This window comes from Chrysemys picta, chromosome 6 (assembly GCF_011386835.1).
Source record: "Chrysemys picta bellii isolate R12L10 chromosome 6, ASM1138683v2, whole genome shotgun sequence".
NCBI lineage: Eukaryota > Metazoa > Chordata > Testudines > Emydidae > Chrysemys > Chrysemys picta.
This window is the reverse complement of record NC_088796.1, coordinates 2948899-3020352: the sequence shown is the minus strand read 5'-3', so window position 1 is coordinate 3020352 and position 71454 is coordinate 2948899. Positions and strand designations below refer to the sequence as shown.

The following is a 71454-nucleotide window of genomic DNA, read 5'->3' as shown; positions in this document are numbered from 1 at the left end:
TATGTGCTGCCATTGGATGGGAAGTTATGAAGTTTTGCTGTGTGTGTGTTACTGAAATACATTGTGAGGTTGGGAACCACCACAACCAGCCTTTCAGGTGCAACAATGGAGCAGCCAGATGCTGCTGATGGCCCACTGAAGGGAATCCACCCTCCCAAGGACTCTCCCAGGATCTGCACACAATGGAGACTTCGCAGCCATCACAGGGAGAGAGGGTGCCCAGGTTGGTGAGCCAGAGGGCTCAGTGGAACCCCAGTTCTAGATTGAACCCCAGAGAACCCATCACAGCCCCCCATCTAGTCCACCTCTGTCCCCCACCCCCTGGGAGCAACTCACCCCATGCTTTGGGAAATCCTGCTAGAACCTATGATATTCTGAGTGCACCTAGCACCGTAGTATCTAGGCACAACTGTGTCGCAGTGCGTGTGCCAATCACATTCTAACAAGGCTTTGCTTCCTGGTCTAGATTTGATTTTGACAAATAGGGAGGAACTGGTTGAGAATTTGAAAGCAGAAGGCAGCTTGGGTAAAAGTGATCATGAAATGGTCGAGTTCATGATTCTAAGGAATGGTAGGAGGGAGAACAGCACAATACAGACAATGGATTTCAAGAAGGCAGACTTTAGCAAACTCAGGGAGTTGGCAACTAAGATCCCATGGGAAGCAAGTCTAAGGGGAAAAACAATTGAAGACAGTTGGCAGTTTTTCAGAGACATTATTAAGGGCACAAGAGCAAACTATCGCACTGCGTAGGAAAGATAGGAAGGATGGCAAGAGACCACCCCGGCTTAATCAGGAGATCTTCAATTATCTGAAACTCAAAAAAGAGTGGAAACTAGGTCAAACTACAAAGGATGAATATAAACAAATAACACAAGTCTGTAGGGACAAAATTAGAAAGGCCAAGGCACAAAACGAGATCAAACTAGCCAGAGACATAAAGGGTAACAAGAAAACATTCCAAAATTCTTTAGAAGCAAGAAGACCAAGGACAGGGTGGGCCTGTTACTCAATGGGGTGGGCGGAGGGGGGAGGAACAATAACAGAAAATGTGGAAATGGCAAATGTGCTTAATGACTTCTTTGTTTCGGTTTTCACCAAGGAGGTTGGTGGTGATTGGACATCTAATGCAGTGAATGCCAGTGAAAATTAGGGTAGGATCAGAGGCTAAAATAGGGCAAGAACAAGTCAAAAATTACTTAGACAAGTTAGATGTCTTAAAATCACCAGGGCCTGATGAAATATACCTTAGAATACTCAAGGAACTGACTGAGGAGATATCTGAGCCATTAGCAATTATCTTCGGCAAGTCATAGAAGATGGGGGAGCTTTCAGAAGACTGGAAAAGAGCAAATATAGTGCCCATCTATAAAAAAAGGAAATAAGGACAACCCGGGGAATTACAGACCAGTCAGCTTAACTTCTGTACCCAGAATGATAATGGAGCAAATAATTAAGCAATAAATTTGCAAACATCTAGAAGATAATAAGGTGATAAGTAATAATCAGCATGGATTTGTCAAGAACAAATCATGTCAAACCAGCCTGATAGCTTTCTGTGACAGGGTAACAAGCCTTGTGGATGGGGGGGAAGCGGTAGATGTGGTATATCTTGACTTTAGTAAAGCTTTCGATACTGTCTCACATGACCTTCTCATACACAAACTAGGGAAATACAACCTAGATGGAGCTACTATAAGGTGGATGCATAACTTGTTGGAAAACCGTTCCCAGAGAGTAGTTATCAGTGGTTCACAGTCACTTTGGAAGGGCGAAACGAGTGGGGTCCCGCAGAGACCGGTTCTGGGTCTGGTTCTGTTCAATATCTTCATCAATGATTTAGATCATGGCATACTTATAAAGTTTGTGGATGATACCAAGCTGGGAGGGGTTGCAAGTGCTTTGGAGGACAGGATTAAAGTTCAAACTGATCTGGACAAACTGGAGAAATGGTCTGAAGTAAATAGGATGAAATTCAATAGGGACAAATGCAAAGTACTCCACTTAGGAAGGAACAATCAGTTGCACACACACAAACTGGGAAATGACTGCCTAGGAAGGAGTGCTGCGGAAAGGGATCTGGGGGTCATAGTGGATCACAAGCTAAATATGGATAAATGGACAGAAATCAGATATTAGGAATGGCAATATACAAAAACCTGTAGGAGAACACTTCAACCTCCCTGGCCACACAATAGCAGATGTAAAGGTAGCCATCCTGCAGCAAAAAAACTTCAGGACCAGACTTCAAAGAGAAACTGCTGAGCTTCAGTTCATCTGCAAATTTGACACCATCAGCTCAGGATTAAACAAAGACTGTGAATGGCTAGCCAACTACAAAAGCAGTTTCTCCTCCCTTGGTGTTCACACCTCAACTGCTAGAAGAGGGCCTCACCCTCCCTGATTGAACTAACCTAGTTATCTCTAGCCTGACTCACTCTTGCTTGCATATTTAGCCCTGCCTCTGGAAATTTCCGAAAGCTTATGCTCCAATACGTCTGTTAGTCTATAAGGTGCCACAGGACTCTTTGCTGCTTTTACAGATCCAGACTAACATGGCTACCCCTCTGAAGCTAAATATGAGTCAACCGTGTAACACTGTTGCAAAAAAAAGCGAACATCATTCTGGGATGTATTAGCAGGAGTTTTATAGGCAAGACACTAGAAGTAATTCTTCCGCTCTATGTGCTGATTAGACCTCAACTGGAGTATTGTGTCCAGTTCTGGGCACCGCATTTCAGGAAAGATGTGGACAAATTGGAGAGAGTCCAGAGAAGAGCAACAAAAATTATTCAAGATCTAGAAAACATGACCTAGGAGGGAAGATCGAAAAAAATTGGTTTGTTTAGTCTGGAGAAGAGAAGACCGAGAGGGGACATCATAACAGTTTTCAAGTACATAAAAGGTTGTTACAAGGAGGAGGGAGGAAAATTGTTCCCTTTTACCTCTGAGGCAATGGGCTTAAATTGCAGCAAGGGAGGTTTAGGTTGGACATTAGGAAAAACTTCCTAACTGTCAGGGTGGTTAAACACTGGAATAAATTGCCTAGGGAGGCGGTGGAATCTCCATCTGTGACGTTACGAATGTAATATAATATCTCATTGAAAGGTGACAGGGCCAGAAAGAGTTAATTAACTCACAGACTGACCTGACCCATGGCTGAACTTTAGAGACTGGTTAGGAAGATCTGTAAATGAACAGAGCTTTGAAATGCAAGTCTGCATTGTTAGAGATGGAAGGGGAGCTGTTTGCTCAGGTCTTGTGATGTAAGCACAAGTCTTGTCTATTGCTATAGCTTTGATTCAAAGATCAAAAAAGGAGTATTAATATTTAGGAAGACACTTGAGGGAAATAGTATTATTGTCTCTATGTCTCTTTGAAGGTTGTGGTAACCTGTATCTGAACTGTTTAATGGATAAATTACCCTGTGCTAATTGCCAGGATGTTTGGGAGAAGGAGAGTTAGGCCTATTGTTCTCTCAGGCCGAAAGGCTGCTGGAAATGTATAAGAACCCTGGGACACGATCCTGCTTCATCTCAGATCTGCTTTGGGTTTCAAGCAGAGGAAACCCTGAGCCATAAGGATTGAGATCCCCAGTCACTGACTGGAGTCACCCTGAATATGGACATTGGACTATAACCTCTGGACTATTTCTGAAAGGACTTTTGGCAACTACAAACTCACCATCTCTGCTCTGTTCCTGGACCTCAAGGAATTAAATTCAAGTCTGTCTGTATATTGATCTTTTAACCAACACCCTTTCTCTTTTCTTTTTTAATAAATTTTAGTTTAGTTAACAAGAATTGGCTGTAGTGTGTATTTTGGGTAAGATCTAAGTTATAATTGGACCTGGGTGTGTGGCTGATCCTTTGGGGTTGGAAGAACCTTTTCTTTTATATGATGAGAGAAGATTTTCAGTCATCATCATCATATCTGACAGGTGTGTCAGGACGGAGGCCTGAGGCTGGGCACTTTAAGGGAACTGCGTTGTTTGGACGTCTGAGTAACCAGTGCGGTAATACAGAGGCTGTTTTGGGCTGGTTGGTAAATCTAAGTATGGGAATATCTACCAGCATTGGGTGGATATTTTCCTTCAGTGGTGATTCTAACAACATTCCCGGAGGACGACCACCTCCCCCGACCTCTGGGCATGAAGGCCAAAGCATACAAAAATGGCAGCCCTGTTTGGACCGATGTGCAGGGCAGACGGGACTGTTCTGAGCATCCAGGGTGAGCGTCCGCACAGCACAGGCCAAAGACGCTGAGATCTGGCCCGGGATCCCCACCCTGAGCCCACAGCTTGCAGCGCAGCTGGAGCGGAGCGTCCAGAGCCACCCCCCCACCGCGTCCCTCGGCGAGTTGTTCCAGTGGGTATCACCCTCACTGTTGCACTTTATATCCAGCTTGCACTGGACTAGCTGCAGCTTCCAATGGTTGGGTCCTGGGCTGCCTTTCTCTGCCTCGCACGGCCAGATCTTCCCCCCCAGGTAGGTACTCGTAGACTGTTAGCAAGTTGCCCCTGAACCTTCTCTTCAATAAACTAAACAGATTGAGCTCCGTTAACACCCACCATCAGGCAGGACTTCCAGGCCTCAGCTCAGTCCTTCTTTGCACCCTCTCAGCTCTGTTCGGATCCTGTTGATGTGCGGACACCAGAGCTGGACGCAGTTTTCCCGAAGTGGTATCTGCAGGGCTGTGTGCAGGGCCACAGCCACCTCCCTGCTCTCACTCAGGATTGCCCTGCTTTGTACAAGGGCCGCACGGGCCCTTCTGGCCACAGCATCGCACTGGGACCTCAAGTTCAGCGGCTTATCCACCAGGACCCCCAACTCTCCGAGTCACAGCGTCCCGAGATAGAGTCCCCCACCCTGTACGTGAGGCCCCTGCATTCTGTCTTCCTACAACCAGGCATTCGGTGGGTGTCACGGAGTGGGGGGACGTCAGGGCCCTGCACCCCTCTTCCTGGGATTCACCGGGACTCTCAGCCAGCCAGTAAAACGGAAGGTTTATTGGACAATAGGAACGCAGGCTACAACAGAGCTTGTAGGTACAGCCAGGACCCCTCAGTCAAGTCCTTCTGGGGGGCAGGGAGCTTAGACCCCAGCTTGGGGTTCCCTGTGTTGCACCACCCAGCCCAAACTGAAACTAAAAACCCTCCAGCAGCTCTCTCCCCCCCCCCCCGCCCCCAGCTCCTCCTCTCCTTTGTCCAGTCTCCTGGGCAGAAGGTGTCACTTCTCCCAGCCCCCTCCTGGCTCAGGTTACGGCTCAGGTAGCCCAATGTAACTCCCAGGCTCCATTCCCAGGTGAAATCCGCCCCGCTCCCTGCCCCGTCACAGTTGCATTAACACGCGTTGGCCGGGGCCCACCATGGCGAGCAGTCGAGATCACTCTGGAGCCAAGCCAGATGCCCATCACAACTGCTCTTTGTGGCAGCTACAGACTTGCCCACCCGGCACTGGACACTTTCCTCCAGCTCATTGATAAAGATGTTGCCTAGCACCGGGCTGAGAAGAGACCCCACTAGGAACACCCCCGCGGGATGAGCCTTCCCCAGGCAGGTCTGTTTTGAGATCGGTGACTGCAATGGGAGGTGCTGGGTGCTGAGCACTTTGGAAAACCACCCCGTCTCTAGGGGTCTGACTCAGAGCCCGGCCTCAGGCCTCCAGTTCCCAGCCGTGGCCCTAGGCAGCCTGCTCCAGACTCCTTGCGCGGCTGCAGCCACTGACTTCACCAGAAACTCTTTGGATCCCGTGTCCTCCTCTTCCTGAAAAATCCCCGGCCTCCTCTCCCGTTCCCCATGCCCAACCCTGTGCCCTGCTCTGGAGCCAGCCATGGCAGGCCTGCCTCTGCCAGTTCCCCGGTGCCTGCTCCGTCTCGCAGTTGGCAGACCTGCCCACTTTCTTAGGTTTCTCTTAGGATGGAAATCACCTGGCTGGCTTCAGGCTCAGACAAGGCAAACAAGGGGAGGGGCGGCAGTGGGTGAATAACCAGGTAACTGAGGCAGAGGTTAAATGTAATGATCACTTAGCTGAACAGAGCCGGGATCAGAACTCATCAGTCCTGTGCCAGGCTTTACCCATGAGCCACTAGTCCTTGGTGGAGGAGTTTGGATATGTCCGGGGCTAGTCTGGGAAGTCAGAGTATAGCTCAGGTCCTCGGCTATAGCCTTCAGCCCCCAGGCTCCTAGGTGGGGCGAGGGAGGCTCTGCGGCACGTGCTACTCTCGCCCACAGGCACCGCCCCCTAGCTCCCATTGGCTACAGCTCCCGGCCAATGGGAGTGTGGAGCCGGTGCTCGGGGTGGGGACAGCACGCGGAGCCCCGTGGCCCTCCCGCCTAGGAGCCGGACCTGCTGGCTGCTTCCAGGGTGCAGTGTGGAGCCAGGACAGGTACGGTTCACCCTGCCTTAGACCCGCAGCGTCACCGACCAGACTTTTAACAGCCCGGTGAACAGTGCTGACCGGAGCTGCCAGGGTCTCTTTTCAACCGGGTGTTCCAGTGTAAACCGAACATCTGGCAACCCTAATTTTAAGTCAACAGCTCATAGCAAGGAAGGGCTATTGGGCACGTGAGTCCCACTGCTTAGCCGTAACAAGAGGAATTTGCCCAAGACCACCCCGTCCCCACACAAAGCCCTGTACACATGGGTGGGGTCAAGAGCAAAGGGAAAGGCGCAGGAGACGCCATACTGGTCCTGTATCCTGTCTCCAGCTGTTGTCAGTACCGAGTGCTTGAGAAGAAGATAAACTCCCCACAAAGAGATGTTCCCCACTGATCCTAGGCCCAATACAGCTTATGTCCTGAAACACAGGAATCTATAGCTTTAGCCATTCGAGTCCTAGCTGGTCTAACTAAGGATATTCCTGGTACCCATATAAATGTCTATCCCTATTTGGTATCCCATATGCACTTGTCCTCAGCAATATCTTGTGGCAGTGGGTTCCACAGTCTAATGATGCATTGTGTAAAACAGCATTTCCTGTCACCAATTCTAGATTCGTTGTCTTTCAGTGTCATTGGACGGCTCCTTGTTCCTGCGTTATGGGAAAGGGTGAAGAGCAGCACCTTTGTCATTAATTATTTTAGTTGCAGAGGAAGTGCTTAGCCCTGTACAACACACAAATGATTCTCTCCCATTTAGTACTTGACGATCCAACTTTACTTCTCATAAAAAATTAGCACTTTACAAACTCAGTTTACCCCATTTTAAATGGACTAAAACCGGCTAACTGATAGATCACAAAAAATAATTGTAAATGGGGAATTGTCACCCACTGGGGGAGTTTCAAGCAGGGGCCTGCAGGGTTCTGTTCTTGGCCCAATGCTAGTCAATCGCTTTCTCAATTACCTGGAAGAAAATATCAAATCAATACTGGTAACATTTGCAGATGACACAAAAGCAGGAACGTATCGAGCAGCAGTAGGGAGCTGAAGCTGGAAAACTGACCTTGCAGTGAGAGACTAAAGCAACTCCATCTAAGGTGCCACAAGGACTCCTCGTTTGTTTGGTTTTTGGGGTTTCCCCCCCCCCCATCTACTTAGTTCATCCAAGAGAAGGTTGTGATGAAGTGGGATTTTTTTGTAATATTTCTTATGAATCCTATCTGTGCCTCAGTTACCCCTCCACACACACACACACACACTTTGCCATTGCTACCCAATGTGGGGAAAGGATTGAGCTTTCTCTCAGAGCAGACTGAGGCCTCGTCTACAGTACAAAGCTATCAGAGCTGGAGCAGAGAGCCTGGAGGGGGAACGTTGCAGACTGCACGCACAAGGAAATAGCAGGGAGGAGAAAGGCCCAGCAGGAAAAGGAGAGGGAGCTGCATCAGGACACAATGGGGCTTCTCTGGCAGCAAACGCAGATGCTCCAGACTCTTGTGGACCTCCAGGTTCAACATTCCCACACAGCACCTCCCTACACCACCACCACCCCGCTGGGCATTCCACATGGCCTGAGGGCCAGCCCGCCTACCCCGTCACTCCACCCCAGGGGGAAGCATGGACAGCTGCAGCCTCACCTACACTGACCTCTGAGAGCCACGGCTGATGTCTGTATAGCTACGGCGGACATCAAGGTTCCTTCCTCTGGTCTATTTTTAAGATTCCTAAATGTTTGTAAGTTAAAATGTTTTTACTTTTAAGTTCTTCCAATTTTCTTTTTTTGGAGCTGTTCTTGTAAGTGAATAAAACGCTTTTGTTCTGAAAGTGATTCATCTTAATTAGTTTACAGCACGGTGTATAATGCTTGCAGGGAGTGGAAGTGATGCTCTTGTCCCCTAACAACCCTGAGGATCAGTGCCAAATGGTGTTGGTATCATAACTGTACAGCACACACCCAGCGTGAATAGGGCACTGGCAGTGACATGTGCACAGATGTGCAGCAAGCACCACACAGCTCCGAACAGCTGCGCCAGGCGGAGCGCAGTGCACCACAGCATGCTGCCGCGGCTCCCTGCTAAAGTGATCTTTCAAAGCCTCCCTATCATTGAGCTCCTTGTGTCTGGCTGTTCAAACTCAGCAGACAGCCGCTCCCCCTGCACCCCAGTGGCAGCTTTTCCCCCTTTGTTTCACCAATATGATTCAGGACACAGCAGGCAGCTATAACCGTTGGGATATTTTTCACGCTGAGCTCAATCTGGTGATTAAACAACGCCAGTGCCCCTTCAATCTACCAAAAGCACATTCCACGGTCATTTTGCACCTGCTGAGCCGGTAGCAGAATCTTAGCCGGGTGCTGTCGGGGTGGCCAGTGTACGGCTTCATGAGCAGGAGGAGTTAAGGGGTAGTCTGGATCTCACAGGATCACTACTGGCATTTAAACATTGCCGATGGTAATCCACTGTTCTGGAAAGAAGGTCCCTACTTGCAGCCTTCTGAACAGTCCTGTGTTCTTAAACATGTGAGCATCATGCACCTTTCCTGACCATGTCAGTGAAGCATCGCTGGTGATCCACCAGCACTTGCCTAACCATGGAAAAGTAGCTCTTTCTGTTAATGTACTCTGTGGCAAGGTGCTCTGGGGCCAAACTAGGGATATGTGTGCCAACTATTGCTCCACCACAGTTTGGGAACCCCCCCCCCCCCCGAGCTGCAAAGCCATCCGCTGTGTCCTACACATTGCGGAGAGGCACCGTCCTGTGTAGCAGGAGACAATTACTGGCCCTGCCCTTGCATGACAACAGACCCCACCGTGGATTTTCCCACTCTAGAATGGTTTCCTACTGATTGGTAGCCTGGCCATCTAGTGTTGCAAGTTTCCACAGTGTGAGTGCCCTATGCTTCTCCACGGTCAGTCTAGTTCTCAGTTTGGTGTCCCTGCCCTGGAGGGCTGGGGCGAGTGCGGCACATAGATTCAGGAATGTGGCCTTGCACATCTAAAAGTCTGCAGCCACGCCTCATCATCTCAAACCTGCATTGTGATGAGATCCCACCCATCCGTGCTCCTTTCTGGGGCCCAGAAGCCTCACTCCAGTGTTTGCAGCTGCTCCATGAAGGCCACCAACCACCTTGAATTGGTGCTCACTGTGTCCCACAGCAAACGGACCGTCAGGAAATCTGCAAATACCGGAGGATCGTGCATCCTGTGCTTGCAACACTCCTGACAACAGTGCAGAGCTGTGCAGGCTCCAGGCTTGTGTCAGAGAGGGTGGAAAGCAACCAGTCCTGCATGGGTTCATGGGAAATAGGCATATTATGGGATGGATAACATGGCATTATGGGAAGTTGACCCCTTGCTCCCAGTCATCCCTGCACAAGCTGTTTCTGCCCCCTTAGGCATTGCCAAAACTACCCACAAGACAGCATGTGGGTTGCACACTGGGATACCTACCCATGGTGCACTGCACCGTGCATTGGCACACACATTGCTGGCGAGACCAGGCACTGTCGATGCAGGGAGCCAAGTATGCACACAAAAGCGATATACTAACTGCGTATGCCGATGTCACTTACTCCAGCAAAACGTTGTAGAGTTGACATGGCCCAAGAGACATTGGGGTGGGCGTGTCTCCTCCCTGTCTGGGTGGAATGAATAGAGTCATTAAAGAACTGGCCAAAACCAACCCAAATCAACAGAGGGTCCAACAAGACCAAGAGATGCCCAATGACTGAACAATCCACCTCTAACAGCAGGTAACCCAGGCAGGCGGGACCTGTGAACTGAACTGGAGAGCAAGGTGTCGGGGACTGGAATAAGGACTGCCCCGCTGGAGGGACTCAGGAGCTCTGGGCAGACAAAGGGGACAGGGGGACAGAGCCAGGGATGTTGATGTTGATGGCACTGGTTTGGCCAGGGTGGGCTAAGGTGTAACTTCTGCCTCTCTGGGCTAACCTAAGGACTTTCAGACTCTGTAGCTAAGTGACTAATAATTGTTGCCTTGTTTCGAAAGGCTGCCTGTGTCCCTGTCCATACTCCCTGGGAGCTCTGCACCCTGAAGGGATGTCATTCGAGTCCTGCAGGAGTCTGGCTTGGATGGATTCGCGGCAGGGAGCCACAGTGAGAGACAGGGATCGTTGGTGCCAAAGGTCCCTCAAACACGGCTTAGTCTGATGGCTGTCCATGTCCACCAAACTGTAGACTTGTAAGAGAAGCTTCCCAAAATGATTGTATGGCCGTATCTCCTTTGGCTGTCATATTCTAGCTGATTATTTTTGAGGTTTCCCCAATCCCTACAAATAGTAGTACTTCCTCTGTACTATCATATTCTCATCTCCTGGTGACTCTGGTTGAGCGACGTCGTCTTCCAAATGTTCTGAAACAGAGTTCTCAGCATGCAGGTCCAGGTCGGCAGGCCTCAGTCCCTCTGGAGATGGCTGTTTGTGGTTGGAGCCAGTAATGAACTCTGTTGCTTCAGGATTCAATTGTGTCCTTGTTGTCCTGTGCAGAATATTTTGTCTTGTACCAACAGGGCGGTCAACTGGGTCAATGGAGGAAATGGTCCAGTTCCAAAACCCTCCCCTTCTGAGCTGTCCGGGTCCTCCAGAATAGTCTGTGACTCCTTCAGTCATTCCTGCAAAGACATCTCCTCCACTTTGGCAATATCTTTTGCACTGATAGCACCTGCCTTTGCGGGTCTGATATAACGCAGTCCTAGGGCATTAGCAGGTTGCGATGAATGATCCTGCTCCTTCTGGCTCCATTTTCTGGTTTAACTCTATCGTCTCCTTTTCTCTTAGTGACTATATGAACCTGAGCCTCCCAAAATGCTTGGCATGTTCTTGGCCCTCCCCTTTCCAACACATTCTTCATCAATAGACGGTCACCAGCCTGAAGCTCAGGTCTTGCCACAGTATTCTTTCCTTCTAATGACCTATTGCAGAATTTATTTTTATGAAATCTGGTAAATTTCTTTCATCTGCCTCTTCCAGTGCTCAGCAGATCCCTGGTAGGTGTCACTTTGCTGATGTGGCCTCAATCCAGATAATAAGTCAATAGGTAACTTTGGGTGTGTCTCATACAAAAGGAAGCAGGGTAAGAAACCTGTCACTTCATTAGCTGTGCAAATACAGGCATGCATCACTTGTTCAGATATTCCTTCTAGTTCGATTTCTTGTCTTCTTCCAGTAGGGTGACCAGATCGCAAGAGTGAAATATCAGGACACATTAGGCGAACGGGGCAGGGGGAGGGGAGAGGACGACAATGACAGACACAGGTGCACAGAACCATGAGCGGGGGCCCTAGGAAGCTGCGAGAGGGGTTGTACGGCCCCTGCTGCAGCCCGCACCACAAGCCACAGGGCAAGGACACCTATTGAATTCAATGAGAATTTTGCATGTGAATTGATGTACCTAGTTCTGAGATTATAAAGCCAGAAGGGATCCGGTGATCACCTGGTCTCACCGCCTGTATAGCACAGACATAGAACTTTCCCAAAATAATTCCTAGAGGATAGCTTTTAGAAAAAGCTTTTAGAAAAACACCATAACCCTTAGTACATTGTTAATCGTTAATTACTCTCACCATTGAAAAGGTATGCCTTATACCCAGTCTGAATTTGTCTAGCTGCAACTTCCAACCGTTGGCTCACGCTCTACCTTTCTCTGCTAGACTGAAGTGCCCATTAACAACTATTTGTTCCCCATGTAGATACTTACAGTCTATAACCAACTCACTTCTTAACCTTCTTTTTGTTAAGCTAAATAGATCGAGGTGCTTGAGTCGATCACTATAAGGCATGTTTTATAATCTTTTAATCAGTCTTGTGACTCTTCTCTGAACACTCTCCAATTTATCAATATCCTTCTTCAATTGTGCACCCCAGAACTGGACACAGTATTCCAGCAGTGGTTGCACCAGTGCCAAATACAGAGATAAAATAACCTCTCTGCTCCTACTTGAGATTCCGATATTTAGGCATCTGGTCACCCTATTTCTGTAGGCATTTCCCCAGGTTTTTTTGTAAAAATCAAAACTGAACTTCCCCAGAAATTCTGGCCTGTGGAATCATCGTGAAACTCGCATGGCTCCAACCCTGCTGATGAACCTTTAGATCCACTGCACAGACTTCTGCCACTTGAGCTAATGGAGTAAGTGATGGCAGAGGCAGTAGGTTGTCATCCTATATGTGATAGATCAGCTCTATAGGGGGATGAGACACTTTTTGCCAGTGGGTTTCACAGATATCTGCTGACAGAAGAGGAACTGTGAAACTCAGGAATCCTGGGTCTATTCCAGGCTCCTGAATGGAGTGGTCTCTAGTAGTCAAAGACCCTTCTTCCCCGTCCCCTCCAGTCTATGTCTATCCTATTGCTGTCTAACCCGCCCCAGCTCCTCATCTGATTTCAACTGCCCCCCACTACCGCTCTGGATTCCTTGTCCCAGTTTCCTGGTCCTGTCTCACTCTCCTCTCTCCCCGCCCCCGTCCCTCAGATGGGATGTTCGTTCCAGACTGGCAAAATTATAAGGCTTCCCAACATTTCAACACTTCCCATTCTAAATTTTCGGTTGCTTAACTATAGGCTAGTTCTGCCTACAACAAAGCATATTCAGAACCTCTGATTAAAGGGATTATAAGTGTAGCAACCTCCATCATAGCTAGTCACCAAAGATTGAACCCGAGCCATCCAGACTTAAAAGCCTGAGCTTCTACTACTTGAGTTCAAGATATAACTCCCTTAGCTGGTAGCTATACAGTTATCCTCTAAAAATCCACCAAACACATGTTGGACAGTGACTTACAAAAGTGCCAAATACTAGTATTAGACCTGCAATACTTTTCACAATGAACATCAATGGGGGATCAACTGGGAGTTTAAGAATATTTGGAAAACAATTTTAGAATAACATTCAGTGCTGTGGTTTAAAAGAAAAAAAAACGTTAAAACTCATAACTTAGCAGTATTCAGTGTTTGAAAAAAAACAACTTTTAGGAGCTCCGGGATACAAGTTAAGAATGTTGAAACAGGAAGATGTTCTGCTTAGTTACCACTGGGGCAAGGTGGCGTGCTATGGAATACTTGCAAGATTTCACAGTAATGTTTTACAATATAGAGCAGCGCAATGCTGACTCCATTGATATTGTTGAGCAATTCAGGCTGATTTTATTTATTTCAGCCACATCTTAATAGTTTTGAATACTATAGATCACAATTTTCAGCTCAGTTGGTCTGAACATGCAGAGCTTTAAAACTGCTATGCTCTAAACTGTATATTAACTACAATTTTATAAACCTGCATGTCAGAGAACTGTGTGCCACTACTACTAGACAGTGGCACAAGGCTATTCAGTGTGAATCACAGAAATGTAGGACTGGAAGGGACATCAACAGGTCATCTAGTCAAACCCCTGCACTGAGGCAGGACTGAGTAATAACAACACTAGACCATCCTTGACAGGTGTTTGTCTAACCTCTTAAAGAACTCCAATGACTGCTATTCCATAACCTCTCCAGGTAATTTGTCCAGTGCTTAACTACCTTTACAGTTAGGAAGTTTTTCCTAATGTCTAACCTAAATCTCCCTTGCTACAATTTAAGCCCATTGCTTAGGGTTACCATATTTTGTGCCTCCAAATGGAGGACACTCCCCAGGGCCCCTCCCCCGCCCCCAGCCCCGCCCACGCCCCTCCCCAACTCCGCCCCCTCCCAAAGTCTCCGCCCCCTCCCCTGCTTCCCGTGAACATTTAATTCGCGGGAAGCCTGAAGCAGGTAAGGGGGACGGGGGGAGGAGGCGCGGCCCAGGCTGGTCCCCCCGCGGCTCCAGCCTGAGTCGGCTCGGGCCCTGGGGTGCCGGCCCGACAGACCACCCCCCGGCTCCCAGCCCCGCGGGCCCGGCGCACCCCCCGGCTCCCCGACCCCGGCTCCCGGCCCGGCGCACCCCCCGGCTCCCCGACCCCGGCGCACTCCCCGGCTCCCCGGATCCCGGCCCCGGCTCCCCGGCCCCGGCGCACCCCCCGGCTCCCCGACCCCGACTCCCGGCCCGGCGCACCCCCCGGCTCCCCGACCCCGGCGCACTCCCCAGCTCCCCGGATCCCGGCCCCGGCTCCCCGACCCCGGCGCAACCCCCGGCTCCCTGACCCCGGCGCACCCCCCGGCTCCCCGACCCCAGCTCCCGGCCCGGCGCACCCCCCGGCTCCCCGACCCCGGCGCACCCCCCGGCTCCCCGACTCCCAGCCCCGGCTCCCAGCCCGGCGCACCCCCCGACTCCCCGACCCTGGCGCACTCCCCAGCTCCCCGACTCCCGGCCCCGGCTCCCCGACCCCGGCGCACTCCCCGGCTCCCCGGCCCCGGCGCACTCCCCGGCTCCCCGGCCCCGGCGCACTCCCCGGCCCCGGCTCCCCGGCCCCGGCGCACTCCCCGGCCCCGGCTCCCCGACCCACTCCCCGGCTCCCCGACCCCGGCTCCCGGCCCCGGCTCCCCGACCCCGGCGCACTCCCCAGCTCCCCGACCCGGGCTCCCGACCCCGGCGCACCACCCGGCTCCCCGACCCGGGCTCCCGGCCCGGCGCACCCCCCGACTCCCAGCCCCGCGGGCCCGGCGCACCCCCCGACCCCGGCTCCCGGCTCCGCGGGCCCGGACCGGCACCGCGCCCCCGGCTCCCGGCCCGGACCCCGGTCCCGGCTCCCGGCCCGGACCCCGGCCCCGGCCCCGCGCCCAGCCCGGCCCGGCACCATGCCCCCGGCCCCGGACAAAGAGGCCCCGGCCGAGCCTCCCGATTTTCCCGGACATGCCCGGCTTTTGGGGATTTCCCCCCGGACGGGGATTTGAGCCCCCAAAAGCCGGACATGTCCGGGAAAATCCGGACGTATGGTAACCCTACCATTGCTTCTTTTTCCTGCATGTCCTGAGTGGGATGGGGGTGAGTCCAGGCAGTGGGATTGGGGGGAGGGAGGTCGAGGAAGTTGGTGGGTGTGTGGGGATGGACCAGGGGAAGCAGGGTGGAGGAACTGAGGGGGGACAGGACTGGGATGGGGGGAGCAGGGTAAGGGCTGAGGGGAGCATGAATGGGACAGGGTAGAGAGCTGTGTAGAGTGGGGCGGGGCAGGAGAGACAATGGGGCTGGGCTGGGGAGGGTCGGGGGATTTGGGAAAGGGACAGGGTCTGGAGGGGATGAGACAGAGGGGAGCAGGACTGGAATGGGGGGAAGTTGAGGGGGTGGGACGGCAGGGGGAGCGATGGGGGTGGGATGACGGGAGAGGCTGAAGAAGAGATTTGGGGTGGGGCAGGGACTGAGGGCAGTGGGTTCGGGGTGGGAGGTACAGGGGGACTGCGGGGAAGGCTGAGGGAACAGGGTCAGTGCGGGGGCTGAGGGCAGTGTGTTGGGTCTACACTGGCACCTCTCAGCATCGCTGTGCCGGGTGGCAGACCTGCGCCAGCGCTACCCTGGCAATGGAAGAGTCCTCAGTGGAAATGCAGACTTCATGACACAGCCCCTCCTCGTCACTTCAAACCTGGCACTGCTCTGGTCAGTCGCTAGGCTCTTGTCACTTTCAAACCCAGGCAGGGTATCTGGCTCTTTTTCAGTTCTCAGGTTAAGAAAAGCCTCTGCATTTTGTGAGGGCTTCAGCGTTCACATTCCTACTTCACAAACTGTCTGCCTGACACATTGCTCCCAGGGCATTCATCTTTATTCATTATCGGCAGGTCCATCAGATTAACGAGCAACATGGGGGAAGGAACACAATGGTGTCAAGGATTTTTAATTTTTCAAACCACTTTTGCCTCCACAGGGATAACAGCAAATCTGGACAGAGCAGATGGGTGTCAGGATGGGTTTGGGTATTTATTTATTTATTTATTTAAGTGAAAATGTTTGGGTCTGAGCAAAGGCTGCAAACTTCCCTTTGGAAACCTCTGCTGATCTTTTGCCCCAGGGGCTAATGACAGCCTGGAATCCGGGAAAGATTTCCACATCCATGCAGGGTGAGATGATGGGGGAAGGGGAGGGGCTGTGGGGGAGGCTGTTGGAACAAGGGCAGGGACTGAGGGCAGTGGATTGAGGGTGCGGGCACAGGGGGGACACTGCAGGGGAGGCAGAGGGAACAGGGTCGGGGTGGGGGCTGAGGGCAGTGGATTGAGGGTGGGGGGTACAGGGGGGACACTGTGGGGGAGGCAGAGGGAACAGGGTCGGGGTGGGGGCTGAGGGCAGTGGATTGAGGGCGGGGGCACAGGGGGGACACTGCAGGGGAGGCAGAGGGAACAGGGTCGGGGTGGGGGCTGAGGGCAGTGGATTGAGGGTGGGGGGCACAGGGGGGACACTGCGGGGGAGGCTGAGGGAACAGGGTCGGGGTGGGGGCTGAGGGCAGTGGATTGAGGGTGGGGGCACGGGGGGACACTGCGGGGGAGGCTGAGGAAACAGGGTCAGGGTGGGGGCTCAGGGCAGTGGGTCTGAGGGGAGCCCTCCCCCAGAGGGACCTGCCAGGGGGCCAGCTGAGCCCAGCAGTGCTTTCCTGGAGCGGCTCCCAGGAAGCAGCCAGCAGGCAGGTCCCTCCCAGTCCCTCTGGCCCTTTCCTAGGGTCGGGTCGGGTCGAGGGGAGAGGGGCAGGGGTGGGGGGGGCTCTCTGCCCGGTGACCGCTGTCGGAGTCTACAGACCCCGACCCACTGCAGGACACAGCAGAGCGAGATCTCCTCGCTGCCTCTCTGTGTGCCGGGGCCGGGGCAGGGCTGCACTCTGCTGGCTCCTGACGGCCGGGCGGGGGCCCCGTGGGCTGGCTCCGCCGCGCCGGGAGCTCAGCTGCGCACTGCCCCAGGGCCCAGGGAGGGAAGGTGAGTGGCGCCGGCGGCGCCTGCTTGCTGCGGTCTCCCTCATATAGGGTAACCAGACGTCCCGACCAATGTAAGGTCGGGACGTGGGACAAGTCCCCTAAAATCGGGACTGTCCCGATAATTTCGGGACGTCTGGTCACCCTATCTTCCAGAGTTCTGAGCATGCAGGGTAAAGTTCAGTGACAACGCTCAGCAAGATTTGCTTGAGGGTGGTAAGGAGTTGTCTTAGAAGTTTGGGTACCTGTGTATTCCCGCAGCTCTCAAATTCCTTTCCTTGGTCATGGTGTGCTTTGAAGGGAACCCAAATTTCATTGTGGAATCACTGAATATTTTCTCAGCAGCAACTCTACCAGACTTCTTTGTTGTAGGGGGCTTGGGCAAATTTTGTTAAATTATCTGCAATCACCGGGATATATTCAGACCCTCTGTGACATTATTGATATAATCTGGGACCATATAGATCATTGTTGCAACCAAGGTCCTGTAGTGGCACCAAATCTTGTATAAAGGGGATCAAATGGGGTGTCTAAGACAAGGTTCTGGTTTACTGGTTATGATTATGCTGTCTATATGTGAGTATCAATTTTGTAGTTGAAGTTATGAATATTGGCTCTATACTGTCTGTACTTCAAACTTATGCTATGCTTCTGGGAGACATCCCAGACAAGTTGGTGTTAGCTCTGCCTAGCCTGCTTGATGGCCCATTAAGGACCATCAGCTATACAATGGACCCATTGAGGGAAGGCAAATACGCCTTGTAACTCAGCAAAGTATGCAGGGACTGGCCCATGTGACTCCAGACTCCATTTTGCTGTAATTTTCCACAGTAAGAACAAAGAGGTGTTCTTACACCTGGAAGAGACTATAAAAGGCTGATGCCTCATCTCCATCTTGTCTTCAATCCTGCTTCTTACCTCTGGAGGGACTTTGCTACAAACTGAAGCTTTGAACAAAGGACTGAATGACTCATTCCAGCTGGGGATGTTCCAGAGACTTGATTTGAACCTGCAGTTTATTTCATAACTGCTACAAGCCTGAACCAAAAACTTTGCCATTACTGTAGGTAATTGATTCCATTTAACCAATTTTAACTCTCATCTCTATCTTTTTCCTTTTATGAATAAACCTTTAGATTTTAGATTCTAAAGAATTGGCAGCAGCGTGATTTGTGGGTAAGATCTGATTTGTATATTGACCTGGGTCTGGGGCTTGGTCCTATGGGATCAGGAGAACCTTTTTTCTTTTCCTGGGGTATTGGTTTTCATAACCATTTGTCCCCATAACGAGTGGCACTGGTGGTGATACTGGGAAACTGGAGTGTCTAAGGGAATTGTTTGTGTGACTTGTGGTTAGCCAGTGGGGTGAGACCAAAGTCCTCTTAGTCTGACTGGTTTGGTTTGCCTTAGAGGTGGAAAAACCCCAGCCTTGGGCTGTAACTGCCCTGTTTTAAGCGATTTGTCCTGAATTGGCACTCTCGGTTGGGTCCCGCCAGAACTGCATCGTTACACTCTCCTTTACTCCTCTCCAAATGAAGGTAATCAATGCAAATCATTTCAAAGGCTGCCCTGGAGATGATACTCTGCATAGGTGCTTTACTAGGTGCATTTGGCCTTTTTTGCTTCACACATCGACAAAACTCTTGTGACACAACGTTCTATGTCCTGTCACATCTTAGGCCAGAAAAACCTGCCTCTTGCAAGGTCACTACTTGTTCTATTTCTAAGTGAGCCATTTCTTCATGCAACTGTTTATAAACTAGTATCAGAGGGATAACCGTGTTAGTCTGGATCTGTAAAAAGCAACAAAGAGTCCTGTGGCACCTTTAAGACTAACAGATGTATTGGAGCATAAGCTTTCATGGGTGAATACGCACTTCGTCAGACGCTTGTAATGGAAATTTCCAGAGGCAGGTATAAATATGCAGGCAAGAATCAGTCTGGACATAATGAGGTTAGTTCAATCAGGGAGGGTGACGCCCTCTTCTAGCAGTTGAGGTGTGAACACCAAGGGAGGAGAAACTGCTTTTGTAGTTGGCTAGCCATTCACAGTCTTTGTTTAATCCTGATCTGATGGTGTCAAATTTGCAAATGAACTGGAGCTCAGCAGTTTCTCTTTGGAGTCTGGTCCTGAAGTTTTTTTGCTGCAGGATGGCTACTTTAAAATCTGCTATTGTATAGCTAGGGAGGGATAGCTCAGTGGTTTGAGCATTGGCCTGCTAAACCCAGGGTTGTAAGCTCAATCCTTGAGGGGGACACTTAGAGATCTAGGGCAAAATCAGTACTTGGTCCTGCTAGTGAAGGCAGGGGGCTGGACTCACTGACCTTTCAGGGTCCCTTCCAGCTCTATGAGATAGATATATCTCCATATATTAAGTGTTCTCCTACTGGTTTTTGTATATTGCCATTCCTGATATCTGACATGTGTCCATTTATCCTTTTACGTAGGGACTGTCCAGTTTGGCCGATGTACATAGCAGAGGGGCATTGCTGGCACATGATGGCGTATATTACATTGGTGGACATGCAGGTGAATGAACCGGTGATGTTGTAGCTGATCTGGTTAGGTCCTGTGATGGTGTTGCTGGTGTAGATATGTGGACAGAGTTGGCATCGAGGTTTGTTCCTGAGTTAGATTTGCTATGGTGCGTTGTGTGGTTGCTGGTGAGAATATGCTTAAGGTTGGCGGGTTGTCTGTGGGTGAGGACTGGCCTGCCTCCCAATTTTTTCCTGGGTGCTGGCTGGTGAGTTTTGCCCACATGCTCAGGGTTTAACTGATCGCCATATTTGGGGCCGGGAAGGAATTTTCCTCCAGGGCAGATTGGCAGAGGCCCTGGAGGTTTTTCACCTTCCTCTGCAGCGTGGGGCACGGGTCACTTGCTGGAGGATTCTCTGCACCTTGAGGTCTTTAAACCACGATTTGAGAACTTCAATAGCTCAGACATAGGTCAGGGGTTTGTTACAGGAGTGTGTGGGTGAGATTCTGTGGCCTGCATTGTGCAGGAGGTCAGACTAGATGATCATAATGGTCCCTTCTGACCTTAAGTCTATGACTCTGTGAAAGTGAGGGATCATTGTCCAGGATGGGTTGTAGATCACTGATGATGCGTTGGAGAGGTTTAAGCTGAGGACTGTAGGTGATGGCCAGTGGAGTTCTGTTGGTTTCTTTTTTGGGCCTGTCTTGTAGCAGGAGGTTTCTGGGTATACGTCTGGCTCTGTTGATTTGTTTCCTTATTTCCTCGTGCGGGTATCATAGTTTTGAGAATGCTTGGTGAAGATCTTGTAGGTGTTGGTCTCTGTCTGAGGGGTTGGAGCAGATGCGGTTGTACCTCAGCGCTTGGCTGTAGACGATGGATCGTGTGGTGTGTCCGGGGTGGAAGCTGGAGGCATGAAGGTAGGCATAGCGGTCGGTGGGTTTTCAGTATAGGGTGGTCTTAACGTGACCGTCACTTATTCGTACTGTGGTGTCTAGGAAGTGGACCTCCCGTGTAGATTGGTCCAGGCTGAGGTTGATGGTGGGGTGGAAGCTGTTGAAATCGTGGTGGAATTCTTCCAGGGTCTCCTTCCCATGGGTCCAGATGATGAAGATGTCGTCAATGTAGCGTAGGTAGAGAAGGGGCGTGAGTGGACGAGAGCTGAGGAAGCGTTGTTCCAGGTCAGCCATAAAAATGTTGGCATATTGTGGGGCCATGCGGGTGCCCATAGCGGTGCCACTGGTCTGGAGGTATATATTGTCACCAAATTTGAAATAATTTTGTGTGAGGATGAAGTCACAGAGCTCAGCAACAAGCTGTGCTGTGGCATCATCAGGGATACTGTTCCTGACAGCTTGTATTCCATCTGTGTGTGCGATGTTTGTGTGGAGAGCCTCTACATCCATGGTGGCTAGGATGGTGTTTTCTGGGAGGTCACCAATGCATTGTAGTTTTCTCAGGAAATCAGTGGTGTCGTGGAGATAACTGGGAGTGCTGAGCTCTAGTTCATTTGCAAATTTGTCACCATCAGATGAGGATTAAACAAAGACTGTGAATGGCTAACCAACTACAGAAACAGTTTCTCCTCCCTTGGTGTTCACACCTTAACTGCTAGCAGAGCACCTCACCCTCCCTGATTGAACTAACCTCATTATCTTGATACTGATTTATACCTGTGTGACGTTATTGACATAAACTGGGACCGTATAGATCATTGTTGCAACCAAGGTCCTGTAGTGGCACCCAAATCTTGTATAAAAGGGGTCAAATGGGGTGTCTAGGACAAGGTTATGGTTTACTGGTTATGATTATGCTGTCTATATGTGTGTATCAGTTTTGTAGTTGAAGTTATGAATATTGGCTCTATACTGTCTGTATGGCGAATATTGGCTCTATACTGTCTGTATGGCAAACTTATGCTATGCTTCTGGGTGACATCCCAGACAAGCTGAGATTAGCTCTGCCTAGCCTGCTTGATGGCCCATTAAGGACCATCAGCTATACAATGGACCCATTGAGAGAAGGCAGATACGCCTTGTAACTCAGCAAAGTATGCAGGGACTGGCCCATGTGACTCCAGACTCCATTTTGCTGTAATTTTCCACAGTAAGAACAAAGAGGTGTTCTTACACCTGGAAAAGACTATATAAGGCTGATGCCTCATCTCCATCTGGTCTTCAATCCTGCTTCTTACCTCTGGAGGAACTTTGCTACAAACTGAAGCTCTGAACAAAGGACTGAATGACCCATCCCAGCTGGGGATGTATTCCAGAGACTTGATTTGAACCTGCAGTTTATTCCATCGCTGCTGCAAGCCTGAACTAAGAACTTTGCCATTACTGTATGTAATTGATTCCATCTAACCAATTCTAACTCTCATCTCTATCTTTTTCCTTTTATGAATAAACCTTTAGATTTTAGATTCTAAGGGATTGGCAGCAGCGTGATTTGTGGGTAAGATCTGACTTGTATATTGACCTGGGTCTGGGGCTTGGTCCTTTGGGATCAGGAGAACTTTTTTCTTTTACTGGGTATTGGTTTTCATAACCATTTGTCCCCATAACGTGTGGCACTGGTGGTAATACTGGGAAACTGGAGTGTCTAAGAAGATTGCTTGTGAGACTTGCGGTTAGCCAGTGGGATGAGACTGAAGTCCTCTTAGTCTGGCTGGTTTGGTTTGCCTTAGAGGTGGAAAAACCCCAGCCTTGGTCTGTAACCGCCCTGTTTTAGCAATTTGTCCTGAGTTGGCACTCTCAGTGGGGTTCCGCCAGAACCGCATTGTCACAACCTGCCTCTGGAGATTTCCATTACTTGCGTCTGAAGAAGTGAGGTTCTTACCCACGAAAGCTTATGCTCCCAATACTTCTGTTAGTCTTAAAGGTGCCACAGGACCCTCTGTTGCTTTTTACAGATTCAGACTAATACGGCTACCCCTCTGATACTTGTCTCCGAATATTGAGATCCCTTGTTCCTTTCTTGACTGTGCAAATATCCTCTGCCCTCTGGTGTGGGTTTTGCTCCATTTCCCTCTAGATGAAGAGCTGAAGTTAAGAGTTGCGCACGTTGTGAGAACGGGGCGTTCGCCTTTCCTGGAGTCACCCTAATGATCTCTTCAGTGACGCTGAAGCCTGTGACAGTTGCTCTGTCTCTCCAAATTCACCAGCATAGCGATACCGACCTTAGTCCTCAGACTGGCAGTAGGTGGTGATGAGCACGATTCTATTTCAACCCAACCTTTCAGAGGTTTCATCTCATGCCAGTCACTGCTTTGTCATCAAGTGTCCCTTCAATATCTGACAGTTCTTCAGTGGATCTTACGTCCAGCTCTGGGAGATGGTCCTCTTTCCATTTTTTATCACAGATACCTGGGCACCTGTGTCCCATGGTGCTGTTACTTTCCTAAGAACATAAGAACGGCCACACTGGGTCAGACCAAAGATCCATCCATTCCAGTACCCTGTCTACTGCCAGTGGCCAATGCCAGGTGCCCCAGTATGTCCTACCATTGACATACCACACTAAACACTCTTTTCCAACTCATGTGGCAACTTCTCCTGGCTGTCTAGGAGCACCTTCATTAGAGCTCTCGTTAGGCACAGGCTCGGGTAGTTAATTACTGTTCTCCTTAGTGTCTTGCTGGGCTTGGCAGATAGTTTTATGTTTTCTCCAGGGCTGCATTTGACAATTCCTTGAGACACTTTGAACACCACATAACCTGTTCTTTATTTTAATCGGCCAAAGGAGCAAACCTACTGGGATTCCCACTCCCTGTCCCGCCGGATGTGACCCTCTCTCATTCCCGATATTGACCTCGCATCTGACATCCTCTTGCCGGTGTGCTCAGTGACCACACGTCACAATAATTACATCTGTCAGTTGAGTTTCCCCATTGGCCTTTTGACAGCTTCTCTGGTAACTCTTTTGCATTTGTCCTTTCAGGTGAGCATCACTGGGGGATTACAATAGGTCTTCCCTGAAGCCATGGTCTTTGGGAAAGCAGCCATTTCAGGTTGTTGGAGGGTGTCATTGTTCTGTTCCACGCCAGTGGCTGGTGAATTTGGTTTGGGGAATGAATGTTCTTTGATAATGGTGAGCTCTTTAGTTTCTCCTTCTTTCAAACCAGACTGTCTTGTTTGAACCTGAGCAGATCTTTTAGAAAAATATCCACTCTTGAGTTTAAAATGACCAGTGATGGAGACCCTGTAGTGTGAGGACATACGCACAAAGCACTATGTCTTAAATAATAACTAGAGAACTCCCTGATAGGAACAACCCTCTGTTTATTACTCTCATGCTGCAACACATCCTGGTACCCTCTGGTAGCTCTGGAGGACCGGAAACTCTATAACCACTGCACATCTCGTTTCTTTACAATAAAAAAATAAAACATTGTAAACAGGGTGGGAGGAGGTGTTAGAGAGAAAGAGAGAGAGAGAGAGAGACCAACTCAAAAACAAATTTCAAATTTCTTAAAACTATTTACACTCCAGTGTCACCTTAACAACTGCATTTAAATAGTCCTGAGTGTTATTCTAAAGGTCAAGTCTTTGAAGGATTCTGAAAGTCTTCCAGACCATGTTCTCACTTCCAATGAGTTTGCATATGGAGATCCCTGTGGAGGGGGTTCACTTCCTGACACCCTCCCTGCAGCTCCCAGATTCTCTCTTTGTTGAGTTACGAAATATTGCAGCTCACCCTGATCCCTCCAGAGAAATCCTTTTGGAGTCTCCACCAGGTTGGGAATTTCTGCCAAGTTTCGAACAATTTCAAACATCTGGGAGCTTTTGAGCCAAACTTTGTCACTCGGGTTTTTGTTCTGTGACGAACACTGAAGTTTTATTGCTGCTAAAATTTTATTTCAGCATCCCATTTTCAATATTCCTTCTGATCAGTCCACTTAATCAGTGCCACAGGTGAAGACATCCTCAATCGTCACCCCATCAGACGTTCTGCTGGAGATAGTCCAGGTGCAAGTGGTGTGCCAGGAGTGCTTTATTTAGGTCCACCGATTTGTGCAGAAGTCTTTTTAAAGTCTGCTCTGCCCTCTCCATCTCCCTGTTGCTCCAGCGCTAATGCAGACTACAAATCAAAGTCCTATGCAAATACTAGAAATGTGTCAGAGATAAGAGGTCTGAGGCCCATTATCAGATGTGAGGACTTCTGGAACTCCATGTCTTGCAAATATTGACTTTAGTTTCTGGCTGACCTGTGCCGATGAGGTCTATGTAAATACAGCCAAGGCAATAAAACTGGAGAAGTAATTGAGTACAATAATGTATGTGTGTCCTTTCCAGAAAAAACAAATACGTTGCAATCCACTGCCAAGGTCTGTCAGGTAATTTTGTAGAGTAAAGGTCTGGTGACCATTTTTTTTTCCCCTTGTTACGTACCTCGCAGCCATCTACTAAGGTCTGAATGAGTCTACTCGGACCCAGGGCCAGCTCCAGGCACCAGGCAACCAAGCACATGCTTGGGGCGGCACCTGGTGAGGGGCGGCGGGGGGAGTGCGGCGCGGCATTCCGTGGGGAGGGGGGGCGCTCCGGTGGCGCGGCGCTCGGCGGGGGCGCAGCGCAAGCACAGCGCTGGGGGCGGTTTCCGGCGGCACTTGGCGGGGGTTGGGGGCGGGCTCCGGTGGCGCAGCGCTCGGCGGGGGTGGCGGCGCGGGGCTCGTGGCTCGGCGCTTGGGGGGGTTGCGGCGGCGCTCGGCAGGGGGGGCAGGCTCCGGCGGTGCGGTGCTCGGCGGGGGGGGACAGGCTCCGGCGGCGCGGCGCTCGGTGGGGGGCAGTTAACAACAGAACAAAGGAACAGGCGACTGCAAAGAAAGCCGTGAGGGGGAGTTTTCTGTCCTTGCTACCTACTGCTACAGAACCAAAGCAGTGAGGTGGGAGTAAATCTATCTCCCCTTGTAAGTATTCTCACACTTCTTATCAAACTGTCTGTACTGGGCTAGCTTGATTATCACTTCAAAAGTTTTTTTTCTCTTACTTAATTGGCCTCTCAGAGTTGGTAAGACAACTCCCACCTGTTCATGCTCTCTGTATGTGTGTATATATATCTCCTCAATATTTATTCCACTCTGTATGCATCCGAAGAAGTGGGCTGTTGTCCACGAAAGCTTATGCTCTAACAAATTTGTTAGTCTCTAAGGTGCCACAAGTACTCCTGTTCTTTTTACAGTTATCTTTGGTTGATCTCGCGCAAGCAGGCAGGCAGAGAAACAGCCCGCACTGAAGGTTTGTGGCCCGCAGAGGGAGCCCAAGTCCAACTGAAGGAAGAATTCGGCAGTCTGCCGCGTTCTGTGCAGCCAGAGGAGGCAGGTCGTGCGCACATTGTGCAGTAACAAAAATACAGTTTCCCTGTGGCAGAGAAGGCGTCCAGGGGTGTGAAATCCAACCGGAGAGCAGAGAAATGGCAACTTTTGTGGGCAATGCCGGTGAATTTGACAAAAACCGTGACTCATGGGTGGTGTAACTCGAACGTTTTTAACCATTTGTAACCTGCAAGCCCATTCAAGACAGACGAGTTTCAGCCTTGCTCACAGCGATGGGCTCGAAGGCACACAGCCTGCTGCACGCCCTAGTGTCACCAACTCTGCCCGGAACGGCCACATACACCACAATTACTGCAGCAAAGCAGGAACGTTCTTCTCCGACCCCATCGGTGACCGAAGAACCATATCGGTTCCACTAGCGACAGCAGGGACGTGGCAAGTCGGTAGCACAGTTCGTTGCTGCTCTAAGGAAGTTGTTCGGACAAACGTAAAGTGATGCCGTGTGTGACTAATTAGTCTCTGGATTATGCAATGACCAAGTCTGGAAAATGTTCCTGTCTGTATCAGCACTTACCTTCAACAAGGCTGTTAACGGAGCAATTGCCATTGGAGCCAATTAGTTTATTTTATCATCCACGTGTCGTTGCATTATTTAGTGTTATGCTCAACTCACATGCTATTTCATATATAATCAGTGTATGCTAAATAGATTTAAACTGTCGGATTACAGAAGTATTAGATTGACAAGTATTTAGGAGGGATGAGTGTGTATTAGGTATATAAATAAGGCATGACTAATGCAAGACCTACAGCTTGGGGTCTGTAAGGTTTTAGCTTAGGTTGTAACGAGGCTGTAGGTTTAAGAATCCTTGACATGAGTGAGTGACCTAGAACTAACGCTGGGCCAGTAAGATTACAAGATTACTGGAAACAATGTGCCAATGGGTGATGTTCCGGAAAAATAGACCGCATACTGTCCAAGACCACGAGATACTTGATTGCAACATCATAGGATGCCCTGCTTTGACCGCAGGTTACCATGGACACATGTTGTGCATAGATCAGGGGTAGGCAACCTATGGCACACATGCCGAAGGCGGCACGCGAGCTGATTTTCAGTGGCACTCACACTGCCCGGGTCCTGGCCACCGGTCCAGGGGGCTCTGCATTTTAATTTAATTTTAAATGAAGCTTCTTAAACGTTTTAAAAACCTTATTTACTTTACATACAACAATAGTTTAGATATATATTATAGACTTATAGAAAGAGACCTTCTTTAAATGTTAAAATGTATTACGGGCACGCGAAACCTTAAATCAAAGTGAATAAATGAAGACTTGGCGCACCACTTCTGAAAGGTTGCCCACCCCTGGCATAGATGCTAATGAAAATAAGGGCAACTAAGAAACCACCTATGAAAACCGTGCACCCCAATATTCATGGGATGTAGAAGTACAGATAAGGAAAAGAGGGTTGAAACCCTCGTACATATACATAAGGTGTAGGTGTGGCCATAACAATAGGATAAAGGAGATCCCATGGCTGGGCTACAGTGGGAAGACCCACAGGAAACCCCAGCAGGAACCACCCCTCTATAGATGATCATCCATTGAGAGATCCATCCGACCCTAGAATATCTTCAGCGGTGTGAGCATGACTACAGTATTATCCATTGCATGGGTTTTTGTAGGATTTACATATGCATGGGTAATTGTAACTTTTCTTTAATAAAACTTGGGGTACAGATAAGTCTTTGTACCTGTGAGTGCCTCTGTGGTCACTGCCTTTGGTCGTCACGTGTTTCTGGAGTCTCCAAATTAGAGAAAAGCACCAGAGGTGATTTTCACTCTGTTGAGCTTGAAACTGTAGCAACTGGAGCTGAACCCATTGTGGTTTAATACAGAACCACTACATTCAATTTAAATTAAAAAAGGCTGCACCATGAAGGCCACAGAGACGGATTCTCTGGGATTTAGGGTGAATTGAGAAGTTCGCCTCCTGAACTGGCAAGACAGAGGACCACAGGAACGTAAGGAATTTCTGTGGGGCTGTCGTGCACAAACAACATATGCTGAGAAGGCTTGTGGGCATGCCAGGTCATCTGCAGATAGTGTCAGAAGAAAGGACACATCGCCATGACCTGTCGCACAGCGAAATGATGGTACTCCCTCCTCTGCAAGCTGATAAGAAGACTAAAGGAGGACTTCGAGAAGTACCAAAATGAAAGGCTCTTAAAGACAGCTGAATAGATCAACAAGAATGGCGCTGAAGAACAGGGACGGAAAACCAGTAATTGACAGAACAGGGATGGAAGCAGTCTGCAAAGATTTCTACACCGAACCATTTGTGTCTCAGATAAATGTCCCAGAACCAACAATTCAACAAATCAACGAGCATGTACTCCCAGTCCTTGTCAGCGAAGTTCGACATGCAGTTCACCAAATGAAGGAAGGAAAAGCCCCAGGTAAAGATAGACTGACAATCGAAATGATAAGAACTGGAGGCCAAGACCTCTGGGAAACCCTTGCTCAGAGGTTTAGCTGTTACTTGGAAATGTAGAAGATACCATCTAGGTGGAAAGAATCCAACACCATTCCACTATACAAGAAGGGCGATCATGAAGATCTAAAGAACTAACGTCCAATAGGCCTGCTCTCACATGTCTACAAGCTGTTCACCAAAATAACAACAAACCGACTCTCTCTGAGTCTGGAAGAGCAGCAGCTGAGAGAGCAGGCAGACTTTTGCAGGAATTTCAGCACAATGGAACATATTTTCACTATAAACCAGCTACTGGAATGCTCAAGGGAATACAAATTCCGTTTATGTATTGCCTTCGTCGACTATGAAAAAGCATTCGACAGTGTAGAGACCAATGCAGTGTTGAAAGGTCTTGCAGAGCAGGGCATCGACACAAACTATATCAAACTATTAAAGGAAGCGAATTCTGACTGAACTACAGATACAACTTTATTTGATACTCCCCTTCTCATCCCAGTTAAGAAAGGTGTGAAACAAGGAGACACGGTTACAGCAAAACTCTTCACAGCCTACCTCGAAATGGTAATGAGGCAGATGAATTGAAAGGGTGGAATCAACAAAGAGCAGTTAAACCATCTCAGATTCGCAGATGATATTGTGATCATTGCTGAAAATACCATCAAACTACAGAAAATGCTGCAAGAACTCAACACAAAAAGGAGCCAAGTCGGACTGAAAATTAACTGCTCCAAAACTAAATGTCTGCGGTGTGATACCTTGCCAAAAGCCCAAATAACAATCAAGGGAGAACAAATAGAAGACGTTGAGCAATATGTCTATTTGGGCCAAGAAATTAACATGAGCCGTGATCAGGAAGGCGAACTCTCGTGAAGAAAGAAAGCAGGCTGGTGCGCATTCAATTCTATCAAGGTTGTCTTCCAAGGAAAAATCAACAAGGCAACATGCGCCAGCCTCTTCAACTCAACAGTACTGCCAGCAATGTTGTACGGCAGCGAAACATGGGGGCTGATGAAGACAAAGGCGCAGCAACTGTCTGTCACAGAGGGCGATGGAAAGAAGAATTCTGGGAATTTCAATCCGCGATTGAGTGACCAACGAAGTGATCAGACAGCAGAGTGGAGTGCAGGACGTCGTTGTTGAGAGCAAGCAGAGTAAAATGCAATCGGCCGGGCATATAGCGAGGCTCGCTGACAATCAATGGACTGCAGCTGTCGCCGAGTGGTACCCACGGGAACTGAAACGACCACTCGGCTGGCCTCCAAAGAGATGGGAAGATTTTATCATGAAAAGACATGGCCGCACGTGGAGAAGGAAGGCAGGATACAAGAAGAAGGGAAGATGTGTTGTGATGGGCGCAATCTATAAGAGGGCTGAAGGACCGATCGATCAAGGTGATCAAGGTGATGTGATTGAAGAGTATCCACCATCATCTGGCAGATCTTGGCTTGAAAAGCTCAAGGTGAATTGGACTAAGATCAAGAGATCACCAAAACACCTCAAAATCGTCAAGAAATACTGGACAGACATGCCACAGTTTTTGAAACGGAGTTTGGACAGATGAGCAATGGGTCAGTGGAGCTCACTGTTAAGTCTGATAGTCAGCCAAAATATTGCAAGCCCCGAGTTGTGCCTTATGCTCTAAAGCCTCTGGTAGCAGCTGATTTCGTCTGTGTAGGGAACATCGGAGTCCTGTCACCGGTTTCACACAGTGCATGGGCTACACCCATCGTACCAGGGTTAAAAAAGGCTGGCTCAGCCCGAATTCCTGGAGATTTCGGTGTAACACTGAATCTAATTTTGTGTGCAGACCAGTATCCACTACCTCATGTGGAAGATTTGTTTGCTATTCTTAGTGGAGGACAGTGTTTCAGTGTTTCAGTAAATTGGATTTTCTACAAATGGAGACTGATCTGGCATCTTGCAAATAACTCGCCATCAACACACAAAAAGGCTGATTTTGTTGCTTTTGGGATCACATTGACACCTACCCTGTTCCAGAAAGCCAAGAATGAGAGCCAGAAGGGACTGGACAGAGTTCAGTGCTATTTGGATGACATCATTGTTACAGGAAAGGATTAAGAGGATAATCTTCAAAATATGGATGCTATCATGCAATGTTTGGAAGACCGTGGATTGAGAGTACACTGAGACAAATGTGAGTTTTTTCAAACCTTCATCTGTTTAGGCTTGAAATTAGATGAAGGTTTCTAACCATCAGAGGGGTGAAGTTTTGGAACAGCCTTCCAAGGGAAACAGTGGGGGCGAAAGACCTCTCTGGCTTTAAGATCAAGCTTGATACGTTTATGGAGGGGATGGTTTGATGGGATACAGTGATTTTAGTCAATAGGTCGATAACAATGGTCAATGATGGGATATTAAAAGTTACTACAGAGAACTTTTCCAGAAGGTCTGGCTGGAGAATCTTGCCCGCAATGCTCGGGGATCAGCTGATCGCCATATTTGGGGTCGGGAAGGAATTTTCCTCCGGGGTAGATTGGCAGAGGCCCTGGAGGTTTTTTGCCTTCCTCCGCAGCATGGGGCAGGGATCGCTTGCTGGAGGATTCTGAGTGACTAGAAGTCTTTAAATAATGATTTGGGAGTTCTACAGCTAAGTCAAGGGAGAGAATTCTTCCAGGAGTGGGCAGGTCAGGTTTTGTGGCCCGCATCATGCGGGAGGTCAGACTAGATGATCATAATGGTCCCTTCTGACCTTAGAGTCTATGAGTCTATGAATACCTTGGACTTGTAACTGATACCACGAACTTCAGGAAATTGCCCGAGAAAGAGAAGATGGTTCCTGAAGCACCACTGCCAGGCAATGCGCCACAGTTATATTCATTCTTAGGACTGCATCTGAGAGTGCTAAAGGAGTTGGCGGATGTGATTGCAGAGCCATTGGCCATTATCTTTGAAAACTTATGGCGATCGGGGGAGGTCCCGGATGACTGGGAAAAGGCTAATGTAGTGCCCATCTTTACAAAAGGGAAGAAGGAGGATCCGGGGAACTACAGGCCAGTCAGCCTCACCTCAGTCCCTGGAAAAATCATGGAGCAGGTCCTCAAGGAATCAATTATGAAGCAGTTAGAGGAGAGGAAAGTGATCAGGAACAGTCAGCATGGATTCACCAAGGGGAAGTTGTGCCTGACTAAACTAATTGTCTTCTATGATGAGATATGATGGCTCTGTGGATGAGGGGAAAGCAGTGGATGTGTTATTCCTTGACTTTAGCAAAGCTTTTGATACGGTCTCCCACAGTATTCTTGCCAGCAAGTTAAAGAAGTATGGGCTGGATGAATGGACTATAAGGTGGATAGAAAGCTGGCTAGATCGTTGGGCTCAACAGGTAGTGATCAATGGCTCCATGTCTAGTTGGCAGCCGGTATCAAGCGGAGTGCCCCAAGGGTCGGTCCTGGGGCCGGTTTTGTTCAATATCTTCATTAATGATCTGGAGGATGGCTTGGATTGCATCCTCAGCAAGTTTGCAGATGACACTAAACTGGAAGGAGTGGTAGATACGCTGGAGGGTAGGGACAGGATACAGAGGAACCTAGACAAATTACAGGATTGGGCCAAAAGAAATCTGATGATCAGAGTCCTGCACTTAGGATGGAAGAATCCCATGCATTGCTACAGACTAGGGACCGAATGGCTAGGTAGCAGTTCTGCAAAAAAGGACCTAGGGGTCACAGTGGACGAGAAGCTGGATATGGGTCAGCAGTGTGCTCTTGTTGCCAAGAAGGCCAATGGCATTTTGGGCTGTATAAGTAGGGGCACTGCAAGCATATCGAGGGATGTGATCATTCCCCTCTATTCAGCATTGGTGAGGCCTCATCTGGAGTACTGTGTCCAGTTTTGGGCCCCACACTACAAGAAGGATGTGGAAAAATTTGAAAGAGTCCAGCAGAGGGCAATGAAAATGATTAGGGGGCTGGGGCACGTGATTTATGAGGAGAGGCTGAGGGAACTGGGATTGTTTAGTCTGCAGAAGAGAAGAGTGAGAGGGGGTTTGATAGCAGCCTTCAACTACCTGAAGGGGGGTTCCAAAGAGGATGGATCTAGGCTGTTCTCAGTGGTAGCAGGTGACAGAACAAGGAGCAATGGTCTCAAGTTGTAGTGGGGGAGGTCTAGGTTGGATATTAGGAAACACTATTTCACTAGGAGGGTGGTGAAGCCCTGGAATGGGTTCCCTAGGGAGGTGGTGGAATCTCCATCCTTAGAGGTTTTTAAGGTCAGGCTTAACAAAGCCCTGGCTGGGATGATTTAGTTGGGAATTGGTCCTGCTTTGAGCAGGGGGTTGGACTAGATGACCTCCTGAGGTCCCTTCCAACCCTGATATTCTATGATGCTATGAACATTTTCCTCAGTTAATGTTGGATGGAAAGTGTTTCCTTATCACCATCATCTGACAGAGAGATCTCATCTGGCCTTTCCCTAAATACACAACAGAAATAGTCCCTGAACAGTTCCGCCTCGTCTATCCTGAATGGCCAGCTTTAGGCCGATTCCCCAGAATCAGGCCCCGTGCCTAAGAGGGCCCTGTGGTACCTCTTTAATTTTTTAATTTTTTTTACATACCCGGCGGCGGTCCGGGTTTTCGGCGGCACTTCAGCGGCGGGGGGTCCTTCACTCGCTCCAGGTCTTCGGTGGCATTTCGGCAGCGGGGAGTCCGGAGCGAGTGAAGGACCCCCCATTGCCGAAGTGCCGCCGAAGACCCAGACCGCCGCCGGGTATTCGAGTCAGGCCCCACAGTTCCTAAAGCCGGCCCTGCGACCCTGCAACTGACAATCCAACCATTTCCTGACAGCAACGGACCAATGCCGCTGTTACGGTTCCTTTTGTGCCTAACAGACTTTAAAAATCCTGCCTTCTTATTGTCCTTAACTCTGCTGGCCGGAGAGTTCTCCGGGTGCCCGCTGGCTGTGTGCTTTCTCTGTCCCTGTATTCCCACAGCCTAGGGTTTGCCTTTCTGGTTGCTGCGGGGCACTGAAAAGAGGTTTTCATGCAGCTGGCTCCCAGCATGCCTCATGTTTTTTGGAGCGGTGGCTACTAATGGAGAACCCATCCGAGCAGATCTCTCCCAGGTGCTGGAGAAAGAACAGGAGTACTTGTGGCACCTTAGGTGCTGGAGAGAGGCTCACTGTTCTCTAATTCCCTGGGTCACCTCTAGCGCCTTTTATCAAGAAGGAGACAAACCTGCTCAGTGAGTACAAACCCATTCCTGTGTAAGGAAAACCCAGGGTGCTGCAGGGGACGGTGATGCTGGCTCCATAGGGGTCACTCTACCGCTCCCCCCACCCCCGCTCAAACATAGCCATAGGGTTGAGAGCCTTGAAAAACCTTAAGGTAGACAAGAAACCTGCCTTAAGCAAGAGACGCAAGGAGCTCAATCTATTCAGCTTATCAAAGAGAAGGTTAAGAGGTGACTGGATCGTGGTCTGTACGTGCCTCCATGGGAAGATTTCGGATAGCAGAGGGTTCTTTAATCTAGAAGCCGGAGGCAGAAGGAAGTACAATGGCTGGAAGCTGAAATCAGCAAAGTTCGAACAGGAAACAAGGTGCACATTTCTAACAGGGAGGGGGATTAGGCATTGGAACAGCTTCCCGGGCACCTGGTGGATTCTCCATCACTTGGGGTCTCTAGATTGAAATTTGATTTCTCTTTGCTGATGACATGCTCCGGCTCCATCACAAATTCTGCACTGGATGCAGGACTCCCTGAGTGGGATCTCTGGCCTGTGCTGTGCAGGGGATCAGGCCAGATGATCTAATGATCCCTTCTGGCCTGAAACCGACGATGCTGTAGATAGAACTACAGCAGGGACACACTGGGGTCAGAGAGGTGGCCTGCCCCAAAGCTCCCAGCACTGCCACCATGTGGTGCTGGTTGTCCATGTGTGTTTAGTGTGAGCAGAGTGTCTCGTTCATAGAGATGTGGGGCTGGAAGGGACCGTAAGAGGCACTGAGGCAGGGCCAAGTTAACCAAGACCATCCCTGACAAGGGTTTCTCCAGCCTAGTCTTAAAAACCTCCAATGACGGGGATTACACAGCCTCCCTTGGAAGCCTGTTTCAGAGCTTAACTACCCTGAGCGTTAGAAAGTTTTCCTAATATCCAAACTAAATCTCCCTTGCTGATGATTAAGCCCATTGCTTCTTGTCCTGCCTTCAGTGGACACGGTTTGGTATGATTTGCTCTTGACAACTCCATCTTGGATATTCCTTATACCCTTATTCTCCTCTTGGCGCTTACAAACGGATGCGTGAGCCTCACGCTGTGTGGTCTAAGACCTCCCCATCATGCTACCTCCCAGGGCACCATGTCCTCCCTGGGCTCAGTCCAAATGAAGCACATTGTTCTGGGAAGTTCTGAAATGCCCCGTGCGTTTGTCCCTCTTCCCAGGCTCTGAGGGATGGTCTCTCCATTTTCAGCTAACGGTAGAGATTAAGGCAAGGACCCAGCCAGAGGAGGTTTGCAAACAAACAGCTCCAGAATGCGACTGCTTTTAGCCAAGGCAGAGTAATCAGCACTTGTGTTAATGCTGCCCCATTTCCCACTTTAAACACAGCTGACAGGACCGCCGAGAAATCCAGTGGCATCTGCGCAGGGGATTTCCAAGCAGGGCTCGGCCCCTATGGGGAGCCCAAGCGTGGGATCGTAATGATTCCAAGCACTCAGCAAGCCCAACCAGCAGGGGCCCACGCGGGGAAAGCCACACGGGGTAGGGGCCATTTACCCAGAAGCCATGGTGCTGGGGGAACGCGGCGGTAGGCAATGAGATTTCGGGACACACACGCAGCTTTGTGACCTGGAGCAAGGAGAGGAATCATTTCTCCGTGCAGCTCTGGGCCCACCGCCTCTGGGACACAGCATTCGCTGCTGAGCATCCCAATCGGCTCCTACTTGCGGCTTCATCTCCTAGGTTAAAAAGGGAAGAAGGAGGATCCGGGGAACTACAGGCCAGTCAGCCTCACCTCAGTCCCTGGAAAAATTATGGAGCAGGTCCTCAAGGAATCAATTATGAAACATTTAGAGGAAAGGAAAGTGATCAGGAACAGTCAGCATGGATTCACGAAGGGGAAGTCGTGCCTGACTAACCTAATTGCCTTCTATGATGAGATAACTGGCTCTGTGGATGAGGGGAAAGCAGTGGATGTGTTATTTCTTGACTTTAGCAAAGCTTTTGATACTGTCTCCCACAGTATTCTTGCCACCAAGTTAAAGAAGTATGGGCTGGATGAATGGACTGTAAGGTGGATAGAAAGCTGGCTAGATCGTCGGGCTCAACGGGTAGTGATCAATGGCTCCATGTCTAGTTGGCAGCCGGTTTCAAGTGGAGTGCCCCAAGGGTCGGTCCTGGGGCCGGTTTTGTTTAATATCTTTATTAATGATCTGGAGGATGGTGTGGACTGCACTCTCAGCAAGTTTGCAGATGACACTAAACTAGGAGGCGTGGTAGATACACTAGAGGGTAGGGATCGGATACAGAGGGACCTAGACAAATTAGAGGATTGGGCAGAAAAAAACCTGATGAGGTTCAACAAGGACAAGTGCAGAGTCCTGCACTTAGGACGGAAGAATCCCATGCACTGCTACAGACTAGGGACCGAATGGCTAGGTAGCAGTTCTGCTGAAAAGGACCTAGGGGTCACAGTGGACGAGAAGCTGGATATGAGTCAACAGTGTGCTCTTGTTGCCAAGAAGGCTAACGGCATTTTGGGCTGTATAAGTAGGGGCATTGCCAGCAGATCGAGGAACGTGATCGTTCCCCTTTATTCGACATTGGTGAGGCCTCATCTGGAATACTGTGTCCAGTTTTGGGCCCCACACTACAAGAAGGATGTGGAAAAATTGGAAAGAGTCCAGCGGAGGGCAACAAAAATGATTAGGGGTCTGGAGCATATGACTTATGAGGAGAGGCTGAGAGAACTAGGATTGTTTAGTCTCCAGAAGAGAAGAATGAGGGGGGATTTGATAGCAGCCTTCAACTACCTGAAGGGGGGTTCCAAAGAGGATGGAGCTCGGCTGTTCTCAGTGGTGGCAGATGACAGAACAAGGAGCAATGGTCTCAAGTTGCGGTGGGGGAAGTCCAGGTTGGAGATCAGGAAAAACTATTTCACTAGGAGGGTGGTGAAACACTGGAATGCGTTACCTAGGGAGGTGGTGGAGTCTCCTTCCTTGGAGGTTTTTAAGGCCCGGCTTGACAAAGCCCTGGCTGGGATGATTTAGCTGGGAATTGGTCCTGCTTTGAGCAGGGGGTTGGACTAGATGACCTCTTGAGGTCCCTTCCAACTCTGATATTCTATGATTCTATGATTCTATGTTACCCACTCCTGATAGCCCAGTAACTCGATGGGTGCTTATGTGAATGGCTCCTATAAGTGCTGGGCACCCTCCCGCTCTGTCTGTCTGCCCATCCCTTTCCTGGTCCCCAAGCATGGAGAATGTGGACATTTTGGGGAATATTTGTATGGAAAATATGACTGATTCAGGTTCCCCACTCAATGTGTATTGCCACCCACTGGGTGTGAACAGGTTAATTTCTCCCGTAGGACAGGGGAAGGAGGGATGGGGTGCTGGAGTCATACAGACGGGCTGGGTTGGTGCAAATGAACTATCAGGACCTGTCCCCATGTGGATGGGGAGATGATGGAGGCCAATAACAGGGCATTCGAGTTTAATGACCAGCAGCCACGGGAAGAGGACCACATGGAACCAGCCCAGCTGCACATGGAGATGAAGGTGGATGGTGGAGCAGCCTGGGATTGGGATGGCTGCTGCCCAGGGAGAGACGGGGGGTGAGAGGGACTCCTGGAGGCTCTAGACTCCAGGACAGGAATTGCTGCCAATGTGGGCTCTCATACAGGCTCTGCTATCCCACTGTACCTGACGGCCCAGCCTTCCAGCTGGCCCCTTAACCCCGGCTGCCCTGTGGCACCGCAAAGCTCTGCTGGTTCTGTTGCTCTCACAGGGGCGAAGTCTCTACCAGGGGTCTGAGCTCACGTGGACCCGCTGGAGAGCCATGGTGAGACATTGGGCTGCTGGAGCCAGGAAGCCCAGGTTCAGAGTAGTGGAGTCCGGGGGGTTGCCCTTGAAAAAAGGGGAGGTTTGGAGCATAGTGCATTAAGGGGACACTGCCAGAGACTGCGAAGAGCTTGGCGCACCCTGTAAGCGGAGACACCGAGGTCCCCCACAGAACGGTCGCCGGTGCTGTAGGATCCCAGCTCAAGAGGGGAACGCCGCTTGGAGAGATCTATCCCCAGTACCAGCCCCCCTGAGCACCGCCAGCTGTAATGCATCTATCTAGCCTCACAACCCCTCTGCGAGGCAGGGCCGGGCTGTGATCCCCAGCAGTCAGGTGGGCCACCGAGAGGCTAAGGGACTTGAACCCATCTCTGCCAAGCCCTAACCACTAGGCCACGCTTCCTCAGACAGCATGGGTTAGGATATAGATATTCAGGCCTGTCTTTAAGAATTTACATGTATTCTTATCACTTAGCTAGTTCTAGAGACATAAAAGAGAGAATTAAAATCACCGTCTGTCTACGGAACAGTCGGAGGCTCTGTTCTTAGGCTAAGTAAGGCCTTTGGCTACGCAGCAGAGACAGCCATAAACTGAGAAGTGAACGCTCTGGCCGCTGGGGAGAGCGGAGCTGCAGCGGGCTCGCCGCCCTCCCCCCGGCGCTCTGGCCAGTCGGGGATTGCAGCCCGCGGCCGGGCTCGGCGCCATCGCCCCGGCGCTCCAGCCAGTCGGCCAGGGCTCGGCGCCCTCCCCTGCCACACTGGCCTTTACAAGCTGCAAAACCTGCAGCTGAGCTCCGAGGCCCTGCAGCTCAGGGCCAACGTTACAAGCCAAGTCCCGGCAAAATTCTGGCAGTGGGTGGAGATGTCAAGCCACCCCAGGGTGGGCCCCTCTCCCCGCCCTGCACCACAAAGGAGAAAATGCTTCGAGGCGTCTTTTGCGTTTCCCTTTCCCACTGATTCGTGCTCCCATAAAGCTATGGCCCCAGCAAGTGTGGGTGGGGTGGGAGAGGACAGCACTGCCTAGCATAGCATAGCCTATCCTAGTTTAGCCAGCCAGCCAGCTAGCTAGCCAGCCTGCCTGGCCTGGCCTGCCCCAGCCGAGCCCAGTGAATCAAAGAGCGCAGGGCTGCTGTTCCTGCAATAATAAGGGGGAAAGAAGGGTGGGGCGAGAACCATTTTTGGTCCCTGATTGGCTGACGTCTCTGATTGATCATGTGACGAGCCCCGGGAAGGTACCTAAAGTAGATCAGCCCCGCCCCTTTCTTGGGGGAATCAAAAGAGAGAGTGAAAGGCCATGGGCTGCCCACTCGCCTGCCTGTCCTTATGCCCAGTAACCTGGTGACTAGGGCCCTCCCCAAGGCAGGAGGAGGCTGTTTTCAAACCCACTCTGCCTGACTGGGAGCTGGGCCTTCAGCCCAGGTCTGGAAGGGTGCGTCTACACAGCACAAACAAACCTGTCGCCGCCAGTCTCAGCGCCTGGGGCTACAGCCCTGGGCTCATGCTACAGCAGAGGTTCCCACTTGGGCGCTGAAACCCACCCCCTGGGTTCAGAGTCGGGGCTCCAGCCCAAGCCCAGAACATCTGCGTGGCTACTTTGGGTGCCGCAGGGTGAGCCCGTGGGCCTGGGCTCTGAAACTGGCTGCCCCAGGGGGGTGGGGTGGCTGTGAAGATGTACCCTCCCTTCCCAACTGAGTGCTCTAACCACTGGGCAGTGGGGCCAGGACTCTCTCAATCTCTCCTGCCGGAGCTGGTCCACCTCGTGGGGGTTGGGTGTGGTTCTGCTGCTCAGGCAGGCTGTGGGAGAGTTGGGTTTAAGTCTCTGCTCCAATGAATAATACATTCTTTATATACAGTGGAACAGCTCCGTCCCAGCATGGGAGCTGGGGCACCTGTGAGCCGAGGTGCCCAGGGGAGACTACACGGAAAATGCCAAGGTCAGGGCAGGCTGCAAAAAGGAGAGCAGAGTCTCCCAAAACTGGGGCTTAACACTGAAGTTAGACTCATCAACGAGTCACACACTGTGCTCCTGATCTCCCCCCCCCCCCTCCGGTTATCAAGAAGCTGAACAAAAGAAATCACACAGCCCCCGTTAGTGCATCCCAGTTCTCCCAGTCAGCACATAGGGCCAGTACAGTGAGAAATTATTTCAAACTCCATTCGCTATACAAACTGTTCTTCTGATCCTCAAAGGGCCAGCCAGTCTTACCCAAAATACCACGCTGCCAGCCTGTCCTTTAGTAGCTAAAACCAAAGGTTTCATTAGAAAAAAAAAAAGAAGAATGAGAAGAGCGTTGATAAATGGTCAAAGCAATCAGATACATACCTGTGACTTCAGAGTCCATGTAGCTGACTCTTAGCAGCAGTACTGAGTTGGCTGGGAGGGGGTAACTCAGTGGTTTGAGCATTGGCCTACTAAACCCAGGGTTGTGAGTTCAATCCTTAAGGGGGCCACTTAGAGATCTGGGGCAAAATCAGTACTTGGTCCTGCTAGTGAAGGCAGGGGGCTGGACTCCCTGACTTTTTGGGGTCCCTTCCAGGTCTATGAGATAGGTAAATTCCCTCTGGAACACACCCAAAGCTTGATTGGGTCTGTCAATCCTCTGTTCAAAGCTTCAGCTTGTAGAGAAGTTGCTCCTGGGGTGGGAAGCAGGATTGTCATCCAAAATGGAGATGATGCAGCTGCCTTTTTATATCCTTTGCCATGTGGCTTGTGCATCCTCTGTCCCAAACACAAGCTCCCAGCACACAGGCATGGAAAAGCTCCTGGAGTCCCCTGTCCACATACATGTCCCTACATGTCCTGCTGACTCATAGGCGTAGCCCCTGGCGTCTCTCAGGGGGTTTGTTGTCGAGCTGCTTGCCCTCCATCACCATTAAGCAGGCTGGGGAGTGCTGGCGGCAATCTGTCTGGGGGTGTCACCCAGAAACACAGCACAAGTTTGAGTCTCAATAGATCACACATATTTATAACTCACAATACAAAGATGATACATGCATTTAAATAAGCTTATCATATTTAGCAAATCATAACTTTTCCACTGATCCCTTACATGGCCTATCTTGTATGACTCCTTGCAATTGTGTGATATTGGCACCCATAATATTATAAATGGTCACCCACATTCCATACAGCGTCACAGCACTCACCTGGAATAGGGGAGACCAGAGGTCAAGTCCCTGCCCTAGACGCAGGTGAGTGTGGCTGAAAACATAATTCTCCTACCTCCCACCTGAAGGCCAGGGCTCCTGGGTATTCTGGCCACACCAATTCCCAAAATTCTCAACCTGACTGTCTTTTGTGCAAATTAAAGGTGCTTTGAGCACGCCAAATGCATCGGCCCCCGCAAGCGAGATAGGTGGGGGAACACCTACTTTGAGAGTCCTGCTGGGGCTTAGGGCTGATAGAAGGCTCTGAGCAGCTCATTAGCTTTGGGGGTGGCATAAGGATTTAGGCAGTTTTGGACATGCCCATCAGCAGAAGCTTAAACCCCTAGGGGATTTGGGCACCTACAGGATTAGATGGCATCTGGATAGTAGTTTTGTGAGTGTCAATGCCACTTCAATGTTGGACTTAGGTGGCTAAATCCCTTTGTGAATCAACCTCTTTGTCTCTCTGTGCCTCAGTTTCCCTGACAGTGACATGAAGATAATACTTCATTAGGACCAGACTCATCAGCCCTTGCTCAAGGGATTGTCATGACCAAGGGCTGCTAAATCTGGCCCTTGGTGCCGGGGAGGCTGGCAGCCCCTCGGATAGCAGCCGCGGGAAGTGCAAAGCATTGCGTCAGACCTCAGCATGCTTGACCCTGCTACAGGGAGTGATGTGAGTGGGAAAAACTGACTTAATGAAACAGCAGGGAGTCAGGATTCAAACCACAAGGGAGTGGGAGAAAGACAGGCGCCTCACTGTCCACTGGAATGGAGGCCCAGCCAAGCAAACAGTTGCAGAGATGGTAACTGACCGAAATTTCCCTGAATCCCAACCCAGGGCCTTAACCACCGTAATGGGCAGCGAAACTGAGTTTTACAGTTCAGCCATTAGGTTCTGGGAAGAAGCTCCGTGGCCAGTCCCTATATGCTACAGAAGCCCAGCCTGCTAGAAGCAGCCCCACAACCTACCACGTACAAGCTGTCCGTGACACGGTGCCAGAAGGAAACTAATGCCTGTGAACAGACACGTAAGGACAACGGCAACCCCGGTTGCAAACAAAGGAACAAAGCAACAAAGGTCTCAAGTCAAAGGGAAAAAACCAACAAAGGTTGCAGGATCTCATCAATACGCCACTCTTCAATGACCCCAGAGAATTTCAGCGTTGACATCACCTTCAGAATGGACAGACAGAAAGCAGTATTTTGCATTGCTTCAAAGATACACCCGATAAACAAACAGGCAGCCTGCAAGCTCTGAAGCGTGTGCACATCTGAATGTACTGAGGAATCTCACACCCACCATGTACACATTTCAAGCTGTCAGCGGATAACGATTTAAAGATGTGACACACTAACATGGGAAGAAAACGGAAATCTGTATAAGAATACGTTTCAGCACACAAGGAAGTATTCAAAAGTTTAAAAAAACCAAACACAGGAGAAAAGGATGAAGTGGAGTGTAGGCACTGCAAATGGGGTGGCCCAATTATTAAATGTAAATATTTATAGTCTAATTATAGTTCTAGGTCTACAACCGTAAACTGTTTATTCAATGAAAAGTTTTATTTGGGGATTAGAGATATATGGTCTTCTTAAACTCAGAGGTGGGGTGTTTTGAGTTCTGTTTGAGTTCTGCAGCAAACCACATTGATTAATGGAATTCAAAGCATTAATCTACTGAATACTTTTCCCCCGTCTTTCCGTCCACCAAAATAAACCCCGATATTTACCCAGAAAAAATGTTAATAGTTTTTTTTGCACTGATTTTCACCGGTTTTTATTATTGTGATAATAAACACTGATAAATTCCCAAGGAAAATAAAATAAAATAAAATAAAAACTGAAAACAAAGGGCTCTACTTATGCTACAGGGAAGCAAGCAGAGAATATCTTTCAATCCTTTGACTTTACTGAAGACAGTCACAAGGATGACTATAAAGGGTCCTTCCTGGGGATGTTTGGTGCATACTTTATACCTCAGAGAAATGTGGTTTACGAAAGAGCATGTTTTCAGCAGAGAATGCAGGAACCAAGAGAAAATGTTGAATCTTTTATAAAAGCTTTGCAAACATTGTCAGAACACTGTGATTTTGGGAAAGCAAAGCATGAAAATATCCCAGAAAGGCTGGTTATTAGGCTAACAGACAAAAATCTTTCACAGCAGCTACAATTACGGACAGACTTAATCCTATCCACAGCTATACAGATAGCAAAGCAGTTTGAACTAGTCAAACAGCAGAACAAAAGGCCGGAGTAATTAAAAAACCTGAAACTAGCTTAGAAAGTGTAAAGAGCGTGACGGCTAAAAGTCATTATTCTAAAGCTCCCAGGCTAAGAGGGACAAATTCAAGTCAAAACCCAAAGCCTTTGAGCCTAAATGCACAAGATGTGGAAAAATGCATAGCCCAACAGATGTATAGTTAGCCAAAGGTGCAAGGTGTAATAAATGCAAAAAATAGGACATTTTGCAGCTGTTTGCCGTACCAAGGCAATCGGGGAGTTGGCCCATATACAGACAATCGAGATCCATTGTTTCTGGGCTCTATCACATCTGATGACACAGAGCCTGCCTGGGGAGTGAAAATGAATATTCATAGCAAGACTATTGACTTTAAAATTGACTCAGGAGCAAACGTCACAGCCAGCGCAGAAGGGACTGAAAATCATCTTCAATTCTTCCCAGAGCTGAAATCACCTGACGTAGCCTCGATTAGCCCTGGAGGGATTCTGAACGGCATGGGCCAGTTCACCAAAGAAACAACTTACAAAGACAAAAGCTGAGCATTCAGAGTGAACTTGATAAAAGGATCAAAGACCAACGACCTTCTCAGCAAAACTGTGACAGCCGTGATGGGCCTCGTGAGACAGGTGGAAGGATGGAGGATTTGATGATATTGGACATTTGATAGGACATTCACTACAAATCAACTTAAGAAACAATGCTGAACCATATAGTGTATACAAACACACCTACCAGAAAGCCCTTGGAAGAGACGAGCTGCAGATTTATGCAAATTCAGAGAACATCATGACCTGATTGTAGTGGACTATTTTCCTAGGTATATAGAAATAACGTATTTGAAAGACATAACGTGTTGCTGTGTAATAGAGAAACTGAAGTGTACTTTTCCTCACTTCGGTAGTCCAGCATAACTAGAGACAGACAACAGACCACAATTCATTGCAGCAGAATTTAAGTCATTCCAAGCTAAATAGGATTTTGATCATATGACTAGGAGCTTCCATTCCCCACAAGTGAATGGAGAGGCTGAGAGAGCTGGACAGACAGCCAAGAAAAGCCCACAGCAGGAAGATCCACTCCTTGCTCTTCTGAGTTACAGATCAACACGGATAGCAGCTACTGGATACAGTCCGACACAACTCCTGATGGGAAGACAACTTTGGAAAGGAACCTCTCTCTGAAATGGCCAGAGTTGATGAGAGTGGACGAATCTGATAAAAAGGCAAAAACGAGCTCACAAACACTTTTCAAACAGCTCTCCCTTGGTTAGAAAACTGCTGGGTCTAGAACCTGGTGACGGTGTTCATGTCATATTGGATGGAGGAAAAGGATGGAGACCTCCAACTGTCACGAAGAAAAATAAGTCAAAGCCCTGATCATGTGAGCAAGACCGACAATGGAGAGTCCAACAGAAACTGTCAACATGGACTGTCCCTCAGCAACAATAATCAACAGAGCAAACACCCTAGAGGGCAGATGCAGAACAAGAAGATGACTCAAGGATTTAAACCCACCACAGCCAGTTGTCCTAACTAAGAGACAGCCAGATGTCCAAGTTGTTATAGGCCCGGGTTGTGTACTTAGAAAAACAGTCTGATCCAGAGACACTTCGCAGACTGGTCCATACTGAACTTCAAAGGCAGCATGATAGAAGAAACACTGTCAATGGCAGGAATGTAGAACTCAAAGAGGGAGATGTGATGGAATGAGAAAACTGTATTACACTGTGCAGCCACTCGGTGGCGCTGTGTGTGACAGACCTTATTTAAGCTAACCTCGGCCACACCTGGCAGAGCATTAAACGATCTCATAATAAACACATCTGGGGTGTATCTCTCTGGGAAGGAAACTCTGTGGCCAGTCCATATCTGGTGTTAGCCTGACTTGCTAAGAGCAGCCCTGCAACCTATCATGTACAAGGGATACTGTTATACCAATAAAAACTAGCAGGATCTTATTAAAGGGGACAAGATAAAGATGCCACATTTATTATGATAACAATTTGATTTATGACCAATAACTAATATCTTAATCCTAATACACACACATTATATCTAATACCTACACACACACACACACACACACACACACACACATCCATCAGATGTTCTGCAGCTGCTGCATAGTTACCAGTCCTGCTTGAGTCTGTGGCTCAAGGACGAGCTGGGTCTCTGTTGGGCATGCACCGATGCCCTTCCATGTTGGCAGCAGAATGTTACCCTCCTCCAAAGTTTTCCATCTCACCCATCCTTTTTGTAGGCTTTAGTCTGAATCCAGAGTCTATAGGTCTTGCTGTGTCACCCTGCCTTCAGGTTTGGTGATTGATCACCTGTCAATTGCAGACATGACTTTCAGCCTGGGACCGGGCTTTGATCTTCCTTCTATTGGACCTTTTCTTTTTAGGGTGGATTCTTCTTTCTTTGTTAGGGCTCTTGTCTGCATCTTCAGCCATTGGTGTTTGAACTCTATTTAATCAGGACAGGCTGGGGCTGGAGGTTGATTCCATCATCCATACATCCCTCATTCACACATCTAACCTAAACTAATAAGATTACAGCAGGGTTTGCAGAAATGAAGGTTGCAGCAAGCCCTTACAAAATGGAGTAAGCGTTTTAAAATGGGGTGTGAATTACAATATGGCAAACAGTGAACAGAAGTTACAATATAGACAAGTATAATGGATGGCAAACAGTGAACAGAAGTTCCACTGTAGGCAAGTGGAATAAATGGTGAACAGAAGTTCCAATACTGAAACAGGGCAAGTCTCAGTGATTTAAGCAGGAATTGGATTGATAGTGAAACTTACAAAGGCAGCTGACTGAACAGCTATGGCTCTTAACAAGCATCTTAACTGTTAAGTAGCCAGTTATTGGGGTAACCGGTTTTATGAATGAATATTGTTTCATTCATAAAACTTTACTTATGAACTTACATTAATACAGGGAACAATTAAAAACAATTTCATTCATCAGTTCTACAATACGTGACAACCAGCCTCCCCCCTTCCTAAAAGAATGCAGTGTGCAGATTGCAAGGAATCCCGACAAAGCCCCACGCACTGCCCACAGCACACACATCTCGGGAGCAGCACCAGGAACCCTGCTCATTCGGGTCCCTAAATGCAGGCCTCTAGCTCGATGAGAGCGCTCCCTTAGCCAGCATTGGTAGTAGGCCTCTCATCCTGTCTGTGGCCACCTCACCAGCACACACATTCACAGCCAGCACTGCCCAAGCTGGCCCATAACGCACCTGTCCTTGAGGCTTTCCTCCAGTGGCATTTAATCCGTTTGATGTTCTGAGAACGAAATAGCCCCAGGTTGACCTGAGCGGCAAATCAAACACCAGGTACTTTCTCTTGCCTTGTTTGGATTTAATGAAACGGCAATAAAGAGGCAAAGCTCTCAGCCGCGGCTGCCAAAAGCATGAATTCCAGCCGAAGCACGTCTTGGGAGGCTGTCAGGAAAAGGTCACAGGAAACTGAGTCGGTTTTCAGAGATTGGCAGCCAGGGCGAAATCGAACCCTCTCCTTGTAAACCTTCTCATTACTCCTTGCGGGCACAGAATTGTTCCGGGCCTTCCCCCAGCTCTTCCCCACTCCCCCTCCACACAAAGCAGTTTTGCCAAAATCTCCTTAACCTCCTGCCCAGCAGATCAGATCTCTGGCCTGGAAAGTCTGACCACCCTTGCTAGCTACCACCAGGGGCTGCAAGCCCCAAGCCACGTGTGCCCCATCACAGTGGGTGCTGCACCAGGTAGGATCCTAGGGCCGAATCCTGAGGCCTTTCTTGAGTTCTGGTGCAAGCAAACGCCCACTGAAGCTTTGTCTGAATCAGGGACTGCAGGTCTGGCCCTGGACACCAGCCCTATCAAGTCACCTTGGGCTGGATCCTGCTCTTGGTCAGTCCACTGTGAGCCTGCAATAACTCCATTGCAGTGGGTGCAGTCACTCCAGATTCAAACTGGTTTAACTGAGATCAGGCTCTGCCCCCTTGTGCCCTTGGGGTCAGGGTGTGCCCCGTACCAAGCAGCTGGGTCTGGACAGGTGGGAGCAGGTCGGGTGTAGACTGATATGCGCAGCGATGAGCGTGCTGGAACCACTAGGGATCCTCGCTCTGCAATCCACATGGATCTGGCTGAGTAGTTAGCCCCGCATGCATCTCTGTCGTTCGGTTTAAACCTTGGAACTCGGCCACTAGGCAGCCCCAACTGCTGCATCTCCCCTCCCTGTGATGTCTCACCCCTCCCACGATGTCCTTATGACAGAAACTGGACCCAGGGAGACCTCTGCAGTGCCACCTGCTCAGCTGGGCAACTCACCTCCAGGCCTGGCCAACGACAAAGGAGGCAGGGCCGCTCCTGCAGCTCCCCAGGCCACGCAGCGAGCCTGGGGCACCAGAGCTTTCTGGTGAGACTCATTCACGCCGCTGGGCTGCGGTTAATGCACACACCAAAGGTGGGGGGCTGTCCCTGCGCAGAAGGAGCTGCTGTCCTGGGACATCCCTGTTTTTAAAGGGCCAGAGAAGGGGCAGAGGCATCACCGAGATAGAATCATAGAATATCAGGGTTGGAAGGGACTTCAGGAGGTATCTAGTCCAACCCCCTGCTCAAAGCAGGACCAATTCCCAACTAAATCATCCCAGCCAGGGCTTTGTCAAGCCTGACCTTAAAAACCTCTAAGGAAGGAGATTCCACCATCTCCCTGGGGCTCCCATTCCAGTGCTTCACCACCCTCCTAGTGACACAGTGTTTCCTAATATCCAACCTAGACCTCCCCCACTGCAACTTGAGACCATTGCTCCTTGTTCTGTCATCTGCCACCACTGAGAACAGTCGAGATCCATCCTCTTTGGAACCCCCTTTCAGGTAGTTGAAAGCAGCTATCAAATCCCCCCTCACTCTTCTCTTCTGCAGACTAAACAATCCCAGTTCCCTCAGCCTCTCCTCATAAGTCATGTGCCCCAGCCCCCTGATCATTTTCGTTGCCCTCCGCTGGACTCTCTCCAATTTGTCCACATCCTTCTTGTAGTGGGAGGCCCAAAACTGGACACAATACTCCACACGTGGCCTCACCAGTGCCAAATAGAGGGGAATAATTGCTTCCCTCGAACTGCTGGCAACACTCCTACTAATACAGCACAATATGCCGTTAGCCTTCTTGGCAACGAGGGCACCCTGCTGACTCATATCCAGCTTCTCATCCACTGTAACCCCTGCCAGCTCAGCAGAAGATTCTGACACGTCCCTGCAGGAGCTGTGATGAGCCCATCGTGCTCAGTTCCCACAAGCCACTGGCCGATGGGCCTGGCGCCAGGACTCAAACCAGTGCCCCCGGTGGGAAGAGGCTCCACAGCGGACGTCCTGAGCAGTTCATTGTCAATGGAGCTTGTATTGTTTAACACCCCACCCGGGTGTTGGTTACTTTCCTTGCTATTGCCTCTGGGGAGCGAATATCTCGCTGGTTCCCCAACTTACAGCATGTTTTAGTGACCACCATACAGCACGATTCTCATAACTTCATATGCATTAATGATACACAGGTACGGACAGAGAAATGACTTTCAGCAGATCATAGCCTTTCCCCTGATCCCTTACAAGGCCTGCTTTCTATGTGAGATCACGATGATATGAAAATGAGGCATATGGGGGTTACAGTCCGCTCCCCCAAGGTACAGAATGTCACAATCGGACAGCAGCACACCTGAAATGGATAGAAGGAGAAACATCTTTGCACGGAGCACGGTGCACCTGTGCAACTCCCTGCTGCAGGGAACTGCCGAGGCAAATGGCTTCATGAGAGCCCAGAAAGGGTTAAACTAGGAGCCCTGAAAGCAGCCCTTTGGGGAAGCCAGAGTCCGGGTCCAGTTCCAAACCTTGAGCTGGTGCCTATTCCTATTGTAGCTGAACCAACACGCTGGCTCCGAACACCCCTAAACTGAGCAGCGGCCTGGATCGAGCTCCGGAACGAACCCTGCAGGTCCAGCCCCTCTTTCGAGTGGATGTTTGTGTGCCTAGAAATGGAGGCTGCAGTTATCCTAGCTAGGATAAAGTTATAAGGGCCGTCAGTCTTCATGCTGCAGGGCCCAAGCAGTCAGGGTCAGGAGGAAACACACACACACACGGGCTGCACAAAAGCATGCACACGCACCCTCACTCACAGACACACACGTGCACAAACACACACACGTGCACCATGTGCCATGGCCCAGTAGGGTCAGTGCAGCACAGGAGTTGTTTGCCTTCATCTGCAGGATCTGACATTGGCCCCCGTTGGAGCCGGGACACCAGAACAGACGCCCCTGACAATGCCTGGCTTCCCCGAATGTTGTCACTGTCCGCAGTCCTGTGAGGAAGTGCTGGCAGCTCGCAGGGGTCAGTGGGGGGCATGCCACCCTTTCGGGCCATGCAGTGCAGTGTGTCACCTCTCCCATGGGGCAAGGTGCCCTCAGACAGCCTGGGCCCCCACCTGGGGCACCTCTCGCCTCCCTGGTAGTGGGGCTGGGCGCTGCTCCGGGAGGATGCACCGTGGAGCACAGAATGACAGAGATGTCGGGCCGGAAGGCCATCGAGAGGCTCTCAAGTGCAGCCCCCAAGGAAACCTCACCCCTCTCTGACGGGGGTCCCCCAGCCCTTTGCTGCGTCAGAGGCCAGTGCAAGAAGCCAGGGAGCTATTACGGAGGAAGAAGATCACCCCCTGCAGGAAACCCACCGCCATTACAGCCACCCTGATGGGCCAGGAGCCAGCCCCAGAGCCGCGCGGTGGCTCTCCTGGCTGCGGAAATGCCTGGGTTTCTGAGGCTCCCACCCCAGCCTGTCTCTCTGGGGTGCTGGCGGGGGCTCCTGGGAGCTGTCCCATGGCCCTACAGGCAGTGGTAGTCCTTAAACGTATAGAGCGACACCCCAGCCAATGCGCCATCCCTGGCTCCCGTAGGGTCACCTCCACGGAGAGGCCAAGGAGCGAATGGGGACTCAGCCCCCCTCGCATACTTGCCACGGTCCCTGCAGAAGAGGGGTGAGCGGGGCTGGCTGTGGACCAGTGTGGGGCTGGTGTAACGATGCAGTCTGGCGGGACCCAACTGAGAGTGCCAATTCAGGACAAATCGCTTAAAACAGGGCAGTTACAGCCCAAGGCTGGGGTTTCTCCACCTCTAAGGCAAATCAAACCAGCCAGACTAAGAGGACTTTGGTCTCACCCCACTGGCTAACCACAAGTCTCACAAGCAATCTCCTTAGACACTCCAGTTTCCCAGTATCACCACCAGTGCCACTCGTTATGGGGACAAATGGTTATGAAAACCAATACCCCAGGAAAAGAAAAATGGTTCTCCTGATCCCATAGGACCAAGCCCCAGACCCAGGTCAATATACAAATCAGATTTTACCCACAAATCACGCTGCTGCCAATCCTTTAGAATCTAAAATCTAAAGGTTTATTCATAAAAGGAAAAAGATAGAGATGAGAGTTAGAATTGGTTAAATGGAATCAATTACATACAGTAATGGCAAAGTTCTTGGTTCAGGCTTGTAGCAGAGATAGAATAAACTGCAGGTTCAAATCAAGTCTCTGGAACATCCCCAGCTGGGATGGGTCCTCAGTCCTTTGTTCAGAGCTTCAGTTTGTAGCAAAGTCCCTCCAGAGGTATGAAGCAGGACTGAAGACAAGATGGAGATGAGGCATCAGCCTTTTATAGTCTTTTCCAGGTGTAAGAAAACCTCTTTGTTCTCACTGTGGAAAATTACAGCAAAATGGAGTCTGGAGTCACATGGGCAAGTCCCTGCATACTTTGCTGAGTTACAAGGCGTATCTGCCTTCTCTCAATGGGTCAATGGTATAGCTGATGGTCCTTAATGGGCCATCAAGAAGGCTAGGCAGAGCTAACACCAGCTTGTCTGGGCTGTCACCCAGCAGCACAGCATAAGTTTGAAATACAGACAGTTTAGAGCCAATATTCATAACTTCAACTACAAAATTGATACACAGATGCAGACAGCATCATCATAACCAGCAAACCATAGACACCTCATTTGACCCCCTTTATACAAGATTTGGTGCCACTACAGGACTTTGGTTGCAACCATGTTCTATATGGTCCCAGTTCAAATCAATAACGTCACAGCTGGGAGGGCAGGTGTCTGTGAGTCAGGGGCGGGGGGCACTGTGTGCCCAGTCTCACAGGCCTCACCTCTGCAGGGGTTTGACCCCCGCCTCTTTGCTCCACTCCAGGGACCTTCTTTGCTCCAAACACTGAGGGGGAAGCTGCAGGAAGCTGCTGCCAGAGGCAACATGAAGCCGAGAGTCCAGAGGGGGCCCCTGCAGGGGAACACAGCCCCCCACTGCCCCAGAGCGTGGGGCCGCGAGAGATCCAGCTGCCCGAACGAGCCCAGCACGCTAGACCAGGGTTTGCAATGGGAGCCGGGCGCAGTAACCCAGCGCTGGGGGGCGACAGCCCCTCCCCACATGGGTCTGGTATGACAGGCCCATTGGCCCCGCTCCTGGGCTGCAGTGAATGGCCCCCGGCTCCATGGAGCTGTGCTGATTTGGGCCAGCCGAGGAGCTGTTCTTGCAGCCAGCTCTGAGCACGAGGGAGCTTGATCCCAGGTGGAGACAGCGACCGGAGGGGCTCACTCCCCCTCAGCGGACGGTGCCAGCTCACAGCAGGGGTCCCGTTGCCCTAGCTGGGAGTGACATATCAGAAACTGCCTGTGTGTCTGGGGGGCCCTTAGCCAAGACCCCACTAGACAGGCACCCATGGGCGCTAAGCAGGACCCCAGCTGGGGGGGGTTGGCTTGTGGCTTGGCTGATGTCATTCTTAGCTGTTATTCCATTGGATGCTAATTGCTAGAGTTGGCTGCATTCCAGGCATGGCTAGTTTGCATGTATTATGGAGTCAGGCGAATTCAACCACTTTCAAGCCCTTTTGCGTCTGCCCGGCTTTGGCCGGAGTTTGTGGCATTCAGCCAAGCCTGAGGGTTGCACTGTGGTGCAGACGCTTCACACAAAATACAGGAGAGCAGCCCTGGGAAAGGGGAAGAAGCCAGAGGCTGTGGTTTGGTCCCGGTGATAGTCACAGAAAATTCCCAAGTATCAGGGGGTAGTCATGTTAGTCTGTATCCACAAAAACAACAAGGAGTCCGGTGGCACCTTAAAGACCAACAGTTTTATTTGGGCAGAAGCTTTCATGGGTAAAAAACCCACATGCATCTGAAGAAGTGGGGTTTTTACCCACTAAAGCTTATGCCCAAATAAATCTGTTAGTCTTTAAGGTGCCACCGGACTCCTCAGTTTTTTAGACAATTTCCAGATATCTGAGAGATTCACAAATCACCAGCCCCAACCCCGCCCACTGCCCAGAGCCACAATCAAAGCCGAAATTGGCGGAATATTTTCCAGCCAGCTCCTCCCAATCTCCCACCCCCAGACTGATAGCAGAATGTGCCAGGAGGCTCAGAAGGAAATGCCAGCGGGGCTGGCTGGCGAGTTTCAGGGGTGTTTCTGACACATCTATGGGACTCCCCAGGGTGCTGTATGCCACACCTAGGTGGACAACACACATACACAGTGACACACACAGCTTAGGGCACTTAGGATTCTCCCACCTGGTGCCGTGTGTTGTCATTTATATCTGTGCAGGGCAGGCGTAAAACCTGCCCCCCGTGAGAGCGGAGAGCTCTGAGCTCAGTGCACCGGCACCACATGTCATGTTCAGCTACCCACCTTCTTAGATGTCAAAGCTAGATAGGATCATTAGAGCCTCTAGTCGGACCCCCTGCAGCACCCAGCCCACAGAACCTCACCGAGGAAACATTCCTCCAAAGGCAAACCTCTGAGTATGGCAGATCTTCGCTACCCACACCCAGCATGGATGTAAAGACTCCAAGGGATGGAGACTCACCAGGCCCCTAGGTAAGTTCTTGCCAAGCCATCCGTCTTCTACTCCCCACCCCCACGTCCGTGCCCACTCTCTGAGGGTTTGCACCACTGCCCTATGCAGAGTCCTGGGACCGGGCCGGGGGCAGCTGGGCCTCAGGGTTGGAGCGGGAGTCAGGCCTAGTGGTTAGAGCGGGAGTTGGGTGCCAGGAATTAGCCGCCCAGGCGGCAGAGCCAAGGGCCAGTCAGGCAGCCAGCGGTGCTCGTTAGGATATCTGGGCGCTGGCTCTGCTGAGAGCTCTGATTCCTGACACACAGACTGAATTGCTCAGGGACCAGTGGCACCGGACTGGTGGGTGGGGGGAAGCAGAGGGCCAGGGCCCTCCCACTTTTTGCCAGAGCGGACCCCACCTCTTCCCCTCAAGGCCCCAGCCAGGCCAGCTTGGAGCCCAGCTGGGGAGCACAGGCAGCTGTGGGAGCCGCACGGACCCTCCACTGCCTGCAGTACACGAGGCTGAGAGCAGACCCGTTTGGAGGGGCAGGGTCCACATGTGGGTGCAGCCCTTAGGTTGGCCTGGCGGGTTGGGATGTAGCAGCTGTGAGTTGTGAGCCTCCCCCAGCCCCTCGCTGGCACTGCTCTGCGTTACCCCTCCGGTCGCCCAGCACGGCCTCCTCCAGGAACGCAGGCTGCTGGCACCGGGCACCCCACAGGGCAGCACGCTGAATGTCCTGGGCCTGACATTTCTTATGGCAACGGGCAGCCCAGCGTGTTCTCTCGCTAACACCCGGCCGGCTCCGGAGGTCTACGCGCCGTTAGCGAGCGTAGCGAGTGCATTGGGTGCGCCCCCTGGGGTGGGGATTGGCTTGCTGGCGCCAGGCTGGGCGTGGGAGTGGGCAGGGGTTGACTAGTGTGCTGACACTTGCTAGCTCCATCCCTCCCACCCCGGGCGGAGCAGCCGTGCTTCATCCCCGATGTGCCCGACTCCTGGGCTGCAGGACCAAGCGGCTGGGCGCGGGGTTACGCCTCTGGAGCTGGCAGTAGGCCCAGCCCGCGGCTGAGAGAGTCACTGTGCAAACTCTGCTGCCATCTAGCGTTGGCACAGCCGTGCACCCTCACGGCCCTGAGCCCTGAGGCAGCATTTCCCAAACTCAGGCTGCGATCCTGGCCCCGCTCCGTGGGCCGAAGGGGAGGGGGAGGGGCACTCTGAGCCAAAAATGGCATCGCCTGTTTCCCCGTCACCCACTATGCGCAAGGAAATGATCCTGGGTGCGTCTGGCTCAGGGTCCAAGCAGAGGGGGTGTTAGTTGGTGTCTGCTCCAGACCAGCACAGCACACTGGGGAACAGGACGACCGGTTCCTTACGCACCAGTTATAACATGTGGGGAAAATGCTGCGTGAGCACAGGGGACTTCAATTTGCCTGACAGATGCTGGGGTCTCCTTCTGCCAGGGCTAAAACATCCTGGGAATGTATTAACATTACAGAGGAGAGTTTCCTAACACAAACTGTGTTGCAGCCAACACGGAGATTTCTAGATCGGAGCTCGTCTGAAGCTGGTGCCACCTCTTCAGCCAATTCGATCCTGCCGGGTGCCACAGCTGCCCCCCTCTAGCCAGGACACTCCCCCTTCACCTACTCAAGACAAAAGTTTTCAGAAGGGCCCAAATGGCTCCTAGTGGGCATGGGGCCTGTCAGCCTGCGACGGCCCCGGCCCCTGCTGGCTGGGCTTCTCTCCAGTTCTCAGAGTGGGAGGACCCGTCCCTTTTATGCCCTTGCACTGCAGGCACCTGGCCTTATTTTCCCTCTTGGGACTGAGATACAAAGCAGGGGAAGGGGGCAGAACCTTCCCCATGACTTCACAAGCTCTGTCCTGTGCCAAGGACGGTGAGTGGGCACCAGAGGAAATGGCCCTTTTCTCAGGGGAGGGATTTACAGTCTGACCGGATTGACTGGAGGCCCTAATAGCACATGCACCAGCCAACCACAGCCGCTCAGCTAGGGATTATCAGATGGGCAGAGTCTCCCCCGCCGGGCCAGAGACCAGGCTGAAATTTACTGCCTGGTGCCAGTCAAGGCAGTTCCTGCCGGCCTGTCCAGCGCCCACTGCTCTTTAGTCAGCTATAAACATACATCTTGGCCCTGCTGTGAGGAAGCTTACCGTGAGCCCCACACTGGTACTGCAGCAGGTATCTGCGGTTACGCAAGGGAGATTTCATCACGGTGGCACCAGCAGCACGCCCATCATTGGGACCACGTGAACTCCCATGCCACTAGCAGCACCATATTGGAATTGGAAAAGGTACAGAAAGGGCAACAGAAATGATGCGGGATGTGGAACACCTTCCACATGCGGAGAGATTAATCAGACTGGGACTGTTCAGTTTGGAAAAGAGACAACTAAGGGGGGATATGATAGGGGTCTGTAAAATCATGACTGGTGGGGAGAAAGTAAATAAGGAAGTGTTATTTACTGCTCGAACCACAAGAACTAGGGGTCACCAAATGAAATTAATAGGCAGCAGGTTTAAAACAAACAAAAGGAAGTATTTCTTCACACAACGCACAGCCAACCTGTGGAACTCCTTGCCAGAGGATGTTGTGAAGGCGAAGACTATAACAGGGTTCAAAAAGAACTAGATAAATTCATGGAGGATAGGTCCATCAATGGCTACTAGCCAGGATGGGCAGGGATGGTGCCCCTAGTCTCTGTTTGCCAGAAGCTGGGAATGGGCGACAGGGGATGGATCACTTGATGATTCCCTGTTCTGTTCATTCCCTCTGGGGCACCTGGCATTGGCCACTGTCGGAAGACAGGATATGGGGCTAGATGGACCTTTGGTCTCACCCAGTGTGGCCTTTCTTACGTTTTTCCCATAACTCCAGAAGTTAGTAAAGAACAGCAAGTGAGCCACAACGCAGTTAACATCTGAGGATTTTATTCTGGTCCACAAGGAAGTGTAATAGATTCACGTTTCCGTCAGATCCCAAACAGCGAGCTGAGCAGGGAGTTTTAAATAAATTAGAAGTCAAAGTTATTTCATGGAAGTGCAAGTCAGGAGGAGTGCAGACAGTTGAGTTCTAACAGGACGTCAGTCAGCTAGCTTCATTTTTAAGAAGGGGGGGAGGGCAAAGTGCAGCTCAAAGGCCAAAAGTGGTTACAAGAACCTATGGCATCGCTGGCAGCCACCTTCATCTTCAATATGTAGGTGCAGCCCACTGAGACTACAAGTCCCAGCATGCAGCGCTCTGCTCCAAGCAGCCAGGCCAGAGCATTGCATACTGGAACCTGTGGTGCCAGTACAGCTGCAATCCTCCCCAGTTCACCCAAGCTCGGTGCTGCCCTGGGGCTGCAGGCTGCATTTCTCCTGGTGATACATCGCTGCCATCACTCTGCCGTAGGCTTCACCTGCTTGGCCGCTTCCAGCTGCGTCAGCATTTCATCCCACTGGACAAACTGCTTAGACAGAAGCAGGGTCTGAAGAAGGCTTTTAAGGAAGAAGAGGTAGAATGTGGCAAAGAACGTGGTAGCGAAGCCGAGGCTGGCGTGGTCCCGGAGAATGAACCCAGGAGACTCTCAGAAGCCAGACTGAGCCCAGCCACTGTCAGACACCTGATTTGTACAGAGGTGAACACGGATCAGGCCTGGGGCCTCCGCCTCTCCCCTGTGATGGGTGACAGCGGAGCCTGGGCTCACGCACTGCAGAAAGCGATCAGATCAGCCCAGGGAAGCACTGTGCTGATCCTGTGGAGGCTCTCCCAGAGCTGGGATTGCAAGGGCCCAAGATGACAGCGGGGTTTAGTACGGAGTCAGAACGGCCCACCTGACGCCCTGCTCTCTAGTCGGCCAAGCCACAGGAAGGAGGCCCACAGCCTTCATTTGGGATCCACACTTCTCACTCTGAAGGTAGCAGAGCCATTAACGTAGCTCAGGCAGGCGCTCCCAGTGATCAGCAGTCCAAGCGACCCACATGCTGACGGCTCCCGTCCAGGATGGGCTCTGGGCAGGAAGCTGTCAGAATGGAGAGTGCAAACGAACAGGTTTCTCTGCTGCTGTGTTGAGACCAGCCCTCGTGAGGCGTTCAGGCCGCAGGGCTCCTAGCCCAGCGTGAGCTCCTCTCAGTGAGGGGGGGGGGATCTAGGCGCTCACTCACTGGGCTAGCTGGACGCTCAGGGCAGCATCAGCGCTTGGGTAACATGACACAGCGCTGTGAGTCACACACCGAACAGAGGCTGCGCCATAGGGGACAGCACGATACACGGACGGCTCTCCCTTTTCAAAAGCCGGGGGCTAGAACAGTCAGCTACCCAAGATATCCAATGGGCTGAAGAATCCTGAGAGTGTCGTTCTGCCACTTGGTACAGCTATTTTCAGATTAACAATGGTCCTGCAAGCCGCCAGCACCCCACACGCTGGTTGGGCTGTGCCCGTGGCCCTGGGTTAAAGGATACCATTTTATTGTAGTCTTCTAGGAGCATCCGGACGTTTTCGGTTACTGCTTCGCACTGGTCCTGCAACAGGAGGGGAGCGCTGAGTGAACAGGCAATACGGGACATCCTGATCTGGATACAGCACTTTCCAATTCCAAAGCACTTCAGATAGGGTGACCAGACAGCAAGTGTGAAAAATCGGGACAGGGGGTGGGGGGTAATAGGATCCTATATAAGAAAAAGACCCCAAAATCGGGACTGTCCCTATAAAATCGGGACATCTGGTCACCCTAACTTCAGAGCATTTACCTCCCAGCCCCCGGGAGGAAGGTAACTACCCTAGGGAAACTGAGGCAGGGGGCAAGCGCCTCGGCCCAGGTCAGAGCCTGGCTTCGCATGTGGCCGTTCCAGGCTGTGATCAGGGTTGCTGCGGGAAGTTCTGACAGTCACGGAAAAGGACAATCAAATGAGGTGAAGGAAACCACAAAGCAAATGAAGTGTCTAAAGCACAGGAGTTGGCATGCTAATGCAGAGATAAGGCTGCTGGGCAGAATGTCCTCCCCCTGCAGAACACGGAGCTGAGCAAAACCCAAGCTTCTGAATCCCAGGCAACGCTCAGGTTGCTTAGGCAACAGCCTTAGCTCTCTCTTCCAGCAATGCCTCAGTGCGCCCCAGTACCACACACACATTCTGGGGAACACCCAGACCTGTAAGGGGTTGTCGCCGCCTGCCTGTAACTTCGAGTGCCTTCTGGCTGTGGCTCAGAGGCCTGACACCACTTGCCAGCCTATAAGCATAAGGTTCTCAACGCTGGCTTCCACCCCCCACTAGCCCTTCTGGTCCCGAGTCACCCCCACCCCCAAATCCATCTCCCTGAGTTCTTAACTACCAGACACTCAGACTTTTCCCCTCTGGTTCGTCACCCCCGAAGGAGTGAAACCTGCCCCCAGTTATCACTTCACTTTGGTGCACACTCTCCCCACAGTTTGCACACCAGACACCTGCTTGGGGTAAAAGCAAACAGGATTTCACAGAAAACGCAGATCCAAAGATGAAATAGTGTGGAAAAGGAGTTACACAGAAAAGAGACACATGCAATCTCAGGCTTCACTTCTGTATTAGCTAAATTCTAGATTAATCTAGATTAATTGTTGATTAATCGCAGTTAACTCACATGATTAACTCAAAATGAATCGCGCTTAATCATACTGTTAAACAACAGAATATCAATTGAAATGTATTAAATATTTTTGGATGGGTTTCTACATTTTCAAATACATCGATTTCAATTACAACACAGAATACAAAGTGCACACTGCTCATTTTAGATTATTTTTTATTTGCACTGTAAAAATGATAAACAAAAGAAACCGTATTTTTCATTTCCCCTCATACAAGTATTGTAGTGCAGCCTCTATCGTGAAAGTGCAACTTACAAATCTAGTTTTTTGTGTCACATAACTGCAGTCAAAACCAAAACAATGTAAAACTTTAGAGCCTACAAGTCCACTCAGTCCTATTTCTTGTTCAGCCAATCGCTCAGACAAGTTTGTTTACATTTACGGGTGATAATGCTGCCCGCTTCTTGTTTACAAGATCACCTGAAAGAGGGCATTCGCATGGTACTTTTGTAGCCGGCATCGCAAGATATTTACATGCCAGATGGGCTTAAGTTTGATATGCTTCTTCATGCTTTGGCCATCGTTCCAGAGGACATGCGTCCATGCTGATGACGCTCATTAAAAAACTAATTGCGCTAATTAAATTTGTGACTGAACTCCTTAGGGGAGAACTGTATGTCTCCTGCTCTGTGTTTTACCCACATTCTGCCATATGTTTCATATTATAGCAGTCTTGGATGATGACCCAGCACATGTTGTTCACTTTCACCGCAAATTTGACAAAAATGCAAAGAAGGTACCAATGTGAGATTTCTAAACATAGCTACAGCACTTGACCCAAGGTTTAAGAATCTGAAGTGCCTTCCAAAATCTGAGAGGGACGAGGTGTGGAGCGTGCTTTCAGAAGTCCTAAAAGAGCAACACTCTGATGTGGAAACTGCAAAACCCAAACCACCAAAACTGAAAATCAACCTTCTGCTGGTGGCATCTGACTCAGATAATGAAAATGAACATGCATCAGCCCGCACTGCTTTGGATCGTTATCGAGCAGAACCCGGTATCAGCATGGACGCATGTCCTCTGGAATGGTGGTTGAAGCAAAAAGGGACATATGAATCTTTAGCACATCTGGCATGTAAATATCTTGCAACGCCGGCAGCATTATCTTCTGCAAATATAAACAAACTTGTTTATCTGAGCGATTGGCTGAACAAGTAGGATTGATTGGACTTGTAGCCTCTAAAGTTTTATATTGTTTTGTTTCTGAATGCAAGTGGTTTTTGTACATAATTCTACGTTTGTAAGTTCAACTTTCATGATAACGAGATTGCACTACAGTACTTGTATTAGGTGAATTGAAAATTATTTCTTTTTTTACAGTGCAAATATTGGTAATAAAAAATAAATATGAAGTGAGCACTGTACACTTTGTACGGTTGTAATTGAAATCAATATACACCTCTAACCCACTATAACGCGGTCACGGGGAGCCAAAAATCCCTACCGCGATATAGCTGAAACCCCGTTATATCGGGGTAAGGGCGGCAGGGCTCCAGCGGAGATTTAAAGATCTCCGGGCTCCAGCCGCTGCGGGGAGCCCCAGGCCCTTTAAATCGCCAGTGGAGCCCCGCTGCTGCAGCCCCGGGGTAGGGGCGGCAGGCCTTAGTTTTTCAAGACCTTAGGATTTCTTTTCAGTTTCAATGTCTTTCTATTAAACGTAAAGGTCCTCATTGTCTTTCCCTCGGTTTGTACAGTGCTAGATCCTTGCAGTTAGCTTTGCAAACAGCTAGCCTGTAACCCGCCCTGCCTGATTCATTCACTTCCTGTTGTGAGGTGATGCTGCAGTTGCATTGTAGGGCTTGTCTCCACCTGAAATGCTACAGTAGCACAGATGCAGCGTGGACAGTGCTTATGCTAATGACAGGGGCTAGGTCAACTTAACAATTTCACTCAGGGGGCTGGATTTTTTACACCCTCAGTGGCATAAGATGGGCTGACCTAACTCTTTAGTGTAGGCCAGGCCCTAGTTACAATTACACTGTTCTACACACACAAAACCATTACCTGTGTACATATCACCTCATGACCATCACGTTCAGACCATCACAAGCGTCCATAAAAGACCTTACTTGATACATTTCTACACCGTAACACTGCTAATACATCTGTTAGTCTTAAAGGTGCCACAGGACTCTCTGTTGCTGTGTATAACCAGTTGATTCAGTTGCTTAGTCTTTGGGGTTCAGACCCCTGTTGTCTCCTGGGGGGCCTGGACCTTGTCTGTCACAAAAAGCCCATCTACCATTACCCACAGGATGCCATCTAGCACTACTGAAGGAGCAAAGGCTGCCCCATGGCCCCTTCCCTCGCCTCTCCTCTCTTCAAGCAATGCCTCAATGGCACACACTCACACTGGCCCTTGGCACTGCATGATTTCGGAGGTTCCAGATCCTGCCGTACACTCTCACATGTAGGCCTGGTGTACACTAGCAAATCAGGTTGGTTTAACTACATTGCTCAGCGATGAGAAAAATCCACCCCAGAGTGATGCAGTTCAGCTGACCTAATCCCCAGTGTAGCCAGTGCTAGGTCATCAGAAGAATTCTTTCATCATAGAATTATCAAGAGCACACTGTTGACTCATATCCAGCTTCTCGTCTACTGTGACCCCTAGGTCCTTTTCTGCAGAACTGCTGCCTAGCCACTCGGTCTCTAGTCTGGTAGCAGTGCATGGGATTCTTCCGTCCTAAGTGCAGGACTCTGCACTTGTCCTTATTGAACAAGGTTTCTTTTGGCCCAATCTTCATCAGGTTTCTTTTGGCCCAATCCTCTAATTTGTGTAGGTCCCTCTGTATCCTATCCCTACCCTCCAGCGTATCTATCACTCCTCCCAGTTTAGCGTCATCTGCAAAGTTGCTGAGAGTGCAATCCATGCCATCCTCCAGATCAGTGGTCCCCAACCTTTTTCGTCTGGTGGGCACCAGATGACGAGCCACAGAGGACCGTGGCGGAGGGCGAGCATCCGCCGAAATGCCGCCAACAAGCGGCGTCAATAGGCGTTGCCGCCGAAATGCCACCGACCAGCAGTGTCATCCAGAGGCCTTGCCGCCGAAATATCGCCAAAAATCGGCGGCATTTCGGCAGCGACACCTCTGGATGACGCAGCTTGTCGGCGGCATTTCGGCAGATGCTCGTCCACCGGCACACTTAGACCATGGTGCCAGCGTGCACCACGTTGGGGATCCCTGCTCCAGATCATTAATGAAGATATTGAACAAAACCGGCACCAGGACCGACCCTTGGGGCACTCTGCTTGATACCAAGCTACTGCCTGAGGGGAGGTGGATTCCCTATGCCAATGGGAGAACCCTTCCCGACAGCATAGGTTGTGTCTACACTGAAGCAGGACAGCAGTGCCGCTGCAGCACTTCAAGTGAGGACAAGCCCTTAGCCAGCTCCCCAGAAAGAGCACAAGTGTACAATTTAAGAACCACTTCTCAGCCTTTTACAACTCCCTTAAACGTACTCCTAGGAGACCATCTCATTTCACTTATCCATCACGAAAGCATTAGAACCCTCTCATTCCCCCTCACTGCTGACATCCTGGATTAGAAAAGCCCTTTGCCCTGCTATTGACATAACCACACAATACAACTGTGCACAGAAATGATGCATGCTGCATCCTGAAGGTACCCACGTACCTCTTCCCTTTGCTCACACGTATCGGGGGTGCAAAACACAGATCTCCTTCTATCGCAATCACAGCTCTGCCATGCACCTCAAAGAAATCCACACAGATCCTCAGGCCTAATTATTGCCTCCACCAGTTAGTGAAGCTCCACCTAACACACCATCTGCAGCTGAAGTGCATCCAAATACTTCCCCGGAGCTGGCAGTGGCCACTGAGACCACCAGGAAGGTGGCACGGGCAACTTCTTTTGTCCTTTAACAGCGCTCGATGGAATCCTGTGCCTGAGTACAACTGGTCTGTAAGAGGAGGTGAAGCGCTCGCACATTTCAGCAGTTGTGCGGTTGGCAGAGTAAAGGGGTCTGGGTGGGGGGGGGGCGGTATATTGGGGCATTGCTGCAAGCGGGCAGAGCTAAGCTCGCATGGGCACCCGTAACTGGGCATTTCCTGGCTTTCAGGCAGTGGAGTTTTGCTCAGCTTGCTGTTCTGCAAGGGGACCCTGAACTCCACTGACTGTGCCCAGGAATTCCCCGGGGTGTCAAACAAAAGGGAGGTTGTTGGGTAGGAGCTGGTGGCCATTTAAGCGGTTGTAGGTATCAGCATATTGAGCCAGCTGTCCCTGTCTCCCCTCATCCCCACACACACCAGCTGCACCCACCAGCCAAGCTTCAGCACACCTCCCAAGCCCTGCTCCGAACCCCTTCAAGGTGTCCCCTCCCCCAACCTGCCCCCTCCCCACACACCCCCGACTAAACCAGCCTCCCATCCGGGAACGCATCTCCCTGAAGGCTTCATTCCCCGGTCTACAAACGCTTCTATTTCCGTTACTTCCCCCGCCTATAACCCAGCTCACATGAAGTGCCTGGAGCAAAGGGCAACTACAGTACAGTGGCATAGGGCTGGGTACACTGGCAGAGCTGCGGGGGGGGGGGGGGGGGGGGGGACACGGGACTACAGGGCACTGGGGTGCTGGCACAGCAGTTAAGGGAAACTGGCAGAGCTAGGGGGTGCTGTACCTCCTGCACCTGAGCCCCCAACCTCTCTTGCCTCCCCTACCATCCATCCCCATTTATCCCTCTCCCCATAACTCCCCTCGCTGCATTCCCAAACCCATCTCCCTCTATTTCTCTACTGCCCCACCCCCAGATACCTCTCCCTTCCCAGGAAGCCTTCACCTGTCTAGTCTCCGTCTCCCCCCCGACATTCCCCACAAAATAAAATTGCTCCCCATGAGTCACAAATTATAGCAACCTCCAGTCACTCAGTCCAAAACAACTTTTAACCTAGGTAGGGGCCTGTGATGAATTTATCCTTTGTTGTGTTCACTGAAAGGTGAGTTCACAGCCGTCAACAGGTCTGAGATTCATCAGACCTTATTAGTGCTGTTAAACTGAGCAGTACAAGGCAGCAAAAGGAAATCATGGGGGGGGGGGAGTGGAGAGGAAGGCCTGTAATTCAGGAACCTTTCAGTCAAACGACTCCACCAATATAATATTTGACTGCCTCCCTCTCGCTGCACCCTTTGTACACGGCTCATCTCCCCAGAGCGCAAGTGTCTTGGGACAGCAACTGTACTCTGTACAGCTCCTACACAACAGGATCCCGAGTGAGGCCTCCAGGTACTACAAAATCTACACTGCACTAGTGGCCACATGCCAGCTGGGATCAGGGCCTTACTGGGCTAGGCAATCTACAGACACAGTCAGCGAGTCACCCGCCCAAGGAGCCTAAGGCTGCAAAAGAGACAAACCCTAATGCGGAGGTACAGAGCTGGGGGAAGAAGAGACAAAGAAGCTAGTAATACGAACACACCAGGGTACAAGGGTGAATGGTTTGGGGAGTAAGACACTGGTCTGGGACTCAGGAGCTCTGGGTTCACTTCCCAGCTCTGCCCCAAACTTCCTGTGTGATGTTGGGCTGGTCACTTCACCTCTCCATGCCCCAGTTACTCTCTCTCTAACGTAGAAATGTTACTCCGTTAAATCCCCTGCAGTTTTTAAAAAGCCACCCAAAACTATTTGTACACAGAGATGTTCCTGAGCAGAGATCTCTTCTGACTCCTGGAAATTCCATGATCTGGACAAACTGAAAACAACGTAATGGAAAGAAGAAATACTGATAATCTTAACTAGAGTGGCTCTAGTCTGTGCTACTAATTACTCCAGCCTTGCCCACGAATTACCTACGGTTAACAAGAGGCCCCATCCCTGCCCACTGAAGGTTAACCATGATGAGTATTCACTCTACCTGCTGCTGGATGTGGATTTGAGCAAGTCGCTGCAGTTTGGCAGCATGGTCAGGAGCAGCTGCAAAGCACACAGAAGAAAAGTCAGTCCCTGCTTAGTTCTGACATCCAGGAATTGCAGTTACCAAAGCAGAGACGACTGTCTAAGAGCATGTTTAAAATCTTTCTATTGGGATTAATTTAATACATTTCTTGTCAGCCGAAGCACATTACAGCTCAGAAATGCCCCGAAGATAAATACTGCTGGCCACCAGACCACCACTGGTTACTGCCACTTTCCTGCAGAGTAAATGAATTGCCATCGTTTTAGTTGTTTGTGTATACGCTGATCAGAACCAACTGAAAACAACTTTCCAAAGTCACCCCTCTGCTGCTTCTGGGGCCAGGAGCTATGGGTCCCAAGCTGAGGATTAGATGCCCAAGAGACTTGTATGAAGCACGCAACTGGATTACTATATGTGACTATTACTGGTAAGCAACTGCATGGAGACTACAGAGACCTCACCATGCAAGGACAAGGATACTCAGTGAACAGGAAGCTACACCTTAGAATGGAGGTGTTCTACTGGGTTTTTCCCATAAGATTCTAAGGATTCTATAAAGTGTGTATCTGTTGGCCTCCATTTCCCCCCACGATTACACTGGCTCACTGGACCAGCATCTCAGGAATATTTAACAATCCAGCAAGTATAGCATGGCCTTGGTGTCACTTAAATTCAGCCTCCCTGTACAGTGGCAGTATCGTAGCCAGGAGAATACATTCAAGCCCATGTTGCTGAAGAGGACGGCCATGCCACATTCTGCATTTTTTCTGCACGCTGCTGCACTGTTTTAGCGCTTAAATTGCAAACTCGTCAGAGTTGGAAACACTTACAATGGTTTCCGGTTATTTGAGGCAGGCAGCTAGAGAACTTTTAAAAACAGCATTTGCACACTGTTCTTAGTGCCCAGGGTAACGAAAGAGAGGCCACTTGTCTTCGCTAACTACTATGAAAAGGTAGCTGGCAGATCAGCATGTGTTACCTTTGATGTGTGCACTGTCCAAGAACGGCTGGAGGTTGTTCACCTGTTCCAGAAGGGCGACTTGGGAAAGAATAAACTGCTCCTCTGGTTTAAAGGACAGAGAAGGAGAAGTTTAAGCCAAACACTATTTCAGCTTTTCACAGATGAGAAAAAAAAATCAGTTGATTAATTGGCCTGGTTCAGCTTCCCCTTCTCATAAGGCAATCAACCCTACATGCAGCAGAAAGACTTCACCGCAATGATACTTTGCGTTACCATCGCACCTTTCAACCAAGGATCTCTGTGCCTTTCGCGAACATCCCCCACCCGTTTCTGGGGTAGGCAGCATCAGACGGGGAAAGGGAAGCTCAAAGGCGGCACACAGTAGATAAAGGGAAGACCCAGGAGCAGAAGCCAGGATGTTCCTCACTAAGCCAGCAATGGAGAAAGCACATGCTTTTCGCTCTTTCGTTGGCTCAGTTGTTGAGCCCCATTAAAAGTCAATCTCATGGCTCTGACTCTCCCTCACTTACACCAGTCTGAATCGGGGGAAACGCCCCTGGAGTGACACACCTACCACGGGAGAGGGGCGACTCAGATCCCCTGCGTGAGAGCTGGACAGGGTTAGAAGTTCACAGTATATACACACACACTTCAGTGTTCATAAGAGCAGTTTTGTTACTGTAACAGTTGTTAGACTTAGGACAACAATTCCACACACCCCTTTCCCCCCTCCAAGCTTCTGACCAAAGGCCAGGCAGACTCAGAGGGAGCCAATGTCTCTCCTTAATCATTCAGGGAAGGCCTTCAACAGCGAGAAAAGCACTCCTCATGCAGGAACTGGCTTCACTGTGCCAGTTGCATTCCAAGTGCTTGCCAGGGAGCCAGAGACTGGGGACTGAACCACACTTGTTCTTCTCTGTGCAATTCATACTGTAGTTTCTCCATTTCTGATCTTTTACTGGAGCATTAGCCAGTTTAGAGGGGAAGACTAGACACTAAAGGAGGCATTTCTGTCCTAAACCCATGATTGAGATTAAATGAATTGCATTCAATTAAAATCCCCCCCACACATACACCTTGTCTTGTGAGCTTCTGGGGAATGAGCACACTCCTTCCATTTCATGACATACCTGCTAAGATGAACTGCAGTTTCATGGCATCGGGAACAGCCATTCGATCAATGTACTGAGGATCCAGATATTTTATTAAATCTTCAACTAAGATCAGAAGTAGATGACAGGGAGGGAGAAGAGGAGAAGTGACTACTACTGGAAATACTGCCTGTCACAATTTCCTACTCACTACAAGATGTTGTTAAAAAGAATCAGCAGCTACAGTACTTCTACAGTACCATGAACTTACACAGCATTTTATAGAACATCTGAAAGACACACTCTGCTTCAAAGAGCTTACACATCTGAGCTGGCTAACTGTATTAGACAACAATTCAGATGTACCAAGATGAAGAGGCATCTTCACTGGGGGATCGGAGAGGAATGGCTTTTGAGTCAACAGTACAAAGTTGACTTGTTGCACCAAGCCTGTAAGTTTCTCTGTTTGATTTTATTTAAAAAGCGTGTACACACATGGCCCAACGCCAATAGGCACCCATTATTTACAGAAGGTCCCACTAACCTGCTAAGTATCACATAAGCCAATTTTAAATTCAACTGCAGAACTCACAGTCCATTCTCTAAAGGGAGGGCACAGATGCTCACTTTCCGTCATGTGGCCTGCTACTTCCCCTGCCCTCTGAAATGTCTTTCCTTTACACACGCAAGTCTTGCCTTCTGAAGCTGGCTGAGGGTGTGCTAAAGTGGCACCACTCTGTCCCCTCCAGGCACAGCATGCTCTTTCTGAGACATCTCTCCCCCGTTACAAAAATCCCAAGTATCAGAGGGGTAGCTGTGTTAGTCTGAATCTGTAAAAAGCAACAGAGGGTCCTGTGGCACCTTTAAGACTAACAGAAGTATTGGGAGCATAAGCTTTCGTGGGTAAGAACCTCACTTGCATCTGAAGAAGTGAGGTTCTTACCCACAAAAGCTTATGCTCCCAATACTTCTGTTAGTCTCAAAGGTGCCACAGGACCCTCTGTTGCTTTTTAAAAATCCCAAGGTTGCTTGCTGAGGGTATGGCTACACTCAACAGGGAGAAATAAGCTCCAATGGCAGTGAGCAGTCAGAGCCCCTGATTTTCTGCAGGTGGACATACACTGAACATGTACTACCCCTTTCTGATGACATCAGGCCTGATGGGCTGCGGATTTCTAGGGGGATCTGATCCCCAGGGATAGCACACACAGTCCTAGGGAAGGAGTAAAGCTGAAGCCTTAGGTTTTAGATCTCTGATACCGAAACAGAAACCAAAGTAGATTCCTTACTCTCACCTCTCAAGAGGTACACTGCACTCGAGAGATGCCAGCTTGTCTACTCAGTCCTTTGCCTTCCCAAGGAGCTAATTATGAGGGTTGTTTTTAAACCCACTCCGAAACACAACTCAAATGATCTCAGACAGGCCACCCGACAAGACCACCATGTAAAATACAATTTGGATCTAAACCCTGGGGATAAAAAAAAAAAACACAAAACACAAATGCTGGACGAATACTTACTTTTCTTATACAAAATTTTAATCCTCTCTCTTTTGCTTGCAATGTTCCCCAAAGCCACTTGAACTTTCACCAAGCCATCTGCTGCCTAGAAGGAAAGAGACAGTGTTATAAACCAAACAGTGATTAAGTGACACTTCTAACTAGGATCCCACAACTAAACTGTCAGGAACAGACCAGCAGTGAGAGAAAATAAAATGTCTATTTAAACCCGTTTCGGTTACTAACATTCACACGCAGCATATTTCAACTAGCAGCCGGAATGGTTCCGGAACTACAGGCTGCTAAACAGAGCCCACGTTGTACCCCAGGGGTGGCTGCAGTTCAGAAGTAAATGAAGCAGCCCCGAGCTAGGCAGCCCATTGGGGGGGGGGGGGGCTCTGCTGGCCGGGGAGCATCGCGCAGGGCAGGAGTGGAGCGAGCAAGGCCCACGGGACAAGAACCCGCAGCTGGGGGCGGCAGGGAGCAGGGCCTGGCTGCTGAAGAACAAAACAGCCAGAGCTTGGCTGCCCCCCCATAGCCCCTCGGGGGCCAATCCCCCGCCCCGCGCGCACCCCTCCCCGCATAGCCCCTCGGGGGCCAATCCCCCACCGCGCGCCTCCCCCCCCATAGCCCCTCGGGGGCCAATCCCCCGCCCCGCGCACGACTCCCCCCCCATAGCCCCTCGGGGGCCAATCCCCCGCCCCGCGCGCGACTCCCCCCCATAGCCCCTCGGGGGCCAATCCCCCGCCCCGCGCGCGACTCCCCCCCCCATAGCCCCTCGGGGGCCAATCCCCCGCCCCGCGCGCGACTCCCCCCCCCCATAGCCCCTCGGGGGCCAATCCCCCGCCCCGCGCGCCCCTCCCCCCCCATAGCCCCTCGGGGGCCAATCCCCCGCCCCGCGCGCGCCTCCCCCCCCCATAACCCCTCGGGGGCCAATCCCCCGCCCCGCGCGCGCCTCCCCCCCCATAACCCCTCGGGGGCCAATCCCCCCCCCACACGCGCCTCCCCCCCCATAACCCCTCGGGGGCCAATCCCCGCCCCCCCGTGCGCCTCCCCCCCCCATAGCTCCTCGGGGGCCAATCGCGCCCCCCCCCATAGCCCCTCGGGGGCCAATCCCCGGGCTGCTGCCCCCAATGCAGAGGCTGGAGCCACCTGCCCCGGCACTAGGCCCCGAGCCGCAGGGAACGATCCCCGCTGGCCCGGCCCAGGGCCCCTGGATGGTCCCCTGGAGGGGGGGGCAGCTCCCCGCCCGGGCCCCGCTCCAGGGGGTCACATACAAGCCGGGCGGGGGGTGCTCAGGAGCCCGCCCCCGCACCTTGCGCGGCCCGCGGGCCTCCCCGGCCCCGAACACCCGGCGCTCCAGCGCCTCCACCCGGTCCTGCAGCCCCCCGAGCGCCGCCATCTTGTCAACACCCAGCAAGCCGGAAGTGGGGGCGGGGCTTCTCCGTGACAGGAGCCAATCGAACGCGGCCTCTCCTCAAATCAGAGGCGAAGGCGGGGGCTAATGACCCGGACGTGGTTCATTTGAAACGACTGTGTGTTGCCATGGAGATGATATGTCCCCGCACGCCCTGCTCCCCCCCAGCTCCAAGTGTTGCCATGGAGACGGTGTGTCCCAGCTGGGTGACAAACACGGACACTGTAGCCAGCTGGGCACCCTGCCCTGGGTGTGACCCTTGGGGGGGCTATGGGTCTAATGGGGCCAGGCCCACTGACCCTCCAGCCAGGCTGTGACTTGGGTTTCACAATGCACCTGGCAGGCCCCCCTCTCCTGTCTCCCCAGCTCACTGGGTCCCCAGCTCATCTGGGGTGGAGCCCGGAGCCCCAGCCGACCACCCCCACGGCTGCCCGAAGATCTGGCCGCGCCGGCTCCCGTTCTCCCTCCCCGGCCTGCCCAGCGGCCGGGGACCCGGCGCTCGCGGCTTGGGAGGGTTTGCTGGTCGCAGCCCCGCTAGCAACTCAGTCCCGGGGGGCAATAACCTGGCTGTGGGGCTTCAGCTTCCCTGAGCGTAGGGCAATAAATCGCCAGAGCCGGGTCGCTGCCGGGGACCTAGGGACCAGGAGGGAGAGCCCGAGCATTTCTAGCACTAGCTGGGGCGGGGAGGGGGCGGTAGGAACGGCCGATGAATGGAGCCACGAGCTCTGTCTGTGGCCGTGTCTCTCTCTGCGGATGTGCCACGCCAGCCAGAACAGGGGCCTTGGGCGCTCCATGGGCTGTGTCAGGGCAGGGCTGAGAGTGCAGGAAGGCTGCAGAGGGGTTCGGGGGTTGCTCCCACCATCCTGCTTCTCCTGGAGAAGCTGTGCTGGGTCTCCAAGGCGATCCAGATCATGTACGCCTGTGACATACAGCAGGCAGAGAATCAGCTCTGCACGATCCCCACTGCCATGCCAGGCATGCTGGGGAGTACGGCCGGGACGCACGCTGGGGCGGAGACGCTGCGCTCCCTGCTGCCACGGCTGGATCTCCCCTGAGGGGCTGTTTGTTCCAATGCGCATCATACAGGGCCAGGCCCAGCCCGGGTCCTGACATCACAAAGGCACTGCAGGCACCGGAGGTGGGCAAGAGGCGTCAGTCCAGCCCCTCGGCTCCCTGCAGCCCGTCCCCAGGACCCTGCTCCAGCCCTTTCCCTTGGCAGAGTACCAGTCTCCCTGCAGCTCCGCTCTATCCCACATTGCGGCCTGGCCGAGTTCCCCCTGGCCGAACCCTCCCCAGGCCGCTGTGCTTGGGGCTCGTTCGACCGGACCCTGTGTGCTTTAACCCTCCAGAGTCTGAGCAGAGCCCAGACACGTCCCCTGGGCTGGGTCCCTGGGTACATTCTCAGGGTGCGGCTCCTCTGTCCAGCCCCCCTTCGCTGGTACCACTATTTCATAATCACAGCTCCGTACCATCGGCCAGAATTCATACATTGCCCCCAGACAGATCCCCCCAGTCATCACAAACTCTGCTAGCAATTCTTCCGTCCCACTGCACCCTCGTTAGGGGGGACGCTGACCCTCCAGCTCTCAAAGACTTCCAGCAAGGGCAGGACAGCTAATCCCAATGTCCGGACAAGTTCCCAACAGACTCCCGACTGATTCCCCAGCCAATCTCACTTGGGTACAGGATCCTCCACCTTCTCCCCCAGACTCTTCTGTAGCATTGCTGTTAAACAGCTACTGCATCCCAACCCAGAGGTAGCTGCACTTCAGTGCTGGGTGAGATATCCCTGTGAACACAGATCCTGACCGTACAGTCCTAATGCCGAGAACTCCCACTGAAGACAAGGCGAGTTTGCCCGAGTCAAGGTGTGTAAAGCACTAAGGGGTCTTTGGGCAGAAGGTGCCATTTCCCCGGGAGGGACGTCTCGGAAAGGAGAGGATTCGCACGGCTCTGCACTTGCTTATCCCAGCCGGCTGAGGGGAGGGACGTGCCGCCTGAGTTCTGACCAGGCCTTTGGAACAGCTGAGCAGGAAGTTCAGGGTCGAGAACTCCGAGGCTCGCCACGTGACGCTGCCTCTTCTGTGCCTCATGCCTGTGGGTGAATTGCGTAGGCTATGATCCTGGGCCATGCAGAGTAGCTGTGACCCCCCCCACCCCCGTGGCTTCAGGGGGATTTGTGGGTGCTCAGTCCTTTTGGAAATCCAGCCCCGTAGGCACACGGGGCTATAGG

At 51.0% G+C, this 71454-nt stretch overlaps 1 protein-coding gene across 1 annotated transcript; it reads right to left on the bottom strand.

The window, feature by feature from the left end:
• Positions 1-55646: 55646 nt before the first annotated feature.
• On the bottom strand, positions 55647-69277 carry DCTN3 (dynactin subunit 3). Its single transcript, XM_005311693.5, has 7 exons — positions 69120-69277; positions 67826-67910; positions 66345-66431; positions 65233-65316; positions 64212-64270; positions 57177-57236; positions 55647-56202 (listed from the first exon to the last, which is right to left on the bottom strand). Exons 1-7 carry the CDS (start codon positions 69204-69206, stop codon positions 56113-56115), a joined length of 552 nt encoding a protein of 183 aa, XP_005311750.1. The 5' UTR covers positions 69207-69277; the 3' UTR covers positions 55647-56112.
• Between the last annotated feature and the right edge of the window lie 2177 nt (positions 69278-71454).

Bases quoted from the DNA above. Each gene is read 5' to 3' on its own strand.
- DCTN3 (XM_005311693.5), bottom strand. From the start codon at position 69,206: ATGGCGGCGCTCGGGGGGCTGCAGGACCGGGTGGAGGCGCTGGAGCGC. The intron at 66,432-67,825 runs GTAAGTATTCGT...TTCTGATCTTAG, and splicing joins TAAAATTTTGTATAAGAAAA to TTGAAGATTTAATAAAATAT. The intron at 65,317-66,344 runs GTATGTCATGAA...CCTTTAAACCAG, and splicing joins ACTGCAGTTCATCTTAGCAG to AGGAGCAGTTTATTCTTTCC.